This window comes from Chenopodium album, chromosome 5 (assembly GCF_948465745.1).
Source record: "Chenopodium album chromosome 5, dcCheAlbu1.1, whole genome shotgun sequence".
Lineage (NCBI taxonomy): Eukaryota > Viridiplantae > Streptophyta > Magnoliopsida > Caryophyllales > Amaranthaceae > Chenopodium > Chenopodium album.
The window spans coordinates 72,527,656-72,599,744 of NC_137838.1; the positions used below are offsets into that span (position 1 = coordinate 72,527,656).

Consider the following 72,089-nt stretch of genomic DNA (forward strand, 5'->3'; position numbering starts at 1 on the left):
AACATAACTGAAATGAATATTTTATGAGAGAAGGAAATTAAGAGCTGAACTGAACTGAACTGAACTGAACTTAAATGATTGGAGCTTAACTGAACTGAATTGAATTAAACTGAACTAAAATTAAGCTGAAGTGAACAGGTCTTATTGTATATATTACTGTAAAAAGTTATGAGTAAGTATATATATACAACCTAAAACAAGAGTTTAGAGCTGATAACATTGGCTTGTTAGCTATACAATATTAGGCTTAACAAATCCATTATTTTCAGATTTTAATACTCCGTACTCTAAAAGTGAGGAATAAGGGTAAAAGATCTTTACCCTTAAAATGTTCCTAATATTGATCCCGTTAGGTATTCTCGTTTTTTTTAGGTTACGGGAAGGTATACTCATTTTCAATAAACCAAGGTTAGCTCATTGACGATACAACTACTACAAGGTTAGCTCATAAACCAAGGTTAGCTCATTGACAATACAACTAATACAAGGTAAGAGATTGATCAATCGGATACGAGTTAGTTTTCCAAATTCTCAAGAAACTATTTTTACAACTCCTTTTGCATGCCCCCGGTTTACAGTAATTTTATTGTACATCGAACATTTTTACGAAAAAGTGACCCTTTTTCTTTATAAAAGTGACCCTTTTTCTTTACAAAAGTGACCCTTTTTATTATAAAAGTGATTCATATTTTCACAAAAGTTACCCCTTTTTTACAAAAATGACCCTTTTTTTCCACAAAAGTGACCCTTTTTCTTCACAAAAGTGACCCTTTTTCTTCACAAAAGTGACCCTTTTTTTCACAAAAACAGAGTATTAAAATAAAAAAAATAAACACAAAATACAAAGGTTACCCCAATGGCTCTACTTTCATCCCGTATCTTTATCTCTCCTCAAAACTAAACATTTCCACCATTAACAAACCTTCAAATTCTCTCTCCTCCATCAAAACCTCAACCCCCTTCTCCCTCTCCGTTACCAACTGCAAGCCCTCATATTTTTCCCTTCATAGTTGTCGTCATCGTCACCTCTGCCGCCATAGTCATCACCACCTCCGCCGCTGCCATGTTTGCCACCATCAAAGTAGATGAGGCGAAATGATAAAAACCCACAATAAGGTATATATGCAATTGGGGTCGAGGTATTCGGAGTTGTTGTAATTCCGGACTTCAAACTCGACAAATCGGGGGATGGGGGGAGGTCAGAAGCGCAGGAATCAGGGGATTGGGATGGTTAGCAAGGTCGAAATCGGAGGGGGACGCCGGATTCTTAGGAGAAGCTAAGGGAGTGGCGACAGGAGTGGTGGTTTGGCAGTTGTTGGTTGTCCCAACTTCCGCCATTCACTAATTTACTGAACACCGGCTTTTTTTAAAAATTTGTGCTATTTTTAACAGTTAGCGCTTATGAATAGTGCTACCCCTCATAAAGAGGAGAGAGAGTATCTAGATAAAAAAAAAAAGAGGTGGTCGGAGAGGTAGGGCGTTGGGAGGGGTTTGACCTCTCTTGAGTGCTGACCACTTCTCACATTTTACAGATGACTTCTCTTCCTTTTTTGTACTCCGTATTTAATTAACCAAATTTCTTCTTTCTTTCGTTATTTTCTCTCTCCTACCAACCACCTTCTTCCTGTCTGTCCTAATTATCAAATCAAATTTCCTATAAAATTCTCCATTTTCTCATTTACAGGTTTATCCACTTTTCCATTACCTCATTTCCAGACTTATTTTTTTTTTCTTTCTTCTAGAAAAACACACATTCATTTTTCTGGGTATTTTCTTCTAAATTTCAACAATTTTTTTGATTAATTATTGGGGGGAAGAATTCCAGGTTGTATTTTTGAGATCCGCATTTTTTTTCTTGTACAAATATTCTTCATTCTTAATTTCATTCAATTTCCTTTGCTTCCCTTCAAAATCATTATAAATTATTTTACCGGGAATTTCTTATAATTCAAAACCCTTTTAAATTGATCGAATTCATATCTTTCTGGGTTTTCAAGTTTCTGAATTGGGGTTTTTTGTTAGATCATTTTGACCCTAAATTGTTGAATTTTTCTGGGATAAGTTGCAATTTTTCTGGGTATTTCTAATTTCGTTGATCATAAATGGGGAATTGCTGTATTAGGCCAAATGGGGGTGAAGAAGTTGAGAAAAAGAGAGGGAAAAAAACGAGGGAAAACCCTTTTGCAACTGAATACAAATATGGAGGTTCAAAATTGGTAGTTTTGAAAGAACCAACAGGAAATAATATTGAGGAGAATTATGAACTAGGTAGAGAACTTGGTAGAGGTGAATTTGGTATTACATATTTATGTACTGATAAATTAACTGCTGAAGTTTATGCTTGTAAAAAGATATCGAAAAAGAAGCTTAGAACTGCAATTGATATTGAGGATGTTAGGAGGGAAGTTGAGATTATGAGGCATATGCCTAAACACCCTAATATTGTGACCCTTAAGGATACTTATGAGGATGATTATGCTGTCCATTTAGTCATGGAATTGTGTGAAGGAGGCGAGTTGTTTGATCGAATCGTTTCGAGGGGGCATTATACCGAAAGGGCGGCTGCTATTGTTTTGAAAACCATTGTTGAAGTAGTTCAGGTGAAAATTTGTTGCAACTTTGAATTTTATGTTATGGTGTTTTGAATTTTGATCATGGTATATTGTATGTTTTCTTTTATGTATTTGTGAGCTAGGAATTTGATCTTTTATTGGTAGTTTAGACTTGTTCAAATTTGGTTTAGAATAAATAACATGCTGCATATATATGTTGATTATGGTTTTTGATGAGCTAAAATTCAAGTAAAAATGAAGAATGTTTCATGTTAAAAATAGTTGACTAATCTTGATGAATTGACAACTATGATGCTTGTACAATCTATGTAATGTCTAATTGTTTATCAATGTGTTTTGATCACTCGATCATCTAGTTTGAAGACTTCCTGTTTAGAATTATTAGACTTTTGAAGTTTAGAGGACTTCTTGATTAAGTTGACCATCATGTGTATCGAGTTTTTGAAGTCTTATTTCAATCAGTATGTGAGATAGAAAGAAAGAAAGTTTTGTGGTTTTGTAATTTGTAGTAATTTCTTACTGCATTTTCTATTGATCATCACGTGGATTGACCTCTTGAATTTGGCTAATTGGTTATCAACTCTAATATGTTTATGATGTGTATATCAGGCATGCCACAAGCACGGTGTGATGCATCGTGACCTGAAACCTGAGAACTTCCTTTTCGGAAATAAGAAGGAAACAGCCCCTCTGAAAGCAATAGACTTTGGGCTCTCAGTATTTTTCACTCCTGGAGAAAGATTTAACGAAATCGTGGGGAGCCCGTACTATATGGCCCCTGAAGTTCTTAAAAGGAATTACGGCCCTGAAGTAGATATTTGGAGTGCCGGAGTTATCCTTTACATTTTGCTATGTGGTGTTCCACCTTTTTGGGCAGGTTGGAAACATAATTGACACTCAATTTTCTTATTTCAAGCTTATAACTACCATAGGAAATTGTCTAAATTTTTTTGTGTTAATTTTGTTGTTTACCAGAAACTGAGCAAGGAGTAGCACAAGCAATTATTAGGTCTGTATTAGATTTCAAGAGAGATCCTTGGCCTAGAGTTTCTGATAATGCAAAAGATCTTGTGAAAAAGATGCTTGACCCTGATCCTGCTCGCCGACTTACTGCTCAGCAAGTTTTAGGTAATGTCTCAAATCCATTCTTATTCATCTAAAACATGTTTCTTCTTAATGCCTTGCACATATTAGCTAGCTACATATAAATCTTTCAATTGAGATCAATGTGATAACTTAAGCCTTTGCTATTCTTGTTGCAGATCATCCTTGGTTGCAGAACATCAAAAAGGCACCTAATGTTTCTTTGGGTGAAACAGTGAAAGCTAGACTTAAACAGTTTTCTGTGATGAATAAGCTCAAGAAAAGAGCACTAAGGGTAATGCTTCTACTGATTGAAACCTGGAATTTCACATATTTGATCAAGATTCTTTCTTAAGACATTTGTGTGTATATTAACTGATAAAATTACTGAATAATTACAGGTTATTGCCGAGCATCTGTCAGTGGAGGAAGTTGCCGGAATCAAGGAAGGATTTGCATTGATGGACACTGGGAAGAGGGGGAAGATTGGAATTGATGAATTAAAATCCGGATTGCATAAGCTTGGTCATCAGATCTCAGAAGCGGATCTCCACATTCTAATGGATGCTGTAAGTACTGTTAACTCTTTTTGCTAAAAATTTTTTGCCTAATTGATAACCTTGCACCATGCATGCATTTCTCTTGACGCTGTAAAATTTTGCTTCAGAAGCAATTTTAGACCCAACACTTCAGTTACAACTAATACATCTGAAATTTCCCATATTTATGCAACATTTATAAATCGTTGGCATGAATTCTTTTCTAAGATTTTTAACATGTTGAGAATAACATACACTCCACTAGTCCACTCCCCACTCACAAGGTTTCTTCTAATTAGATAATCATGCAAATCATGTTATTGCTATACTCATTAGACAATTATCATGAATATCATGCAGGGTGATGTAGATAAAGATGGATTCTTGAATTATGGAGAGTTTGTAGCAATAGCTGTTCATCTAAGGAAAATGGGCAATGATGAGCATTTGCAGAAAGCTTTCTTATTTTTTGATCAAAATAAAAATGGGTATATCGAGATAGAGGAGTTGAGGCATTCTCTAGCTGACGAACTTGATGACAATAGCGAAGAAGTTATAAATGCCATTATGAGAGACGTCGATACAGATAAGGTTTGTAAATTTGTTCTATCTTTTTAGTATGTAGAAAGCAGCAACAACATGAATATGCTTAATCAGTAAGAATCTTTGGTAATCTTTTGTTGCCATGAATGTAGGATGGACGAATAAGTTATGAAGAGTTTGCTGCAATGATGAAAGCCGGAACAGATTGGAGGAAAGCCTCAAGGCAGTATTCACGAGAACGATTCAATAATCTCAGCTTGAAATTAATTAAGGATGGTTCATTGCAATCGGCTAATGAGGGAAGATAACCCTTGGTGTGGTTATTAGAAGAGATTTTGGTTTTCTTCAAGTTCTTTCATTCTTGTTAGTGTTGTTTTGCTTTCATGAATTGAGATTCCCCTCTGTTTTTTGAAGATCGCGATAAGCCCTTATGAAGCCTAGCTAGGGCGTGCCTGACATACAAAACATATGTTTTGGTGTTCTCATTTTTTTGTGGAAGAGAATATGGAGTGAGCGTTTTTCTTCTTCTTTTCCCCATTTTTCTTGTAAGGGAGGAGGGGGGAGATTGTGCTGAAAGTGATACATGCAAATTCGAAAAAAAAATCTCCAATTTTCGGTGTAAATACATGTAATTTTCTCAAAAATCACAAATCTTAAATTCATAATCCTTATTTTTACAGGTTAAATGATACTCGTATTTATTGTCACATACTTGTGTAGATGTTCTAGTTATATAGAAATGTCAATTATATCATATTTAATTAGATTTGATGAAGCAATCTAACAGAAAATCTTCAGCAACACAAGACCTGGCATTGTGCAGTTGGAATTATGAAATTGACAAAGATATGTTGAAATTTCAATATAAACGTGTTGGCTCGGCATTGGCGATATATTAATCATATCATTACATTACTTTGTTTATTATATTGTTGAGCTTAATAATGGTGCACATGTAAATTGTAGCACATTAGAGTAGAATAAATATGGGAGTAATCTGTTATATATGATGATCTATTCAAGTTTGGAGGGTTACTCTTTTTGACTATTGGTTTAGTGATAGGACTCCCTCCACTTGAGCTTTTGTAACTTGTAAGTCATCCCAACTTTTCTCTTTTGTGAGTTGGCTTTGAGGTTGGCTTCTTAATTATGTAGCTGTATATTTATAGGCATTAATCATCCAATGATCCAACTGTACAATGAAGTTGATTTTTTTAAAAAAAAATTAATTCTTTCTATTTTGGTATGAAGCTTATGCACTTCGACTAATGTGGATTTGAGGTGTGTTGATTCTTAAGTAGAGAAACAGTCTCATTTCCGATGTGATTGTATTCTAAAGGCTAGAATCCTATGTCTTAAGATAAAAGTAGTACATAACAAAATAATTAAAACTTGTGGCGATCTTTGGTATCATTTATTCATGAAACTTTTATGACCCTAAGAAAAGAATTTAACTTTTGGTGATTCAATTTGATACAGTAGCAACTTTTGTGTACAAGTTAATTAACTGTGAGAGTCAAGCATGCTTGAATGCAATTCTAGCAATTTCAAGGACCTTTAAATTATAAGTAAACCTTTTACTACATTGAGTAGGGATGCATCTTCATGATTTTTGTCAAAAGAGTATAGTAAAAAGAATATGAAGCACTGCTTTACACAATTACACCTAGTTTGTTGTGTACTTGTGTCACTGTGTGAACTCCTGTCTCCATCTCACTAAAATCTTGTGTCTTAAGGGCATTGGCGGATCTTGGCCAAAAATATTAGAGGGGTCGAAATTTGAATCTCTTTTACCTCTTGCTTAAAACTAATCATCATGTCCTAATATTTTTAAAGTGAAATTAGTTCTTTAAATTCATAAACTAATTAATATACCGGGGCCAGACCCCAAATGGCCCCGGTGGAAGGTCATCCTCTGCTTAAGGGAATTTAAATCTATCTTTCTACTAGAGTTGCTTTCAAATCCGATTTCGGTTTCTAGAGAACGAATAAAATAGCTAAACTCGCAGATGTGTAGATATGAAATGTGTAGATATCTCAAAGATTATGACGACACTTCAATAACTAAACTCGCAGATGTAAAATTTTAATACTACGTAATTCTTGAGAAGAGCTCGCCTTGATTTAATTCTTGTCATCACATTAGATGCTTGCTTCTTACCTAAAAAAGGAAAAGAAAAGGACAAGTTTCTAGTTGGTTGGCATTATAAGATTAATAATTATGATCATAATATTGGACAAGACTCATAACAAGTGACCACAACCTAGAAAACGTATGAGGAAGGGTTGCATGTAAGCGGGGACTAGACATTCATTCGAAGGGCATGCAATAAGGTTGGAAAGAGCACCTTGCTCAATAATTATCCACCGAAAAGAATATAGTAATGACCAAAAATATAGTTGAGTCTTAATTGGCCACACTAGAACTGACAAATGGGTCGTTCAGCTCGGGTATGGGTCGGATCAATTTTTGGTCAGGTTAGATAAATTTTGGGTTGGATATTGGTCGGGTCGGGTCATTTCAAGTTTCGGGTATGACGGGTCGGCTTTTGAGTCGAGTTAGACCTTTTTCGGTCATATTCGGGTCGGGTCAAAATCAGGTCATCAGGTCATGTTCAGGTTGTTCCATTTGTGGATCAAGCTCATATCAATAATTTTATATTTTGTTATTGTTATAATAAGAACTATCAAATCGGTCTATGAGCTTAACTATAGTTGAAGATGACCAATTTGAGTTATTTTTGGTACCAGACATTTTTTGTTCAATTATATACTGTAGTAATTTTAGATCGACATATTTTGGATATCGGGTCTGTTTGGGTCGGTTTTGGGTATTGGATTTGTTCGGGTCAAACACTTCAGGTCAATTTTGGGTCGGGTCAGTTTAGGTCGGGTCAGATCGGGTCAACTTCATTTTCGAGTAGGGTACAGGTCGGGTTGGTGATTTTGGGTCAAATTCGGGTCATTCGAATCGGGTAATCGAGTCTAGGTCTGGATTGCTAGGTGAGGCCCACACAGATATCCTAACGAGGAAGAACTTGACACACTTGATAATTTCATCTAGCTTAGTTGCTAATTTTATGGGTGGTTCATATGAGGTTGAATCTAGTCAATACCAATGTCATTGATGACTCGCTAAATAAAATGTATGGTGTTGTCTTTGTTCCTAAAAAGAGCCAAAAAAAAAGATCTTATTAGAATTACAAAGTGACATACTTTATAAGTTTATAGAGTAGAACATAAGTGTTGGTCATGTAACTGAACTGCTATTTGACAACAAAAATATACTCACAACATTGTAGATGTCTCATGTTATAAGATGCAATAGAGACGGTATTATATCATTTTATTTCATAGGACGTGCTCATTAAGGTTCTATAGGAGAAATGAAAAGGGCGAAGTGGAAAAAAAATAATATTGCTATAGAAAAATAAAAAATTCTCACACCAATTTGTGTAATTTATTACAAGAATTTATTTTAGTAATAATTTACACAAATTGGTGTGAGATTTTGTTAATTTTTTTTAGCAATAGTATGTTTGGTCAAAGTCACACTTTTATTTATTTATTTTTATTTTAATATTACACCACTTGTCTTTTAATATAGTTTCACAAATATTACACCATATCCATTTTAGGAAAAGAAATATATATGTTCGCACAAAAAGTACCTAATATACCCTAATTTTTCAACTCTTACATTTTGTTTTGTGTATACAATCACATGGGCAACATTGTATATTTACCTTTTCCTCTCATCCTTTTTTCCACTTTCAAAAAATTTGTGTATGATGCAATAATAAAAGAACCGAAGAATTACTTTGTTTGGTAAAAGAGGGGGGGGGGGGGGGGAGGTAAATTATCTAATTATTAGGGCATGTTCTTTTCAGATTATTTTCAGTTCTTAATTTTCTTCTCTTATAAAATATTCAGTTCAGTTTAATTCAATCAATCAAAACAAGCCCTAAGTATTCGATCTTTATGACTGTATGGCCTTATTGCTTAACACGATCACCTAAACCTATGTATATTCATTTTGGACCCACAACTTTTAGCTCAAAATTTCAGACTTGAAAATAAAAATATGAGAACCAAAGATGAAATGATGAGATCCTAAAGCCTATAGGGCTACATTTGATTAGTTGGGCTCCAAACCCAAATTTTCAAGACACAAAGCCTAGCATCTAAGACCCAAAGCTTACAAAAATGAACAATTCCCCAAATATTAAGAGATTGTTCCGTTTTATTGAAAATAAGTAAACTAAATTGAACTAATTGGGGCTGAGTTGAACGGAACGAAAATGAGATGAATTGAATTGAATAGAGCTGAAGTGAATTGGTTATGAGAGAAGAAAATTAGAAACAGAACTAAACTGAATTGATTGGAGCTGAACTGAATTGAAATTAAGCGGAATAGAACAGACCCTAAGAATATACTTAAGCTTTCTTTTTTTATTTAAAAAAAAAGGAATATACTTAAGCTACTAGGTTAAAATTCCGTGCAATGCATGGTTGTTAAACATTTTTGACAATAATATTATAAAATATAGAGTATAAAAAGATAGGCAAAATATTTTATTTAGGTATATATAGAATATGATTAGCAAACTCATATAGTACAAATATTTTACTTAAAGATTTTGCAAAAGAAAAAAAAAATACAGCGAAAACGACGGGAAAATATTTCACAAGGTAATGACAAGTCTCATTGGTTATTTCGCTTTTAGTATAAGTTAATAGATTTTGGGTTTTTCTATATAGTAACCCTGTTAATTTCACTATTCTACGTTGTGCCCCAACAGACGTTGTGCCCCAACATATATCACTGTCCACACTATAACCCTAATATACATTTTGTTTCCATATGGTAACCTTGTCGTCATCTCGCCATTGAAAATTCCATTAGTGGGGCCCACTCTCAATTTATTAATATATTTTTTCTTACGATTTGCGTGTTGGAAAATGTTCCGTTAAGGGTCCAAATTGAGCTCAGATTTGGCAGAAAAATAACTTAAATACCTCGGTTTTCTTATTAAGTAATGTCTCGATTTACGTGTTCACGTTTTAATACTTATAACAAGGCATTTATGTTATTTTTTTGTGAAATATGAGTTCAATTTGGATCCTTAGTACCTAAATAGCCCCCAAAACCTTTAACGGGACATTTTCCAACGCGCAAATCGATAAAAAATGTTAATAAATTGAGAGTGGGCCTCACTAATGGAATTTTTTACGGCGGGATAACAACAAGGTTATCATTTGGAAACAAAAATGTATATTGGGGTTACTGTGTAGAAAGTGATATGTTGGGGCACAACGTAAAAAAGCGAAATAAATAGGGTTACTATATAGAAAAACTCATACATTTTTTAGCTAAACATTGAATGCTTCACTACAACTAAAATCAGCTTGCATCGAACACAAGAGAATAATCGGCTCTTCGAGTCGAGAAATTTTGAATTCCGATCTCGTTCTGGTCCAATCCAAAACCCATTAAAAATTGATGTCAAACTGGGCTGATTTTTATTTAAATTAATGAATAAAAACCTCTATATTGATTCTCACATCAACATGCTAAAACCTTACAAAGTACCCCGTATTATATTACTCCGTATGAGTTATTTTATGTTGAACGTTTAAAAGCATTAAACAATCATACATTTTTTATTTTACCTTATTTTTCTTTTGACATTGTAAAAATATTTTAACCATGGAAATCTAAATTCGATATGGTTCGATTTAGGTCTAATTGAAGAAGATCGGTCTTGTCTTTGGGTCATAAATTTAGATTTTAGGCTTAAATTCCGGTTCAGATCCGGTCTTCAAATCTTGAATCTTGCATTTTTGGTGGTTTTCAATCGGGTTCATTTGGTCAGGTCTAGTCTTGGACCGATTATTAAAAATATTTATCAAATAACCAAGCTTATAAAATCTGAACTTAATTTGTTTTTGTTGAAATAAAATTGTATTGATAGAATGATTTGAACTTAATTTGAAATACAAGGCCTTGATGGCTTTGGGCTATCAACAATCTAGTGGGCTATCATGCATACATAAGTTGGTATTACTAGTGGATTTCATAGTATTCTTTAGTATTGGGGGGGGGGGGGGGGTGGGGAATTAAAGGAACAAGTTGGAACTTTGACATACCCACAATTTCGTTCCAATTAAATCTATATTGGTCCAAGCAATTAAATCTATATCGAGTAATCTAATTTACTCCCTTCTCTATCATTTTATGTAAGGTGATAGCTGTTCATTCTTGGTTAACACTCATAAACAATATACTTCCTATATAATAAAGCTTGCTGTCAAAATAATAGATGATGTCATATTTCTCTACAACAAGGAAGATGATATTCAAGAAGTAGCAACTATATTTGGAATAGAGGGTATACTTATAACATTAGTAACTAACACAAACACGGTCAATACAATAATCAATCACAAAAGTATAGTATAGTACAATTATATACGTAGATAAATGTATATTGAGCAATCCAACTTTATGAATTGTACACATGTTGACTTATCATTGGATCGAGCCTACGACTATAACCCCACGTGTACTGTCTTAAGTCTAAACCAACCATTCAAAATCTACAGGTTAAATCAACCATTCAAAATTTACTTAAATCATCACTAAATCGTTTGTTAGGAAATTAGGGTGTAATTGTGTTTGATTAATGCGGAACAAGTCAATAAAATTAAGAACAAGAAAAACAATAAAGAAGATAAACAAAGAACACAAGGATTTACGTGGTTCGGTCAAAATAGACCTACATTCACGGGTGGGGAATTCGAGAGCTTCTTCACTATAATGGAGAAAGAAACAAGAGAATAATACAAGTAGTCTTAAATCTAATGGCTCAAAAAAGGTATGATCTAAATGATCAACTAAATGGTCCTATGACCTATCGTTGGAAAGCTCTTGAACCAAGCTATCACCTAAACAATATCACTAAATCGTTTCTTCACTCTCGCATAGAGCTATAGCTCGCAGCCTCGTTGCAAATTTCCAGCTTCGTCCGGTTTTCGTAAAACGGTCATAACTTTCTCGTTTCTTATAAGAATTGGGCATATGACCTATCGTTGTAAAGCTCTTGAACCAAGCTATCACCTCCAACTTGAATCACCTCAAAATCAGTTGTAGTTTGAGAGATATCTGCGTTCAAAGTCAACCCTACTAGATTTCGAGTCACAATTTAACATCGTTAATCCTACAAGTAATGTTGTACTAGTTGAGTAGGAAACTAGGAAATACTATGTCATTTGTTTTACCGAGTTGACAACTAATTCATAAATAATCATGATGATTAGACTAATTATCTTTTTTAAATTGCTATACTTGTGATTATGATTGTGTCTCACATTAATCCCGACATTAGTCATGTCTTTATTTGCTTTAGCTTTTTGATTAAGAATGATTACGTAAGAGTTTGAATTTGGTGGTGTTTGATTGTTATTCAGGTCACTGCTTAGTTGGCATGATTAAGATCTTGTTTAAGCTAAAAGTTATATAATGACTGTTAATGTTGCATGATGCATGTACGAGTCTAATGTGCAAGTGGTGACTAGCTTGAGCTTATAATATTATTTCTTCGGTTTTATATTATTTGTAACATACGACTCTATTTAAGAAAAGAGATTTGAAATGCTCATGTAAACAAGCAAATGAATCAAAACAATTAAAACAGTACACAAGCACAATAAATACAAGTTTGTCATTTTCTCTTTATTTCCAAAGCTTAAAAGGACAACAGAGTAATTTTAATGATAAAAATCATAAAATAATACGAGTATTATATATTGCATTTAGGGTTATAATAAATATTTCATATTTTGAATATGGTAAAAGTTAACAAGCGTCCCAGGAGAGTTGAATAAGCTACTTTAATGTATAAATACTAACATTAAATACACTAATTAACGCGTGATTTTGATATGCATTATTCCTAAATTAATACTCGTACTACTTTAGTAATATTTTAAATGTTTATCTAATACTTTAGGGACGTTCGTTAGCAAGATCTTTTTTAATAATTAGATAGAATCCGTATTAATTCAAGTATATATGACAAAATCACATAGTTAGTGTAATTAAAGTTACGGAGTATATTTTTACGAGTATTTGTTATTTCTAATTTTTAAAACAAATTGGACATATGTATATCATTTTCCAAAATCATATTCTCCCTGTGTTTACTGTGTTCACCTCTCCAAATAGACCAGAGACATTCATTTAGCCCTCGAAACTCAAAGACACAAGTGTTTGAGGAAAGTTCAAATTTCAAGGAACATTTAAGTACTTCATATATAGATAATGCCGCTTAAAAAATCTATCAATTCCAAACAACATCATCCTCATTTTAAAATATTTAATTTTGTGCAATTCAATTGGATACTATGGAGTACGAGTATAATTTATTGATCCAAAATAATTATTGAAACAAAAATTGCTTCACAAAATAGGTATCAAATTCGAGTTTGAATGCTTTCTTGTTCTTGACTAAAATATTGTGCACTAGCTAGAAATCTAGAATGGGAAAGGTGTTCGGTGCTAATTCAATTATGTCCCACAATTTGACTACTTATGAATTTTAGTGACATTAGTCCTTTCAATTCAACTAAAGTGCTACCTAGGTGTACAAATATCGGCCATTATTATGTTCATAGCTTTAATCAATTTATTACAATATTTTGATCACTAATGGAAAATACCAAGATTTTTTTTTTTATTTATTTTTTTTTATTTTATTTATTTTTTTTTTTTTTTACAAAAGAACTATCAAAGAAAAAACAAACTGCAACAGAAAAAGAAAAAAACTAGAAATGAAAAAACAACAACTGCCGTCGTCGAGCACAACCAGCTAACCAATGAGCCGGAGAAACCCAAGACCGAGGAACCTTACGAATTTGGCACACCAAAAAAGACTCAACAATGGCCCGCAGTTCCAGAATGAGCCACCAAACTGAAATGTCCATTTGACCTGAATTTAGAAGCAAAGAAAGGAGGGTCGCACAATTTATATACTCTCTTCGCTCCTAAATATTCCTCCTATACAGAATTTTAGTACTCCACACCATTTACACATTAAAAAAATCTTCTAATTTTTTTATTATTTTTTTATTTCCAAAATACTATGTACAAGAATAAATATATATAGTAAGTTGAATGAGATTAGCTTATTTTATTCATCTCAATGAGTGTTTTTAAAATATTTTACTTTTATAATTTCTTATGAGGCTAAAACAAGATACAGTATTAATGATTTATGTGTGCATTAGCAACCGTGTCAAAGAAAATGAGAAGAATTTACACGAAGACGATAGTTAAATGAAAATTCAACATTAAACATGTTAAATAGTACAAACTATTTTGTGTCTATAATAGTACTCCTTATAACTAATGAAAATAATGTGAGCACCTTAAAGGCCAGGGATTAAACACGTATATTTCTAAATTCTAATCATTTTAAGTTTTCGTTGTAAATTGAGATCTAATCATAGTTTTTTTGACACAAGATCCAATCATTGTTGATTTGTTGTTTCATTTCCTTATCATTGTTATCAATTTATTCAAGTTTTATTATCTTCTATCTTGTCTTGTGAAAGACACGACTATATTCAACAAATATCTTCCTCTCTATCACTCCCTTTCTGAAATTTTTTAAGAATAAATATTGGCTAGCCGCTTCTTCAGCTATCCTTAGTTTCCTTTCTTATGCAAATAAGGTAATAAGTAAAGCTTAAAAAACAAAGAGGCCGGCCTAAGAAATAGTAATAATAGTGGTGTACATGTATCATTAGAACAATATTATTGGTATGTAAGTGTTTCTGGAAACAGAAATGTTTCTGGGAGTCTTAGGGTAGTAAGGGTAATCAAGATGTCCTAAGTCTATGTCCAATGAATGTTCGAATGCCTTGCTGTCCGAGAGCTAGGCCTGCAAAAGAGAAAGAAGGTTAACTCCCCCGGGGGTGTGACCCGGGAAAGCCCCTCCGATGCTTAAGTCAGCGAATGTACTTTCTAGTGAGAGAAAGTAGAGAGAGAAAGAGTACTTTAGAGAGAGAAAGTAAAGAGAGAAGATTAGAGAATTAGGAAAAAGTTACTATCATCAATGATTGGAGAGCTATTTATAGATGTACTTTCAGGTGGCAGGAGTTGTACTTAATTGGACAGATTAGGGGTAAATCCGTACTTTGCTCTAACTAATGATGGGCTGGATCATGGAGGGGTATTTTTGTAATTCCAGGTCACTGGGCTTAGGACAATGGACTGGGCCCAAACATTTAGCCCCACGCGTGATGTGGGAACGAGATCGCATGAAGTTCGGATGTCACGCGGAATAGAGATGAGAGAAGTTGTCACATATGCTGGAGTAAATCCCGAGGCCTACTCGAGGGCTAAAACGAGCCCCAAGGGCATATGAGGGCTAAAAATGAGCCCCAAGCGACTTGCAAGGGTGGAAACCAGCCCCAAGCAATGCATTAAAGGTACTTTAAGTCAGATGATTGAGCAGTTTTGAGAGTTAAGCCTGATGACGGCTTAGGGGTAACAGATGAAATTTCCATTTTTAGAATATTTTCTTCAAGCCGAGCCCCATGTACTTTGCTGAGTTTGGGATTTTTAGGGATAATTTGATGATGATTCCTTGCTAATTAAGCTGGTAATTAAGCTTAATCCTTCAATGGCGACTTTCTGGGCTCAAGCATCACTTAGGCCCATTTGAACCAGGGTTTTGAGGAGTTACCATCTCCTTAGCTTGAACATATGAACTCCCACTGTACTTGCATTTGCTTCTCACTTTTCCCATTTGCCTTAGAGAAATTCTCAAAAAATCCTCTCCAATTTTCTCCCAAGTTCTTGAGAGTTTAAGCATTCAAGTCACATCACCCAAGTTCATCCAAGTTCATCAAGATCTTCAAGAGGTAAGTGAAAATTTTCACTTTTTGATTTATTTCCATAGATCCGAAAGCATGTCTAGGTGTTTTTGTACTTGAATTTCGAATTTGTTGCTTTGAATTTCGGCTAGGCCTAGGAGGGAATTTTGGGTGAGGGAGTGATGTGATTGAATCTTGAATTTTCGGATTTTGTTTGCCAAATTTTCCGAATTTATGAAATTTGCGAATTTGATCTTAGGGGTAGGCATAATTGAGCATCTATAATTGATTTGACCTGTATAGTCGGAAATGAGGGTTTGAATGTGAATTTATGTGTTTGAATTTCGAATTTCTTGACTGGCTTAGCATAGGATTTTTTTTTTTATATTCGTCTATGTTGGCTGAGGGAGTATTATGCTCAAGCCGAGAGGGGTGCTACACGGCCAAGGGGGGTCATTGGTTAGCAGCGCATAAGTTGAGGGGAGATATGCGTGTAAGGGAGAGTGATAGATGGAGCCTTGGTCTGGCTGAGGGGGTGTCAGGCCGAGGGGTATGCGGAGAGAGGGAGCCGAAAGGAGTGAAAAAAGCTGAGGGGTGTGAGGGGCTACCCCGAGGTGAGGTAAGAGTGGGATATGAAAGGCTAGGAGAGACGGGGGAGCTGGGAGCGCCTGGCTGAGAACTTTAGGCGGATAGATCTGAGGGAGCCCGGGTCTGCCATGCACCTGCCGAGGGAGTGGTTGTGCGACTGAGGGGGGTTGCGTGTGAGGCCGAGAGCTAGCTTAGCCGAGCGAGACCTTGCTGTTGGCCGAGGGAGTAGCTAGGCAGGCCGAGAGGGTATGCTGACATGCCCAGGGGGTAGCAAGGCAGGCCGAGGGGGTAGCCAAGCAGGCCGAGGGGGTATGCTGGCAGGCCGAGGGGGTAGCCAGGCAGGCCGAGAGGGTATGCTGACATGCCCAGGGGGTAGCCAGGCAGGCCGAGGGGGTAGCCAAGCAAGCCGAGGGGGTATGCTGGCATACCGAGGGGGTAGCCAGGCAAGCCGAGGGCCTTGATGTTCGGTGGGGCATGCCGAGAGCCTAATGTAGACTAGCTGGGGGCTCGACTTGCCCATGATTCTTGAATTGTTCATTTCATTTGAGTGAGTTGTAAAATGATGAGAGCTCAACTTGTATAAGGGTTTGCCTCTAATATTTTCCTCGACTTCATGCTTATGCCAAGCTGAGAGATTCGGAACTTCTTTAGTAGCATCTTGATATGTGCTGCGGGGACGCCTAGTGTTCACCATGACTTTTTGTTAGCAATCCCCACAGACGGCGCCACCTGTTTCTGGAAACATAATGCTCCTGGGAGTCTTAGGGTAGTAAGGGTAATCAAGATGTCCTAAGTCTATGTCCAATGAATGTCCGAATGCCTTGCTGTCCGAGAGCTAGACCTGCAAAAGAGAAAGAAGGTTAACTGCCCCGGGGGTGTGACCCGGGAAAGCCCCTCCGATGCTTAAGTCAGCAAATGTACTTCCTAGTGAGAGAATAAAGTAGAGAGAGAAAGAGTACTTTAGAGAGAGAAAGTAGAGAAAGAAGATTAGAGAATTAGGAAAAAGTTACCATCATCAATGATTGGAAAGCTATTTATAGATGTACTTTCAGGTGGCAGGAGTTGTACTTAATTGGACAGATTAGGGGTAAATCCGTACTTTGCTCTGACTAATGATGGGCTGGATCATGGGGGGGGGTATTTTCGTATTTCCAGGTCACTGGGCTTAGGACAATGGACTGGGCCCAAACAGTAAGAAATTATCTATAGAACACAAGTCCTCTAATAAAAACAAATAAGCTTATTGTTCTACTTCATTATAATTTGAGTTGTACCCAGTTAATTCTCCAGATAAACAAATTTTTTGTATCTGGGGGTATAATTTTCTTTTCAAGTACCAGTGGAGGGATACATGCGTCTTTTCATGTACTAGTTGAGGGATACATGTGTAATTTTCTTATTAAACAGTAAAAGCAAGTTGCAAATAGTAATTAAACAGTTCACCAGAAGTACTGAATAAATAACCACGCCTTTTCAATATATTTATAGAAATGTCACCAAATTAACAAAAATTCGTTTTTCTGCCAGATAAACTTGTATTTGCCCTTATATTTTCTTCATTTAAATTTAAGCATTGTAGGCTTGCAAAAATTCTACTTTTCACATTTAGAATATACAATTTCAATAATCAATATCCCTGATTATTACGTAATATGTAATTTAAAAAATATACATAAAATATTACGAGTAATATTTTAAATATCCATCATTATCAATATGAATCTAACATGACTAACAAGATCACACACCGACAATATAAATTTTCGTACACATATAAACCATTAAAGATTATTAACATGGAATTTGTAAATAGTTCAAAATAAAAATGTTGCTACGGAGTATCAAATATAAGCGGATGAAGTGGTTTTTTTAAAGAACAATACTACCAAGTACTCCTAGTATGATTGATTACATATGGAGAGGATAAAAGTATTCTTAACTTGCAAAGTTGCAGATCTCCTAAATCCTGATATATTCATATCTTATTTTTAAATTGATTGTATATTTGTATTTACCATGTTACGCTGCTGATGACCGATGTTATCCAAATCCTATTAAAACCAAATTCCAAGGAAGCGCTACGACCATATTCCTTATTCACTTCATCTATTCAAGTTCCAATTAGGTTGCCTCTTGCAACTTGTAAAAGTAGTGTAATCCAGTTTTTATTGTTCGTATTCCATTATATACTTAGGTGCATCAGGTTATATGCATGGTACACACTCCTCGTTCATTTATTATTATTGTAATCTCCTTACTTCATTTATTATTATTGTAATATCTTTACTTCATTTATTATATATACTAAAGTAATCACTAGAGTTACCGTAAAAGTACACGTGTTGTATACACAACAAAAAAAAAATTCACAATACGACGACAATGATGTCAAAATAGAGAGTTGGCTGGGTGGTTTCGGGGGGGGGGGGGGGGCTAGTTGGGTGATTTCGGAGGTTGGGGATGGGTGGTAGAGGTCGGCTGGTCGTTTTTGGTGGTTGGGGGGGGGGGGGGGGTTTGCCGGCCGACCTCCATCGAGGATAGGGGGTGGGGTTCGAATTCCGACGAGGATAGGGGGTGGGGTTCGAATTCCGACGAGGTTAGAGGGTGGGGAGAAGGAGGCTAGGAGTATTTTTTTTAAAAAAATTAGATCAATCACATGTTGACACGTGTCATGGTCACCTGTTATAATGCCATTGACTTATCGTTGATCGGTTGGGACCAATAGAGGCAAACTGACCCATAGTATAGATTATTAGAAAATAAATTTTAGTTGAGATTATTAGATGTAAATCGCCCATAATTATGATTATTAAAGTATATTTTTCCATTTACTACTGATTTTTTTTTTCTTTTATTAGGACTATCCACAATTCCATGCAAATGAAACAATATCCATAGTTATTATTATTATTTTTTTAATATATAAATACATCAAAATAGAGTAATATTAGTATATACGTTTGAGTTATAATCCATAAAAAGATGTTCGTAGCACACTATGAATCTAGAGATAACTTTCGCCAAATACACAATATAAGCAACTACAATGGTTGGCTAATTCATATAATAGCTTGTTATGCCAAATCATCTTTTTAAGCTACAACAATTCTAGCTATTTATTGCTCAGTGGTTAAGCTAGTTATTAATTAATTTATTTTTAAATTTAAAATATTTTTTATTTAATAAATATCTACCAAGCTAATTAGCTCTACAAAGCTAATTTGCTTGCCAAAGCTAATTAGCAAGATGTGCAACAATGGTATAGCTATTAGTTTAAGAGTTTTAATATTTGCAAGCTAGTCCCTTTTTTCAACCATTGGAGTTGCTCAAGAGCAACTTCAATGGTAACTCCAATGGTAAGCTAATTGTTAAAATAGCTTGTCATGCCACATATGATTTCAAGCTAACTTTCTTTTTATAGCTATTCTGTGCCTCAATGATTAGCTACTAGCTTGCTAATTAAATAAACTTGACTTTCTCAATTAGCCCTAAAAATGTAATTATTTTAATATATTAATCTCCAATAATTTTGGCCAAGCTAATTGTATTTTTTAGCTCCAATGGACAAGCTAGTAGCTAGAAACTTTTGAAAATTACAAGCAAGTCCCTAACCGGCTAAACCTAATTCGAACCCCACTTTGAAGTAACCTCCATAGATAAACTATTAAAGCATCAAAACAAACAAATAAGCTACATACATCAAATTATTTTGGATAGGGTTTGTGGGATGAAAGCATAAAGAACCGATACATTCATACATAAGATGACAAGGTTTGACCCCAATAATTTGATTAAATGATTGGAAAATCTGAGATCCAAATTTCAAGCAATCTTTGAATAAATAATTTTTTTAAAAAAATTATAATTCATGCAAATAGACCAAATTGCCATAAATATATATTTTATTTTAAAAAACACTAAAATATCTTTCATTCCCTCCTAACATCGGTGATTTTTTAGTTTTTTTTAATAGAAAAAAAAACCCGGGAAAGCAAAAGTTACCAAACAAAATCGTAACCGTACACGTGGCACAATCGGAAGAATAGCAGCTTGAAAACTCGGGCTATATAAATCGGAAAAACTCAAAGGTGGGTTTAATGATCAAGTCATACATTATACCTGAGTAAATTTCTCTTCACAAGATTTGCATTCTCTCTCTTGTTGAATGCATTTCTTTTATTGAGCTCTTCTTTTTTTCTTTCATTTCCTATATTTTCCCTCTTCTCTTTGTTTTTTTTTTTTTTAAATTTTTTTTCTTTATTAATATATTTGGACTACAATTTATTGAGGTGTAATCGTGCAAGTCTTATTACAGAGTTCATTTCACTCGTTAAATTGAAATGTAAGTTTGTCTTTCTTTTTCTTTATTTCGGGTTAATTTTTTTTTTTTTTTTTACTCATATTTATTTAACACGTGTATTATATACAACACGTTTAGTTCATCTCCAATTACATAAAAACTAATTTTGGAAATTGTTGATTGCTTATGTGATTTGGGTGACTAACTGACTAACCGTCTAACACAATTACACAATATATCGTTGTTGTAAGACTTGTAACAAGTTTGGATATATTACATACAACTTAATCACCTTGAATCACATGAAAGCCAATTTAATATTGATACTCCGTAAATTATTATTTATGGAGTAGTTCGTATGTGATTTGGGATGATTAGTGTTCATTTCAGATGTATGTATAAAACTAACTTAATCACCTCAAATCTCATAAAAGCTGATTTTAAAAATGCTTGTTTATTCTGTGATTTGGGCGATTTCCACAATAACACCTGATGTATATATTATATATTGCTTAAATCATGAAAGATTTACCTGTTTATTAATAAGTTTTAAATTGAATTTTACACGTTTTGATTTCGTTTTTTTTTTTTTTTTTTTTTTGACAAAATTTTCTGCTGGGTATTTCATTTTTAGCGTTATTTTGTTTGTGAACTTCTTTTGTACTGAAATATTGATGTTTTATGTGTAAAAAAAATAAAAAAATATTGATGTTTTAATTAGTAAATTTGAAATTGAGAAAAAAGTGATTTTGATGACTGATTATTATGAGATTTTTTTTTTGGTTTAGTACTATGAGATTAAATCTGGATGCGTTGTGCTAGATCTACTTTTAATTAATAATTAATTTTAAATTTTTTTTTTGAATTTTCTTAGGAATTTTTTTTAATCTTTATTTCAATAGTTATTTTTCTGTTTTTAGTATCCTATAGAAGTATTGATCATCTTTTCTTGTGAATTATTGGATAAAAAAGTTCCATTTTTTCCACAAAAATCTGTCCTTTTGCAACTTTTATGAACCCAGCTTTTTCGTAATTTCGCTTTCAAATTTTGGTCGGCTATCGCGATCATTCCTGGGATTATCTGTCCATTCTCCAGAAAATCTCTTCAATAAACCAAGTTTTTTTGGGTTTACTATTTTCCGATTTTTAATTATGGCATCAATTGGAGTTGCATGTGTCCGTGCACAATTTTAATCTGACCACATAAATGAAAACGAACACTATATTATTAAACGGAGAGAGTATAATTAAAGAATTATAGACTTTATTTTTCCTAACTTAAAATTCTTAATGATATTTCAATAGTGTAAATTCCAATTGTTGCAAAAATGAACTAAATAAGTGCTTCTCCATGACTGCCTTGAATCCCCACGTGATGAAGCCTAATAAATTTTTGTACTTTGAAATATCATATTTGTCGAGTATGGCGGTGATACCTTTTCTAATTTTTAATTTGTGTAGTTAGGCCGTCAATACTGACAGCCGGTCATTGATGGCTGGTCACAGTTGATGACCAGATACATGTAAAAGTACATATATGACTACCCAATATTACAATTTCAATTGCTGATTTTGAATTTGATTGTTGAATGAATATTTGGGAGCAGCTAGCTAGGCCGAAATGACGATCACACCTAAGATTTCTGTCAACAATGGGAACCTTGTGGTTCATGGGAAGACCATATTGAAAGGAGTACCAGACAATATCATATTAACCCCAGGTTCAGGCAATGGCTTGGCTGCTGGTTCATTTATCGGTGCCTCGGCTTCTGATAGCAAATGCCTTCATGTGTTTCCCATGGGTGCTTTAGAGTAAGCATCTCCTTTTTCAACTTTTTCTTTGTGCAAAGTTAACATTGTTTTGTTTATAAGGAAGATACATGACCTAAGTATCCAACTCTAGCTAGTTTATCAATGTGGTATTTTCTTGTTTTGTACTTTGTTAGTCATATTGATGTTCCTATATTTGTATGGGTAAATAATGAGGTGAATTGAAAAAAACCTGATTCTAGCAGTCTTAGTTTATACTAATTGAGATTGGAAACTCGAACTTGTTCTTTGTTTAGTGTCGAAATTCCTTTTATCAAAGAGGTATGTCACTGAAAGGGTTGATTCTGGTTGTGGAGAGGAAGTGAGAAACGGTTTTTGTATGTTCATATGAGCTTAAAGAAGTATGCTCGTATAGTTTGGTGAATGGTGGGTGATAAACTTTACTTAGTGTTTCACACTTTCAGACACACATTGTTTTATTTTTCTTTTGTTCGTATGGAAAGGATGAGTAGTATGCTATGTTTGTAATAGATGATAACATTCTGTGTTGGGTGTGGCAGGGGTTTGCGATTCATGTGTTGTTTCCGGTTCAAGCTATGGTGGATGACTCAGAGGATGGGAAAGTGTGGAAAAGATGTTCCCCTTGAAACTCAATTCATGCTTGTAGAGAGCAAGGACTCCACTGCTGAAGATGAACCAGATGGCTCTCCGACAATATACACCGTCTTTCTTCCCCTTCTGGAGGGCCCATTCCGAGCTGTTCTTCAAGGGAATGAAAAGAATGAGATAGAGATTTGCGTTGAGAGCGGTGAGTGATCTTGGCCATGAAAGTGCATGCTCGTAACTTGTCTTTAATTTGTCCACTCATTAAACTCTGGTAGACTAGTTTCTACATCTCGAAAATAGTAGTGGACTAGTTACTACTGCAAACAGAACCAAGGTGGAAAAATAGTCCAATTTAAAATAAAACATAGATAACAGCTAAATAAATGGAGTATATACATGGAGCATCCTCTACTTTGCATCACCAGCCACACTGCGACAGTCTCCAATAGATTCTTCCACGATATATGGAGACTAGTGTTTGAGTTTCATAGTAATAGTGCAGCTGTCATTAATCAGCTTTCAACCAAGCTGATCAAGTGGACCGAACAAACTATCATTCAGATCATTCATATAGATGGAATTTATTGCATTTCGGAAGTAAATGGTGTCCGAAAGATCAGATACGACTTTGCTTTTTTTTACGGTTACAGGGGATACTGCTGTTCAGACCTGCCAAGGGCTTCACCTAGTTTACATGCATGCTGGGACCAATCCTTATGAAGTAGTCAATCAGGCTGTAAAGTAAGTGCCTTTCTTATTCTTTAAAAAGGCTTTTTTCTTTTGTAGATTCTTATTGAAATATTGAATTGTTTATAATGACATCCAAAGCCAATGGTGGTTTTGAAAATTATATTACCTATGGTTTTGTAAAACATGAGCTGTGATTAGAAATTAGGTTATGTGAAATTTGTTTTCCCTAGTTGTCTTTCTGCTGTTAGATACTACTCCTAATAAATGCTTCTGTTTCATGCAGGGCTGTAGAGAAACATATGCAAACTTTCCGTCACCGAGAGAAGAAAAGGGTAAGTAAACTCTTTTGGTAGTGTCATTTAAGTGGTTGCCCCCTGATTTCCAGAAATTGCTGAATTAAGTAAGACTAAATTTGTCATGGTTTCCTCCAGTTGCCTAGTTTTGTTGATTGGTTTGGCTGGTGTACATGGGATGCTTTCTACACTGATGTCACGGCTGAAGGTGTAGATGAAGGCCTTGAAAGGTACTGTGATGGTCTTATGTTAATCTCAAGTTTCATGATAGTACAGTATAATTGAATTCTTGCTGCTTGTTGCAGTTTGTCAAAGGGTGGAGCCCCACCACGGTTCTTGATCATTGATGATGGCTGGCAGCAGATAGGAAATGAGATTGTCAAGGATGAAAATTGTGTTGTGCAAGAAGGGGCACAGTAAGTACATGTTTTCATTGCTCTACAACATTTTCATGTAAAGCTTTCATGTATGGTTTGTTATTAAGTGTTCAGAGGCTCAAGTTCTGAAACTTGCATGATTAGCTTCTGATTTTCTTAGAAAGGCTAGAATAGGTTTCGCAAATCTCCACATGTCTAATTCATGCTGGAATACACTTTAACTTGTTGCTAAAAATCCTTTCCTAGAAAGGAAAAGAAAATGGAATCTAATGATGTCCAGTCCTCAAGAATGAAATAGTGTTCTTAACTTTAATTATCATGTAATTTATGTGCATGTGTCGTGTGATGATATTCTGTATTAATGGTAATTTTTGGTGCAATTTTTTCTTTTGTAGATTTGCTAACAGACTAACTGGAATTAAAGAGAATGCCAAGTTCCAAAACAAAAAGAATGGTGAAGACAATAATCAGGTTCCTGGTCTGAAGCATGTTGTAGATGAAGCTAAACAACGCCACAATGTGAAGTAAGTAGCCTAACTAGCTGATCAATGATTTTCTTACTACTTATGATCTGCCTTATATGCTATTTATTCTCTTCAAACATGTGACTTTTTTCAACTGACAAGGTTAGCTTGTTTTGATCCCAACCATGAACCATGTGGGAGTAAATTGGTGGATATAATGATTTATACCAGCAGACATCATTCTAGTCAAAATTTTAGAAACATCCATTTTTCAAAAGTTGCTTGTCGTTGATTTCGAGTTTATCCAAGTGGGCTAGCATACCATTAGAGCATTTTAAATTTTCCATCAAAAATGGTATTGCTGAACATGGCAAGCAATTGAGTTATGTCTTATAAAGTTTGTTTGAGTGATCCTACTTCTTACATGATTATGCGAGTGTTTCTAGAGTTTCATATCACCTGCTTCTTTATGATCTGGCGCCTAGTTAGCTGGGGTTTGATGGAAATTTACCTGTGTAGTTTGTTGGGGGGTGTAAAAGAGACTTGTGTGATTAGAATTACAGAATGAGGAAGTTATGGTATCCAAAAAAGAAAAAAAATATCATGCTCTGTAGAACTTTGTTTTTAGTAAAAATTGGTTTCAATATCCTTATTTTGTTTATTTGCATGTGTTCTAGGAGTGTGTATGTGTGGCATGCTCTGGCTGGATATTGGGGTGGAGTTAAACCTGCAGCTGCTGGTATGGAACACTACGATACTGCTTTGGCATACCCAGTTCAGTCTCCTGGTGTATTGGGTAACCAGCCAGATGTTGTCATGGATAGCCTTTCAGTTCATGGTCTTGGTTTGGTCCATCCAAAGAAAGTCTTCAATTTCTATAATGAGCTCCATGCATATCTTGCTTCATGTGGAGTAGATGGCGTCAAAGTTGATGTTCAAAATATTATTGAGACCCTTGGCGCTGGTCATGGTGGCAGAGTTTCACTCACCCGTGCCTACCACCAGGCACTTGAAGCCTCAATTGCAAGAAACTTTCCTGATAATGGATGCATTTCTTGCATGTGTCACAACACTGATGGCATATATAGTACCAAGCAGACTGCTGTTGTGAGGGCTTCTGATGATTTCTATCCTCGGGATCCTGCTTCCCATACCATACACATTTCCTCTGTGGCTTATAATTCACTTTTCCTTGGAGAGTTCATGCAACCTGATTGGGATATGTTTCATGTAAGTATTATACTTCATATTGTATTATGTATGCTACTTTTCCTTGATTATTTATAGATGTATTGGGTGGGAACTCCCACGCCATTTTTGCTGTCTCAAATGAGTTACTAATACTCAGAACCTTGCTTTGCAGAGCTTGCACCCAGCTGCAGATTATCATGCAGCAGCTCGTGCAGTTGGTGGATGTCCAATTTATGTGAGGTAAGGAGATGGTTTATACTTTGTTACCTTTTTATATTAAATTTTGGAGATGTTACTAATGCTTAATATGAGCAATAGCTGGTTCCTAAAGGCGCCTGTACGGTGCAACGTACAGTCGTTTTGTAGGAAAGAACATGATATATAAAAGTAATGAACATATAGTTATAGTGAAAAGAACATACTATTAAAATGTAATGAGCATATACCTAAAGTGTAAATAACATACTATTAAAATGTAATGAACATATACCTAGAGTGAAAAGAACATATTTGCACCAAAAAAATACATAAAAAGAACATATGTTTATGTTCATTGATCAGTCAGTATAATGTACTTTATTTGCAACATAAAGATCATTGCTTAATGTGAAATGTTTATTAAATTTTGTCTTCAAATTAGGGTGGTTATATATAGATAAAGTTTATTACATATTATTATCATGTTCTTTATTAATATTGCAGATGTTCTTTAGATATGAAAAAAATATATGAAATTGAATGTTCGTTACAAAACAACTATATGTTCTTTACAAAATAACTGTATGCTCTTTACAAAATAGTTACATGTTCTTTTTGCATTTTTTTGCTGTACCAAGCAAGGTACAGCCGCCTGCACCTTAAAATTTTCATAATATGAGAACTAAAAATTTCAATTCCACAGTGACAAGCCAGGACATCACAACTTTAAGCTTTTAAGGAAGCTGGTTCTCCCTGACGGATCAGTACTACGTGCTCGCTTGCCTGGAAGGCCTACTCGTGATTGCCTCTTTAATGACCCTGCCAGAGATGGAACTAGGTACAGTTCACTGCATTTTAATTTTTCTGATGTGATTATTTACTGTTATCAATTATCACCTGGTGAAACTTGTGACTGATAGTGTGCTGAACGTCGCAGTTTGCTCAAAATTTGGAATGTGAACAAATGTTCTGGTGTTGTTGGCGTGTTCAACTGCCAGGGTGCTGGTTGGTGCAAGATTGAGAAAAAGACCCGCATACACGATACAGCTCCTGGAACACTTACTAGTTTTGTCCATGCCATTGACGTGGATTCCATTGCTGAAGTAGCTGGGCCAGACTGGAATGGAGAAGTGATTGTGTATATGTATCAATCAGGTAACCATTAGGTCCATTACTATAATTTGTGAATTCCAGGAGATCGTTCCTTTTTTCCCTTTCTATTTTGTTTTAATTTTTTTCTAGAAATTGGAAATAGGGGGGTTGTGGATGGGGTAGTTCATAGCGAGGCATAAAGGCCAGTTGATGTAGCCATTTTGGAACGGAGTCTAGTTTATCTGACAGTTGAACTCTTAACAATTACATATTTGAATCGCAGGGGAGGTGGTTCGGCTACCTAAAGGAGCTTCATTGCCTGTGACTCTCAAGGTCTTGGAATATGAACTCTTTCATATCTGCCCTCTTAAGGTAAGTCCTTGCATTTTATTTTTTCAGAGTTTTACTACTTGTTATCAAGATATCCTTCCCATACATGTAGCTGGAATAACCAAGTAAATTAATACATGCTGAAGTAAAGACCTTTTGTGTGCAGGAAATCACAAGCCGCATTTCATTTACACCAATTGGATTACTAGACATGTACAATTGCGGTGGGGCAGTAGACCAATTTGATGTTCCACTATCATCTGACGAAAAATCCGAGCAATCTAATGGTGAAGTTCCTACGGAGCAGATAAACTCACTCAGCATCACACAATCTCCAACTGTGATCAAGCTCAAAGTACGAGGATGTGGCCGGTTTGGAGCTTACTCTTCCCAGAGCCCATCCAAATGTACCGTGGATGGTGTGGAGACAGACTTTCAGTATGATTCGGAAACTGGTCTGCTGACCATAACCCTGCCAGTCCCACAGGAGGAGATGTGCAGATGGTCTGTTGAAATCCAAGTATAATCAACGGGTTCAGAATATCCACATTCTTTCGGAATATTGCCACTTTGCAGCTGCATGTGGGTCGGCGGCACTGCAGCTGATCAATTCATGGTCCTTATGATCAATTGGGTTGGAACTATTTACTATTGCAACAAACTTACAGAGGGGTAGGTGGGCAGCAATGGTTATCAGGGTTTTTGTACTGTATTTTAGAGTTAGTAAGAGCAAGGGAATGGTGCGAGGAAAATAATAGAGTAGGGTGTTATTTTACTTGTGTGCAATAACAAAAATCCATTAGCTTTTATACTGAAGTTCTCGTCTGCTCAAATAATATTTACACTCTACTGTCATTAGACTCGTTACTTTTTTTTTTTTTTGAACGGTTAGACTCGTTACTTTTAAGTTTGTGTAAATCTGTTCAATTTTACTTGTCACATTACTAGTTTAAATTACTGAACTGTTATTCGTCGCTCCTATTTTACCGGGTAACGCTCCCATTTTGACTTGAATGGACAAATATGCCCTTTATGCAATTTGTGTTATAAAAAGGACTTTGTTCCCCATTTGGACACATTACATGAAACGGTCCCCTCGCATTACGACCTTGCTATCCCGAGTCCACTAAATCGATCCCCACGACCTTAAAACCAAATCGGTCCCCACGACCACCTTAATTTCTTTTATTTAAAAAAAAAATTAATCATAAAATTTTCCGACGGGTCTTGGGTCATGGACGGCGAGTGGAACATTCACACGCCGGAGAATGCGTCGGAACATTCTGTAAGTTTTCTGTTTTTTTTATTTTCTGGAAATAGGACATCCGCCTAAAATATCCGGATGTCCTAGGTAGATCCGCTTAAAATTTCCGGATCTACCATGGAACATCCGGAAATTTCAAGCGGAAGTAGGCATCCGCCTGAAAAATCCGGATGTTCCATGGTAGATCCGGAAATTTTAGGCGGATCTACCTAGGACATCCGGATATTTTAGGCGGATGTCCCTTTTTATTTTTATTTTTTTAAAAAAAATGTTAAGTACGTTAATTTATTTTTGTAACGTTAATTAAAGGGTTTGTTTGGCATCAGTTTTGGTTTTCAATTTCCTCTTTTTTTGAAAACCAAAAATAGGAAACAAAAAAAAAGTGTTTCCACTTTTATGTTGTCAGTTTTCAAAATTATCATAATTTTAATAAGTTTATATAATATTTTATTCATTATGGGACTCATATCATATACTTTAGAAAACAAAAAACCAAAAAACAGAAAACCACAGCAATGCCAAACGAACCCTAATTTTTTTTTTTGTTTTTTTTTTCGTGGTCTTGTGATTGTTGTTGTGATCAAGTATTTGATAATTAATGTAATTATTATTGTTTTGTATTAATATGATTATTAGTAATATGATTATTTTTTGTAACATTATTTTTATTATTTTTATTATTATTATTATTATTATTATTATTATTATTATTATTATTATTATTATTATTATTATTATTATTATTATTATTATTATTATAGTTGTTGTTGTTGTTGTTGTTGTTGTTGTTGTTGTTGTTGTTGTTGTTGTTGTTGTTGTTGTTGTTGTTGTTGTTGTTGTTGTTGTTGTTGTTGTTGTTGTTATTATTATTATTATTATTATTATTATTATTATTATTATTATTATTATTATTATTATTATTATTATTATTATTATGACATAAACCATGTTTTGTTTAATTTGTATAGGATATGGAATCTGAGGAAGGTGGTGACGGTGTGAATTATAGTGGGAATTTTGTCACGGATACGTTTTTTCCAACATTTGACGATACAATTACATGGGCTGATGGTGTTTCCATAAAATTGGGATTTATTTTGGTGAAATCGTCTTATAACAAAACCAGAGATGGTCGGCCATATCGGTATTTGCGATGTTATCGGTCACGAAGGAGCAAGCCGAGAGATTTGGAGAACGCGATACGGAAGGACACCAAAACCAAAGCTAATGGTTGTCCATTCTACATCAAGATATATTATGAAGTCAGCACCGACAGTTGGAAGATCATTGCGAAAAATGATCACACCGGGACACATAACCACCCAATGATTGTGTACCAAGATGGTCACCGTAAAGTGAGCGGATTGAGTCCGGGTGCAAAACAGGTTGTGCGGGACATGACAAAGTCCAAGGTTGCACCCTGTAACATCATGTCCACTATTGCCGAGCAATTTCCTGATGATCATCCAAACATCCGACACATTTACAATTGCCGGAATGACTTCAGGATGGAGATGTCCGAAGGAAGAGGAGTTGTTCAGCAATTTCTTCATCTGGCGAGGAATACATTTACTGGGTCACGAACGATGATCACAACATTTTGCAACATGCATTTATGGTGCCCCCGATCATGGTCAACATACTCCGCACATACCCACATGTCATAGGTATGGATTCTACTTACAAGACCAATCGATATAACACGTCTTTCTTTGAGGTAGTAGGTGTGACACCGACAAACCAGAATTTTCTAGTTGGATATGTTTTCATGCGCGACGAGTGCACGGCTAGCTATCGGTGGGTGTTGCAGAGATTAAGGGAGTTGATTGGGTTTGATAAAGAGCCATCTGTATTTATTTCAGACCGTGATCTTGGGCTATGTGCGGCTTTGAGAGAAGTCTTTCCAGGGACGTCACATTTACTCTGTATATGGCACATCAACAGAGATGTGTAGGCTAAGGTGACGAAGATGTTCGGAAATAAGAAGGTTGGTGTCAGTTTTAGAAATGGCAAATGGTTCAAAATCGTGAATGCAACAACACAGGCGCAGTATGATCATGCTCTAGCTACCATGCAAGTGAGGTGGGGAAAATATCTGGCAGTGATTCAATATGTTCAGAGAACATGGCTTTGTCATAAGGAGAAATTTGTGAAATATTGGACGAACCAGGTTCTTCACTTTGGTAACACCACCAACTGTAGAGTTGAGAGCCAACATTCAGCAGTGAAAACTTGGTTTGAATCATCCACAGGTTAGTTGTTTTATTTTATTAGTTGTTCTTGTTACGTAATTGTAATTATAATAAAAAAATTAAAATGTATTTACTAATTTGAATCATTGGAAGGTTCTTTGGATACCGTATGGGCCCGAGTCCATTGTCATATCGGTAATCGAATCATACAAATTCGTAATGAGTTGGAGGCATCAAGGTCTAAAATTGGTGAGATGTACAGACAGTTGCCATTGTCTCGTATAAATGGCAAATTGTCTCAACATTGCTTGAAAGAACTGCATAACGAGACGAAAAGGATGCGGGATTTGAGTTACCATGTCTATGAACATTGTGGATGTGCTATGCGTGTGACCCATGGTCTTCCATGTGCTTGCCAGATACATGATTCGATAGTTGCACATACAGGATTGTATAGCAGCCAAATTCATTCTTTCTGGAAGATACTGGTTATTGGTGATGGTGTTAACATTCCTGAAGTGGTTAATGATTCGACCGAGGAGGCTGCACATTTTCGATCCCTAATTGATGAAGTCATGGAAAGTGACCCGGTCGTACGTCGAAATGTAACGCGAATCATTGAAGAGGAGCTACATCTGGATCATACACACCTTGAAGAACCACATGTCAACCTCAACACTCGTGGTCGACCGAGGAACAATGACACCAGGCGTGATCGAAGTTATTTCGAGCATGTGAACCGTCAACACACTCAACGTGGTGGTGACCCAGAACCACGTAATATTAAAATTCTATTGATTTTGAATAATATATGTAATATTAATATATGTAAAGTTAATACTTGTAGCTTTACTAATAATTTATCTTTTAATTGTGTGTTGTAGATCCGAGTGACATTAGTCAATGCAGGTATTTGAACTTGCTTCCAGGCCCAATCACTACTAGAAAATAGCTTAATTTCGACGAACTGCTTCCGACGGACCCAATATTCCGTCAGAAAAAGGGAAATTTACGACGGATTTTTTTTTCGTCGGAAATTTCCGACGAATTCATCGATTCCGTCGGAAATTTCCGACGGAATAAATATCCGTCGTAATTTTTGTATGTTCCGACGGAATTTCATTCATTTGGTAATTATTCACCCATTGGAAACAGGGTAAAGAGCTCGCTTGTTATACGGGATCCGACGCATCCAGCAGAGCAAAGCAGCGTTCCTTCCGTCGGAAATTACCTTTTCCGTCGGAAATTACCTTTTCCGACGGATTTATAGTCCGTCGTAAGTTTCCGACGGAATATTCCGTTGGAACATAATTTATTTTTTTAAAAAAAAACCATTTCCGCTACAAAACCCTAAACAAACTTCAGAAGCGCCTCTTTTCTCTTCTCCTCTCCACTCTCTCTCTTCTCCATTCCTCTGCTTCTCTCTCCTCTCGTTCTCCTCTCTGCTTCTCCCTCTTATCTTCTTCTCTCTCCTCTTGTTCTCCTTTCCTCTGTTTCTCTCTGTTCTCTCTCCTCTCGTTCTCCCTCCTCTCGTTCTCCTTTCGACCACCACACCACGGCATCAACAACAACACAACCACCGTCATCAAACACCACGACATCAACAACAACACAACCACCGTCATCAAACACCACCGTCATCAACGACCAACACACAAACGGCATCAACCAACTACTTGAAAGGTTTTTTAGGCCAAATTCGGCCATAAAAAGTTTAGATCTACACTTTTCATGGCCGAATTTGGCCTTGTTAAACCGTTTTCGTGTTGAAATTCGAAGCATATTTCAATTTCAGGTATGTTTTATGTTTTAATTTTTCGATTTTTGTTTCCGTTTATTTTTTTTTTAAAATATGGATTTCGGTGGTGGTGGTGGGTGTGGCTGATGTGCGTGCGTTTAGCATTTGCAGTGGTTTGTGGTGGCTGTGAGATCTGGGCTTAGGTAGGGTCGGGTTCGGTCGGGTCCGGGTTAGGGTTTGGGTGTTTAGGTGGGTGGATCTGGGTATAGGTGAGGGTGGGGTATGGGTGTTTTGGTTAGAGTTCGGTCAGGGTGAGGGTAAAGTGGTGGTGGTGCTGTGGATGGGTTAGGGTGGTTGTGGTGGTGGTGCTGTGGATCTGGGTACGGGTGGGGGTGGTGTTGTGGATAGGTTAGGGTTAGGAAGTGGGTGTGGTTGGGGTTGACAGGGGTGTTTTGGGTGGTTGGAGGTTGTCGGTGGGTGGTTGATCTGGTGGTTATCGGTGATAGATGTGGTGGTTGTGGGTGGTTATGGATGACGGTGGTGGTCTGCTAGGGCTAGGTTGTAGGTGGGTAGTGGGGTGGTGGATCTGGTGTAGGTGGTTGGTGGGTAAGGTTCTGGTGTGGTTGGCTGGTTGTGTGAGGTGGTGTGGGGTGACGACTTGAAGTGGTACAGCGTGGCGGTGGCCTTTTTTTTTGTTTTTTTTAAAGCATTTTCCGACGGAAATTCCGTCGAGAATTTACGACGGAATTCAATTCCGTCGAAATTTTCCGAGGGACTTTGCCGGGCTTGAAAATACTCTCGGCGGACTGAAATCCGTCGGAAAACCCATTTACGACGGAAATTCCGTCGGAAAAGGGTGTTTTTCCGACAACAACTTTTCCGACAACCGATTACGACGGAATTCCGTCGTAAATGGGTTTTCCGACGGAAAACAAGGTGTTTCCGACGAAAATTTTCCGTCGCAATTAACATGTTTTCTAGTAGTGAATGTTGCCGTACATTTTATCTTGGAAGGATGTCATTGGTGATGGGAACTATGGCTTTCGTTGTGTCACCGACTTCTTCTTTGGTGATCAGGCGCTGTGGTTTGACGCTCGGGAAACAATAGCGAACGAGATCGCCGGTCATCCTGATTTGTACGAACGGATTTACGGGCTTGGACGACTTTGGATGAACGTAGAGCGTATTCGATAGGATGGTGGGGCTGTCGGGGAGCGGCATTGGATGGTTACAATTCAAGATTTATTTCCTATTGTTACGTGGTTCAACGCAAGGGTGATTTGTCTCGGGGTAGGCCTAGTACCAACTTGCTACTACCCATGCATCACAGTCTTACCGCTGAGGGCACGCAACGGGGTTCGGATACCGAGTCGAGAGTTTGTGATTGCTACAGTTGGTGGATCACATTTCATCCGTCTTGACCTTGTACCTGATTCACCTCTCCCGCCGATCGCCGGTTGGTGGACTGAACACCACGAGGATAGTGTTAATGGATGGGATCAACAATATGAATTTAGAAGGGAAAAGTGGGATGCATTAGTTAGGTAGTTTGTAATGTACATTCACTAACTTTGAACATTTGTAAGAAAATTAGAATTATGAAATTAATTTTAAATGTACTTGCTTTTAATATAACATGATATGCATGACTAGCCCAAACTGACCCCTATATACCGTATGGTAATCCCGAGGGTCCAGTTCTTCATCACGGCTATCGGAATGACTAGCCGAGCATTCATCTTCCTCGTCAGATATGGTGTAACACCCCAATAATTCTCTCCTAAAACCCTGTGAGAAACCTGTATATAACCTGAACAATTTCAAGAGAATAACTGGTGTGCTACCGCCACGTGTTCAAACGTTAAGGCTATTTTAGAAATTAGCAGCGGAAAACCAAAACAGTTATAAATAAACCTCAAAACAAAGGAATTAAATCAAAATAAGTATTACAAGTTGGAACCATTAAGTCCCTTATTCAAAACCCAATAAAAGTAGTAAGTGATTAAATTCAGTGTTCAAATAAATCCAAACCCAAAAGAATTAGTGTCAAATAAAATCGAATTAAAATAAATTCAAACTTGCAAAATAAATGAAATGCAAACAACCAACTCTCTACTCAAGATCTCATAACCCTGATGAATGCTGCATGTGTAAGAACCTGTGGTTATTCTGCTCCCCAATATTACAAGTGTAAAAATTGGATCGTCACAGGGTCATTGAAAGGCGAAGGCCATGACCAAATAAAGATACACACAAAAGCACGCAGTCAGCAAAGCTGAGTACATGACTCGATTATTAATAATCAAGCACAAGCATCATTAAATATAGACTCAATTCATGACTCGATTATTAAATTTATTAAGACCTCACTAATTAATATTAACTGACTCATTTATTTATTTCATTGGATTTAGCAATAGACAAGGTTGTCCAACCCATGTCCCATTTGGAACATCAATAAAGAAAAACCCCATGCCTCCTTTCGGAAACATCAATAAACATCCAACGACCACGGGCGCGACTCCGTGACCGTAGTTAGTATGAGATCTCACCTAACTCCTAGTTTTAGAAAAATAATATTTGAAATAGGAGACTCGTAGATCAGACGGCCTCGATAAAAGTACACGACTAATACCCCATGTACCCCAACCCCTGATTGTCATTACTCCAGATGTGCACCATTCCAGAGTTTTATTGCTCATCCATCTTGCACTTTACGTGATTTACAGGTTTAGACTTGGTGATGACTCATATACATTTCAATACAAACACCCCAAAAACAATTCAATCAAACATGGAAAATTCTCAATTTAGATTCTTGATTGATAAACAACATTTATTAATTATTCCATTACTACCTCGGAGTATAAACACCTTGAGTGCATAAGGCACCCCAAAACCTTAACCTCGTCTTAAAAGACTTGAATTTATCCTTTACTCATCCTGTTTACATAATCATGAATGAGTAATAATTTGATCTTTACACCAATCACATACCTTTGCCTTTAAGCGCACCTTGCATAATTAAAGCACAAATAATACTTGCATTATAAACTAGTGCACATCATTTGAAATTCACAATGTATAACCAGACAATTTAACCCAGTCAATCCTATACATGATACTAAGTTCTCGATCCGTCCTTAAACATGCACCTACAAGCAAGGTTTCGTAACACTATACGTACCTTGTGTAAACAATTCGGTTGGCCACTTTAAAACTAGAAGTCGCCTTCTACAAAGTCCTCTCCTAAACCAAACAATTAGAAATAAATCGATACCAAAGCAATTAAAATTACAGCAATACTAAACTACTTTAAAACCTCTTAAATCATCAAAATAAAGCCTTTAAATTGTTCCCGAAAATCAAAGTTAGTAATATAACATCCCAACTTTAAATTTAAATGTTAGAATTATGAAATTAAAATATAGTGTTTTATATCAAATTACAGCAACTTTAAAGTGGGTAAATAAATCTGGAAATTTGTTTTAAGTATATAAAATAACCCCATTAGCATATAATTACTTGAAATAGTCATTATATAGCAAGTTAGTGTGTTAAAAACCCAAGAATATATAATTTCAATGCAATTAGAGGCTTCAAAATAAAAGGTATGAAATCTGAAAATTATTTTTAAGTTAGAATATAAAGTTCAAAGCTTTTTCAATCACAAAATACTCACAATAATTATTTTATAGATTTAGAAGCATAAAAACATGAAATTAACACTACTTGTTCATAAAAATTGAAACGAAATTTATTAAATCTGAAATTTTATTTATGATTAAGATAATTATACTTTAATGTAATTTAAACATAGTATGATTACATGACTTGATTAACACGTTATCAAGCCCTAAAACATGAAAAATCAATACTTTAAACCCTAAATTCATACATATACCAAATCTGAAATTTTATTTAATACTTTAGACATACAAAACCCATAAATTTATAATCTTTTGTAATTTATACATACTATTAAAGCCTATTAACAATAATTTTATAATTGAAATCAAATAAAAATTGAATCTTTAATCAAAATAACAAGAAATAAAGAAAGGAGAAATAAGAGGAAGACGAACTGCAGGGTGGTCGGCGGCCGGTGAGGGGCGGCGAGCAGAGGTGGTTGGCGGCTGGAAGGGTGGCTGGTGCGGCGGCAGAAGCTTCAAGGATTTTTTTTTTTTTCTTGTTTGCTGCTCGTGAATGAAGGATAAGGAAGGGAATGAAAGCTCTTTTTTTTTTTTTTTTTACGTGAGAGAGAGAAGAAGGGTAAGGGTTTTTGAGGGTTTTATTTAGGCTTTGGGTTTCCTAATTAGATTAGGAGTAATATTTGGGTTTTGGGCTATAATGTTAAAATTGTTTGTAAATTAGTAAAAACATATTAGTTTACTTAAATCTTTTCATAAAAAATAATTTATTTAATGAAACTGACATAAAAATATTTGTAAGAATAATATATAAATAAATTATAATTAAGTTAAAAATATGGGGGATTACATATAGGTACTCTATTTGCAGAGTACAAGGGCCGACTACAACCAGACTGTGGGTCTCCCGACCAACCACTAGTAGACCCGTATTGTTGCTCGGGCTGAAGCGGTGCTTAACGAGATGACTGTCTCCTAACAGACGCATTCAGACGTCGTGATATTGCATGTCGAGCACCAGAACCCTCGATCTACATAAAATAAGTACAAAATCCGATTTTAGTAATAATAATAATAATAATAATAATAATAATAATAATAATAACAACAATAATCAAAACAACAACACCAACAATCATAATCATAATAACAACAACAACAAAAATTAAAATTAACAACAACAATAACCATAATAACAATAATAATAACAACAACAAAAAAATAAAGTTAACAACAACAACAATAACCATAATAACAATAACAACAACAACAACAACAACAACAACAACAACAACAACAACAACAACAACAACAGCAACAAATAAAATTAACAACAACAACAACAACAATAACCATAATAACAATAATAATAACACTAATATCAACAACAATAATACTAATCATAATTAATAATAATAATAATAATAATAATAACAATAATAATAATATTATTACAACAACAACAACAAAAAATAAATTTAACAACAACAATAATATAACCATAATAACAATAATAATAAAAACCCTAATATCAACAACAATAATAATAATAATACTAATCATATTTTAAAAAATAATAATAGTACTACTAATAACACTACAAAATATGCTTCAAAAAAAAAAAGATAACACTACATAATTAACAACAACAACAATAACCATAATAACAATAATAATAAAAACCCTAATATCAACAATAATAATAATAATACTAATCATATTTTAAAAAATAATAACACTACAAAATATGCTTCAAAAAAAAAAGGGAAATTCTCAATGGTAGCCTTCTACTTTTGCTTAATTTCAATGGTAGCCTATTTTTTTTCCGATTATCTTTGGTACTACCATACTTTTAAAACTTCTCAACCGTAACCTTATTGATGTTTTTCCGGTAAATTTCTGTTAAATTTAACTTACTACTCAACCATGGTTAACTGTTTCAATAAAAATAAAATAAAATATCCATTCCTAAACAGCCCTAACCTCCATTGACAATCACCCAGGCGCCACCCACTGACCAAAATCCTCGCTGGCCATCGTCATTCAACACCCCCTTTCCTCCGTTCGCCTTCAATCAACCCCTCTCGCCGGAAATTTAAACAAGAACATCAATTTTTTCATAATTAAAAAAAGAACATCAATTATTTCATGATTTAAATCAAAGAAAGGTGCTATCAAATTTGTGGGTTCGTCAATTTTTTTTAGCAAATGTATCTTCATTACCCAGAAATGAGATTTTGGGGTTACCTTTTGATTAGTGGAACTTATAAATTTAGTGATTATTTGACCGAAATTTTGGGAACTGGGAAGGTCAAGTAAAAATTTAGTTTTGGGGGTGGAAAAGCCACTAAGAATAGCCATGGCACCATCAGGTCATCAATTTGCAGAACTTTTGCTTTCTGGAGAATGAGTCGACGGCGGGGACTAGTGATAATAGAGGAATTAACCTTCGATTCTCATGAATTTGATTTGAATTGCTGGCGGCAGTGGTTGATCGAAGGTGACCGGAGGGATTGGGGGTGCTGGTTGTCAATGGAGGTCGGGCTGCTTGAGAATGGGTTTAAAATTTTTATTTTAAATTTTTATTTTAATTGAAATAGTTAAACCATGATTGAGTAGTAAGTTAAATTTAACAGAAAGTTAACAGAAAAACATCAATAAGGTCATGGTTGAGAAGTTTTATTAGTATGGTGCTATTAAAGATAATCGAAAAAAAAATGGGTTACCATTGAAAATAAGCAAAAGTAGAAGGTTACCATTGAGAACTTCCCAAAAAAAAAAGATAACACTTCAAAATAACAACAAAAATAACAAAATCCAAAAAAAAAAATTAAATTAACAATAAACAATTAAAAAAGCATATTATTCACGGAAAAAAAAAATTAAAAACCGGAACTTCCGCCCAAAAATTCCGGAAGTTTCAAGGAGGTTCCGCTTGGAATTTCCGGATCCTCCTTGGAACTTCCGGAAATTTTAGGCGGAAGTTAGATCCGCCCAGAATTTCCGGAAGTTCCAAGGATGATCTAGAAATTCCAGGCGGAACTCCTTGGAACTTCCGAAAATTTTGGGCGGAAGCTGGAGGTTCTGTTTTAAAAAAAAAAAATTCACCTGCTCGCCGTCGAAGCCGCCTCCGCCGCTGCCTCCACCACCGCCCAAACTCCTCCCTCCGAATGTAAGCCTTATTCGCCTCGAATCACCCATCCTTTTTTGTGTTTTTTATGATTGTTGTTTTTTTTTTTAAATTAACAAAAAAAATTTCAGATTTAGAGTTTTTTAGAGAGTTAGAGAGATAGTGAATGAGGTAAGAGAGTGAGAAGTGTGAGTCGTATAGTGGAAAAAACCGTATTTAAATGTTAAGGGTAAAATTGGAACTTCAAGTCAAAATGCGAGCGTTACCCGGTAAAATGAGAGCGACGTTTAACAACCCCAATTATAATATTATCAAATGTCAATACGATAAACAATTCAGGACTTGAGGGAGAGAGACAAGAATAAAAAGTATACTACTCTTATATCACATCTTAAAAAACAATGTATTAGAAAGAATATCTGGACCAAAAACAATGTTGCATAGTCATTGGGCCATCTAAGGAGGCTTCGCTTTTTTTTTTTTTTTTTTTTTTTTTTTTTTTGAATAGCATCTAAGGAGGCTTCGCTTAGGGCTTTAATAGACTGACCAATTCTATTAATGCAAAGATTGCTAATAAGCAACGTTGCAAATCATTATTTTTGAAACATTAAAGCTTAGCCAATATTTGATTAAATTATTATTAAATTAATTAAAATTGATAATTGAAGAAAAAATAGATATCTTTTTCTTTTGAAAAACATATTTCAACCTTCCTAGAAATTGTTTGTAAGTGTCGTTTGACTATCTTTTATAAATAAAATCATTTTTCTTCTCGTCAAAAAAAAAAAAAAAAAAAAAAAAAAAGACATATTTCAACCTACATTTTCACTTTATTTTTTATAAAAATATGTTCATTATTTGTCCCGCTCAAAACAAACTATGTAAATTGAGTTAAATTTTTTTATATATGAAACATTTCACACCAAAACAAACAAAGCATCAGTTTCGGAGTTCACTAGTAACATTTTCCCGCACTTAAATTACAAGTTATTCTAGCCGATTGTGTTTTAGTGTGCAAAGGTCTCCAAAACCCATTTTTAAGGAATCTATTATTATTAAGGCTATTCATCGGTCCAAGATCAGACTAAACCGGACTGAAGATGGAAAATTTGAATTTCAAGAATCAAAGACCGGACTGATTAAGCAGAGACCAAATCGAGACCGGACCGCTTTGGACCGATTTTCAATTTTTTTTTTTTAAATTCTAAATTTTTAATAATTTTATGGAAAACTCGGGAAAAAAAAAGGAAAAAAAGATTTTAAAGTCTTTTCATGTATGTTCAATTTTAAAAAATCATACCATGCATAGTTTTCTAATCTTAATCATTATTTTAGCTTTTATGTATAATTTTAAGCAAAAAAATCAATCAGGTCCAACACAGGTTTATATAGGGTTTTGGACTAGAAAAATAAATTTCTCATCCCGAAGATCGAACTGGTTAATTCGGTCTGGTCTACTTTTTGGTCCAAAGCGATTTTTGAACACCCCTAATCATTATCTAAACTATTTTATTTTATGCTCAGGATCTTACTATTGTATTAATCACTATTGCATGATATTTATGTAAGGATGCAATGTACTTTTACATAGCTCTCACACCACTAATAATCTCTATTATATAGCCAAAGGGGAAGATTATGGTGTCCACCTAAAATTATTTTAATACCCTCATTTAATTTTCATTGAAACACTATAGGGTTGGGGCATTTTGGACAACTAATAATCTCATAAAGTATTGTTGACAAATTAAATAAATAAGGAGAAAAAAATCACTATGACATTAATGTGTTAATCAATCAAACTTTAAAATTTCAAAAACTTTACTACTTGTATTAAAATTCAATATTAGTTGATAATTATCGATCAGAGTTTAGTATTTCGGACAATATAAATTATTGACATCAAATTATACATTACGTGTATCAAGTTAAATTTGATATATTCTACCATTAATCTATCAATCTATAAAATCATTGGCATTAATTTGTCAAAACAACAATTAGTGTCCAAATCAATTTTAATAGACATTAAATTATACATAAGATGGACACTGATTATAATTCAATAAATAAATTAATAGTTTGCACTCTCCATTATATAAAGACAATTTTGTCCCTATCATGAATTACTTAATTAAAATATAATCTCTCTTTTCACTTTGTATATACCTTTAATAATACAATATATACTCCCTCCGCCCACAATTATCTGCAACATTTGCCATAAATGGGTACTCTCCATTATGTGCAACAAATTTTTTTCTTTCCTCTTTTAGTAAAATTTAAAGTGTAAAAAGACCATCTTACCCTTACTTTTTTGTTTTAATTTTGTTTACCTTTTCTTTCCTCTTTTTTAATTAAACATATGAGACCACTTTCTCTCTTCTCTTTCCCACTCACTTTAACTCACTATCACACTTAAACATATGGGACCACTTTATCTCTCCTATTTTCCTCCTTTTTACTATTTAATTAAACTCACCCAAACTTAATTAAACTACACTAAAAGTTTTGCCTAGGAGTCCGCAAAAAATACATTTGGTGCAGATAATCGTGGGCGGAGGGAGTATATGTTTTTTAAAAAAAATACCTTTAATATATGTATATCTTTATCTTAACCAATGACTTATGTACATATTTACATTAATTATAGTGTTTTAAAAATTAAAATTAGTTGTATATGTGTGGCTACTAATTTCGTAAATAATAATTTAATTCTAATAAAATTGCGATCTACTTGATTTGATCACTTAAAAAAAAACATTAACATCACTTTTATATATTATTTTTATCATTATTGATAATATTTGCGCACACATTACGTGCATATAAAGGCTAGTGCTAGGACTGCTAGCATATCCCAAGTTTCTAATAAGGGATTATGTTAGAGATATGATATCATCAATATCGGAAAATACATGTGTCATATATTTTCTGCATTGATCTTATATTAGGAGAATAATATATTTACCTTTATTTATGTTAAAGATATTAGTAAGAGAATATATCTTTAGGTTTATGGTTAGGTTAGTATATTTTATAGGAATATTGTTTCCTATCTTATGAGCGTAGATTTTGTATAAATACTCTATTTATCCATGAATAATAAAAGTGCAAACTTATTGCACTGCATATATGATTAATTATTGACATGAAGAGATTATATATATCGAATACATAATTTCTATAACAATAGTAACACTAAGAAATTTATTATTAATATCACGGTAAAGTACCATAATTAAAAAAAGGAAAATAGACTCTTTTAATTGTACCTTAATTAAGGGAAATGATTTTGGCACACCAAAAATTGATTTTGGCACACCAAAAATTGATTTTGGCACACCCATTGTGAGAGCACAGTTTTTGGTGTGCCAAAATCAATTTTTGGTGTGCCAAAATCACTTCCCCTTAATTAATGATAAATAATTCTAGCATTCATCAATCATCACTAATGATTGATTGAAAAATTAAGAATTTATATTTTAAAAAAGTTTTGTAGTAATATATGGACATCACCTACGCCTTTTTGGTTACTGCAAAAAGTCATTAATAAAAATAAAGAATTTGATCAACTATCGAAAAAACAAAAAGGAAATAGTTAGGATAGGAAGAATATATATATCACTATCTTACATGTATATATGTAGGGGAGGGATCCGGTGAGAATAGGTTCATATGTGAGAATTCATACTTATATGAGAACTGATCTATAATTTAGAACACGTGAGTAAAAATTTAGAACATACGAGTAAAAATTTAGAACATGCGACACAAATTTAAATGGAAAATTTAACAACAACGAACCAACTTTTGCTCCATTCTCCCAAAATAGACCAACCTTTAAATCTGCCCAAACTAAACACAAGTTTGTGTTTTTTCTCTCCTAGTAAACCCAAATGACCTATGACCTGAAGATTCGGTCATTTTTTTAATTTTTCTTTAATTATTTTATTAAAGTAACAAAATTAAATAAATTAAATAAAAAAATTCAAACCAGTCTCACCCACTGCCAGCCCCTCCTCCCTCTCTTCCCCTGCTGGCGGCCGGCACCCAACTCAGTTCCCGGCGTTGGCTAATTCAATTCAAATTAACTTTAAACAAAATTAACCTTGACCTAGCACATTCTAAAATAAATAAATTCAATTCAATGTTTTGTAAAATTCAGGAAAAAGGAAGAGGATTATACAGAGACTCATCATTAACCCATAAACCTGCGTGATACGATAAGGAGGATTGGAGTAATAATTGGAAGATTGGAAGGGCAGAGCAGCGTAGCAACAGTAGCAGCGAGCAGGGCACCATCGCTTCAGGTGGTTGCAGTAGAGGAAGCACCAGAAAATGCGCAAGGTTGTGTTTTCTCATCTCCTATTGCTCGTGGTTTTCCTGCTTTGGGTGGTGTCGGGGGCAGCGGAAATATGGAAAGGGGAAAAGGAAAGGTTGGGATGCCGTAAGTAGGGGAAAGGGGGAGGCGGTGAGGTTGACAGCGTCGTGGGAATGGGTTGGGAGACAAGCGTCGGCCGTCATCAGGGGAGGGGGAGGGGGAGGGGGAGGGGGAGCTGGCATTGATGGGAAAGGACTAGTATAGGGAGGGTGTTTTTTTTTTAATTATCAGATTTTAAAAATAAAAAAATTAACCAATGAGAACATAACACGTGGATTGCAACCTAGTATAACAGGTCAAGTGACCAGCTCAGTTCACTATGGGAGAAAAAACACAAATTTGTGTTTATTTTGGGCAGATTTAAAGGTTGGTCCATTTTGGGAGAATAGAGCAAAGGTTGGTTTGTTGTTATTAAATTTTCCAATTTAAATGTAGAACATATGACTAATAATTTAGAACATATGACTAATAATTTTGAACATGTGTGTGAGCAATAATTTAGAACATGTGTGTGAGCAATAATTTAAAACATCTGCTTCAAGAATTAGAACATGTGAGTAAAAATTTAAAAAATCTGCTTTATGAAATTTAGAACATCTGATTAAAATTTAGAATATGTGAATAAAAAATTTAGAACACTTGGTATAAAATATAGAAAATGGGAGTAAAAATATTGAACATATAAATAAAAATAAAGAACATGTGAGTAAAAATTGGAACATATGCTTTCGAATTTAGAACATATAACTAAAAATCTTAGAACACACGCACATTTTAAAATTTAGAACATATAAGTTAAAATTTCGGAATAAGTCATTCGAAATTTATAACATCTAACTTAACTAATTTATGGTTTAGAACATGTGAGTACTAATTTAGAACATCTGAGAAAAAGTTTAGAACATCAGATTTAAAATTTAGAACATACGAGTAAAAATTTAGAACATAAAAAGTGTTCTCACATAAGAAAAATTCTCACAAAAGAAAAATTCTCACGAGAGCCTCCCCCTATATATGGAGTGGCGGATCCAATAATTCTAACTAGGGGTAGCATAGAATAATAAAGGGAAAAAAAAACTACCGTATATGGTAATTTATATTGGTATATTATAAATAAAAATAAAATATAACTTAAATGAGGGTCTTTTTAAAAAATATAAATTATATGTATAAAAATAAGTAAAAGGAAATTTTCAAAAAAAAAATAATAAGTAAAAGTAATTTGTTTCAATTAAAAAAAAGAACTTAAGAGACATGTTTTATATAAAAACAGGTCTCTTTTATTTGAACATGAAAAACAATTAGAACTTGAGACCTGTTATATGAGATAACATAATAGTGGTCTTCTTAGGTTTGCATTAGTTTGGAGCAGCCTCTAAGAGACCGGTTATTTGAGATAACAGGTCTCTTTGAGCTAACTTTTTTTTTTTTCATGCTACCCCCTTGTTTGTTATATATATATATATATATAAAAAGTTTGATGACAAATTAATGATTATTGGTTATATTTTTCTCTATAATTAACATTCTTAACTCCTTACAATTTGTTATTTTACAAAAAATGCTAGTAGCATTGGAATTAGAGCTACTCTCTCGAAAAAAAATGGTTGGATAGTTCTTGAGTTTCTCCGTTGAGGAATTGCCAACCAGCAACCCCGTGTACCGATGATGTTTTTGCAAAGGGAATTGTCAGTTCTCCAATGATTATTACCTGATAGGCATGTCGTGCACCTAACAAACAAAAATAAACCTAAGAAGACCACTATTATGTAGATAGGCAAGCAAGGGTTAGTTGGATCCCAAGAGACTATTGTTCAACCAATTATAACGACTCAAGCAATTACTAAGCAAGGAATCAATTCAAATAATATGGAGTATACTAACTAATTAAATAACACAATTATTCTAAATAATAAGAGAAATTCGATGATAAAAACATCCAAGATCAAGCATCACCACGAATATAATCAATGCATAGTCATTCTACCCCTAACATATAATACAATTGACAAGAGGAAAAGTAATCCCTATAAAATACCAAAGGTCTCTCTCGAGTTATCAATGGCTTCCCTAATCCAGTGGCGGATGTAGAATATTTAAGGTGGAGGGGCACTAAATAAAAAATAAATAAATAAAATGCTTGTATAAAGACTTGCACCCTAGACTTTTCACCAAACTCAATGTATTACCACTATGACAAAGCTAATTTGATGTTAGTTATTGCATTAAAATTGTATTTAACCTATAATTTACAACTTTAACTTAATAAATTAATAAAAAAAAAAATTAAAAAAAATGGGGGGGGGGGGGGGTCGGTGCCACCCAGGCCCCCTTAATAGCTCCGCCAGGGCCCTAATCACAATAAAGCCTACTCTCGTGGAATCATGCAAATTAGAGACATTAAGCACATTACTCTAACTTCCTAATCATTCATTCAACTATTCTCATGATAAGCTTCAAACCCTTAATTGATCTATTCAAATCCGTTAAAACCCAACTCTTGTTGCGATTAAAACAAAGGAATAATAACAATACTAATTATCTCTAATCTACTATTGGCATAAACACAGTCAATTAAGCATGTCAATTGCAATTATCATTAAAGAATTTACAGAAATAATTCATGCATCAATCATATTAGGGTTCCGCTAGATTTTATTAGAATAAGATAACTACTCACTCATGATTATAAAAACAACTAAAAGAATTAAAGAAAACATAATTAATAATAAAAGAAATTAAAGAGAGTAAGATAGTACCAAATCTTGAATTGCAATGAAAAAAAGTTCTAGAGAGAAAACTAGGTCTAAGAGTTCATCCCAATAAATCTAAGGACATAAAGAAGTATTTATACTCCAATAGAAAAACCTAGACAAAAGATAGTAAATATCTTAAATTATCTAAAATACGTGTGCAGGCACGGACATGCCAAAATAAGGCACGTACCTGACCGCACACGTCTAAATCTTCTTCGTTGGGGCACGAACATGCTCGCATATAGGCACAAACGTGCTTGCATGCATAGCAGCTCCATGACATCTTTCGCAACAGCACCAACGTGTCTTCTCAAGGGCACGAACGTGCCACCTCCCAAAATTGAGGCGGTAACATCACAAACTTTTCCATCAACGAGGCACGAACGTCCTTGTTATTGGCATGGACGTGCCTGCACAGCATCGTGCAGTGCTTCACTCGCATCCACGTCCATGCCCGCACAAAGGCATGGACACCCTGCTCGGGCATGGACGTGCCTCCATCGAGCACGAACATGCCTGGGCATATTTTTCTTCTTTTCTCAGCTTCTTTACTTCCTTCCTTGACTAGGTACATCCATGCCTTATCCAACATGGACGTGCTTGACTTGAAAACTGCTCTAAGTGAACTTAGCTTCAATCTTTGATGCTCGTGAAACCTTGGTTTAGATTCGCAACACCATAAAATCTCCAAATTAGATCCGTTAATCTTGAAATACATCAAAATAACAAAACTACCCATAAAAGCACAAAGTCATTGCAACTAAACCAAATCAAGCCAAAATGAACCAAAATCAACTAAACTAGCTAGACTCAAAAACTAACTAAAAAAGACTCTAAAAATACACACAATACACGATATATCATTACCGCGCCTATTTTTGTCCTATGAATGATAAATAACTTATCCTAACCATGCATAAGGCAACACTTTTCTTATGGAGATGTTTTGAGGGTGCTATTGTAATTTCTTATAATACCATAGCCTTTAAATTAATAATAATCTCATACTTCTTTCTTTTATTCATTGACATGATTCACTCCCTCTTTATATTTAAAATTGATTTATTTAATATTTTTACAAATATAGTAGATTAGTAGTACATAATAGTTTTTATAAGTTAATTGATTTGCAACATTTTAAAGATGAAAACCAATCATATTTTAAATTAAAAATCAGTATGATATAATAATATCAGTTTCAAAGGGTTTTGTATTGTGTTGGATTAGAGACCAAAATATTATTTTTTATCAAACGAAGATCATCAACTTGACTATCTTAGTCGTTCCATTTATCTAGTCCAGACCAACTTTTGAACATCCCTAGTCTAATTAAGTGATATAATTCAACTGTAATTTCTTGTTAAAAAATTAAGATAATAAAAAATCTCAATTAGGAAAAAGAGTAGGCTAACTATCCCAATTAATAAGCTCCCATCCTTAGTTGTATTGCACTTGTATTTCAAACATTTCCCATCACTTAAAAACATGTTAACGTTACCTCTATCTAATATCTACCTAGTATATCAACTAAATCTTCAAAATTACAAGAGAAAACAACCACCAACACCTTTAAATTTACTCCTTTTGTTATTGTTTGTCACTTCAATATGATAAAATAATGGACATTTCACTAACCAAATGTATAATCTCTTCAACAAAAAAAAAAACCTAATCACACATACTCCCACACCCAATCACCCATACTATCAATACAAACGTGCACATAAAACGTATACTACTATAATTAATTACAATTTAAAACGCCACGTGTCTATGAAAACTAACACATATTATTGCTAAACATTAGTTTTGAAGTCACACAACATACAATCAATACTTCATTAAGGTATGGGGTTTAAGTAACCCATACTTAAGTCTCCACATCACTAATTAATTATTCCTTATCATAATCATAATCATAATCATATTATAGTAATAGCTTGTTGACTTGTTGTTAGATACTCAACCCTTGTAAGTTTTTCATTCCATGATTATATCTTTGACTATATATTTTGGTATTTTTGTCATAAAATTAATGATGATGTATATTAAGACTTGAGAAAAAAACAATGAGAGAGATTGAGTAAAAAAAGGCTGCACTCAACAGCCCATACCTTTGGAATTCATTCTGGATCCTTCGTCCCTTAAAAATGTAACAAGGAAGTTTTCGGTGTGACGTTAGAAAATTAAGTTTAAAGGGGAGGTTTCCAATCTCACACGCCTAAAAGTGCTTTTTAATGTGGATATGGCATAAAAACATTCAGCAAATAGGCCAAATACAAACATTAAGTAACAAGTTGCCGTTTGGGGACGGTTTTCATTGTACACCTGAATGTAATTGCTGGCATGTACACCTGGAATGTAATTACTCCGCTTGTAAAATAACAAAATAATCCCTATAACACTAACCGAGCAACACTTGTAATACTGACCAGGTAACACTTTAACTTAACACTAACGAAATAACCCATGTAAAACTGATCAAGTAACCCCTATAACACTAGCGAAGTAACCTTATGATAGTTGGTCATATGGTGTGGCTAACCATCTATAAGAATTTGTGATTTGAGAAAGTTTTGAATGAGAAAATGGGCAAAAAATGAGTGTGGGCCTATCGCACTTGTGAAGTCGTGATATACTTTAACGTATAGTGGCTTGGATAGGACACCCTAAAAATTTCAGGTATTGAAGTAATGAAATATGACATTCACCTTATTGTCACAAATCACAATTCTAAACTTAACTTTAATAGTGATGGATTATTTATATGATGGTGAATGATCGTTACAAGGGTGAGAGATATTCTGGTGCAGTGGCACAGAAGGTCGCCTTGCATCCTTGAGGTTCGAGGTTTGATTCTCATCAATGACGAAACGCGAAGTTCAATTGTCATCAATGACGAATCTCCTCTCCTTACCCCTTGCTAACAAGGTTTCTTTCCTATGATAGGAGCCTTAGGCTTGACCTCACCATATATTTAAAAAATAATATTATTACAAGGTTAATTAATTAGATTGTGCACATATATATACAATCTCTATGTTATGTCAAAACTTACTTTGGTACATTTTTCTATTCGTGCTGTTTTGAGTTACTGAACTAAATTGAACTGAATTGATTGGAGCTGAACTGAACTGAATATTTTATGAGAGAAGGAAATTAGGAACTGAACTAAACTAAACTGAATTGAAATTAAGTTGAAGAGAACATGCCCTAATTCTATCCTTCATAGGTTAGAAGATATATATAGGAGTGTAATGATATTAATTTATTAGTCCATCCAATAGAGGCCTCATGTTGCAAGATTTAATTAAAATAGAGAATCTATGCCAATATATATAATTATGGTCTATCACAATACACAAATGACAATGATAGTAAAGTATGATTTATATGGATGTTGTAACACCTAAATTAGTCGAAATGATAATTATTTTTTGACATAATTACATACTAACGAGTGATAGTTTTTCTACTGGACCATGTTTATACCGTATAAAACACTTTGGCTGACCAATTAATTTGTAGGTCATCCAAACTACGTAATATTGCATTATACTTCGTGTTAATCTAATTATGCCACATCATCTTGAACATTAAAAGAAGTCTTGAAATCTCTATCGAATCTGTGGTACTATATGCATACCAATATTACAATCAACTACGGAGGAACAATTAATGAATGATATATAAGTATTGCATAAGTATATACTACGTAAGAATGAATGATAATTGGTAAATGATTTAATTAGAACATATTTAAAGTTTGAAAATTGGGATAGGCATATTGCAAATAATTGAGTCAAATTTCAAATACTTTGACTATAAATTCTCATTAATTTATAAGAGATAATATAGTCATGTGAAATCTTGTTAGATTCGTCTCATTATATATTTAATTACATAATTAAAGCTATATACATTGCAAGACGTATTTGGGAGACCGTGCAAAGTTCAATGTGGCAAAAAAAAAATAGGGATAGAGGGGGGACTTGTGTAGATACTCCACGACTGTTTATTTGACCTAAATATTAATGTATTAAGGTATGTTCTCTTCAGATTATTTTCAGTTCAATTCTTAATTTCTTTCTCTCATAAAATATTCACTTCAGTTCAGATCAGTTCAGTTCAGTCAATCGGAACAAGCCCTTAAATTAGTCAACCAAAAAAGTGAGTTGCACAATATCTCTAAATCTACATGTTCTTTGTGAAAACTATTTTCACACAAATTTTGAACAAAAACTGAGTGTGCATGATAATACTAATGTAATCAAACAATATTAGCTTAGAGAGTTAGAGCAACTTTTAAATGTGGCCTGGGTAACCTTTTATCTTGTTCTGAGAGTAACTTGTAATAATCCTAATATGATTTCAATGTAAAAGCTAAGGCCGTGAGATAGTTTTTTTTTTTTTTTTTTTTTTTTTTTTTTTTTTTTTTTTTTTTTTTTTTTTTTTTTTTTTGGTGTTTAGAGAGCCACAAGGGCGGGGTGAGAATCGATCCTGAGACCTCCGAGAATCGGGAGGGAAGCTCTAACCACTTAATCTATCCCTCACTCTCATATAGATTTTAATAGTATAAGAATTATTATTATTATTATTATTATTATTATTATTATTATTATTATTATTATTATTATTATTATTATTATTATTATTATTTATTTATTTATTTATTTATTTTGGGTGCAAGAGAGGGACAAGCCCCACTATCGATAAGATGCATTATACAATACTACATTCGTTTCTTTTTAGTTGACACGTATTCCTTTTTAGGATTATTTTTTTTTAGTTGACATGTTTCCTTTTAGGGTAAATTTTTTACCTTGCATTTACAAGGTATCCCACTTGCTTTTTCATTTTCTCTCACTCTCTCTCCTCTCCTTAATATATATGCCTAAATCAAACGTGTCAACTAAATAGAAACGGAGTAAGTATTTATTAAACACCTAATTTAGGGCTTGTTTGGCATCATTTTTTGTTTTTAGTTTCCTTTTTTTGAAAACTAAAAACCAAAAACAGGAAACAAGAAAAAGGTGTTTCCACTTTTTTGTTGTCAGTTTTCAAAATTATCATAATTTTAATAAGTCTAAATATTTTTTGATTCATTATGTGACATATATAATATACTTTTAAAAAACAAAAAACCAAAAAACAGAAAACCACAGCAATGCCAAACGAACCCTTATTTATTTATTTAAAAGTTTTTAAAATTTAAAAAAGATACTGAGAGATCCAGTTTGCATTGTTTTAATGTAGATTACATGTGGTCATTTTTATGTAAGATATATTAGAGGATAAAAGCGTATTAAATTTTATAATAAATGTAATAAAGAAAAATTACATTCCGTATTAAGCTTGTATGTGTATTTATTTTGTTTAAGCATTGTTTAAAGATTTTAACTTAAATAAAGTTAAATACAAGTAGTACACAATTACAAATGTTGAATAGAGTGACATATAGCTATGTTGGAAAGCTTTTCTCCTGTTTCAGGTGATCTTATGACTCATTACCCGCCTTTAGCAGTTATTGATTATCAATTTTAAGAATCCTTTTTTGAGTCGTTACTCTAGTCTATACAAATTAAACATCAAAAGCTAGCTAACTGCCAAGTTAGCCATGCTAAGTAGAATTTCAAGATACTATTCCTCTCTTTACCTAGTATATATCATATGTTAGCTACTAGCTTGTGAATTAATGAGTACCCTTATTAATAAATTTCATGTCAAGAAAACTTTATGTAGCTTGGTGCTTGACCAATCTAATTTCTCATTTCGATTCCAAAGGTTAAATCTATACAATAACGTGAGTACGTGACTGATGGACTGATCCCAAATCCCAATATGTGCTTTAATTTGTTCTAGCTAAGGGTGGATAATTTAGAGTTAGATTTATTGACATTACAAAACTCTCAAGTATAGGCTCAGCTTGGTCGATAACGTTAATAACTTAGGGCCTATTTTGATTGACTGAATTGAGCTGAACTGAACTAAACTGGGCTGACCTGAGCTGAACTGGATATTTTATAAGAGAAGGAAATTAAGAACCGAATCGAATTGAACTGAATTGAACTTATTGGAACTGGACTGAACTGAAAATAATTTGAAAAGAACATACCCTTAATTCACATTAATGTTCTATTTAACAATGCATGCTGCCCAAAATGTTAACCAAAACGTATTACGAACCAAGATATCTAATAACCAATTAACCATTCTATAAATATTCAAAAAATTATAAAAGTGAAGTTTTGAGGAAAATTGTTATTCATAGGAATTTATCTAATCACATACTCCGTTATTCTTAATATTTAGGCCGCTATTTGACTAATTTTATAATCTTATATACTCCAATCAAAATACAACAAAAATAAAATATGTAGCAAACTTTGCACAATAAAGTCAAAAAATGGGCAACTAAACTAACAGAAATGATTTCGTCTACATTTGCGCTACTTCATTTTGCCTTATCTACATGCATAAAAGTTATGGGATCAATTTTCAATTCTTCATAATTCCTATTTTTTGAAGTCTATAAATATGCTAATCATTTCTATCATTTACATCATACCAAATTATTATTTTTATACCAAAGTCTTGTGTTTAATAAACACCCTTTAACATCATACACTTATTTTCTATACCTATACTTATTCAAAATGGCCCTACAATTGCACCACATTTTCCCTCTTCTCATTATTATTGTTGTATACCTCTCTTCTTCTTCATGCTATGGAAGATACATACAATTTTTTGATATGAAACAAGGATTAAATCATTCTTACTCCGCGAACAATAAAATTATTGTTCAACAAAAACACAGTGGAGGGCATGTCGATAATGTTCGAAGAGCTCTTCGAAAAGCTACGAAAACATTTAATGTTGCTGATTATGGAGCTAAGGGAGATGGAAAAGCTGATGATACTCAGGTAGCTTACAATACTTATATAGCATGAATGCATGCATGTTCAATTCTTAATTGGTGCATGCAATATAATTAAATTAATTATTTAATTACTTATATATCTATATGTTACAATTCAATTCATGCATGTCTCTCTAGTAAATTCGTGCACGTCGTACTTGAGTTTAAACCTTTTTTTTTTTTATTCTTATCAAAATAATTACTATAAATTGTTTCAAAAAAAAAATAATTACTATAAATCTATCTTTTTTTATTATTGTATCACAATAATTGGCAAATTAAATTTAAAACATGATCTCAAACTAGAAAATCATGTAGGTTTTTTGAAAAAATTTCCCTTCAAAACTATTATTCAGAATGAAAAAAAAAATGTGAATAACAAAATATTTTTTATATTTTATGAAATTGGCAAAAAATAGAGGTAGCTTGTTCACTTTGCTACAATATTTGTCGTGTAACTCTATATACTCCTTGAATCCAACTTCCATTTATATGTAACTACCTTAATCTTTTAACGGTTTATATTTTGTTTTATGTTTTATTTTTTGTTTTAGTTACAAATTTTGGCATGGTCCCATCATCATTTTGGAACGTCAACAATGTTAGTTTATGCAACAATATTATCATGTGAAATAAAAAAAGTTTTCTGTTAAAATTAGTTAGCATACGACCAATTATTTTTAGTTATTCTACTTTTACCAAATAATAAGGAACTACCTCACCTTGGATTTTAATTTTCTACAAAGTTACAAAAATAATATTACTTGTATACTAGGACTTGTAATTTTTTTCATGAGTAAAAAATACTTAGAATTAAGTATGCACATACACATCCGTCCTAGGCCAAAAAAAATAAAACAATCAAACATATTTTATGTCTAGAATTAATAGTCACGTACTTGTAGTGTATACTAATTTTCAAATTTAAATGAATTGTATAATAATTTTCGAATTATAATGTTTTAATTTCAGGCATTTGAAAAAGCTTGGAAAGAAGCTTGCTCATCCTCAGGAGCAATATTTACGGTGCCAGGCAATAAAAATTATCTTCTCAAGCCAATAACCTTTTCGGGTCCATGCAAATCAGCTATAACCATGCAGGTTAATTATAATTAAAATAAATCGAATAATAATTTGCTTTAATATACATAAATTATTAAACATCATTTGTGTTATGTATGAATGTTCTAATATATTTGTATGTATTGATGATTATAGATTTCGGGAACCATCTTAGCCTCCGAAGATAGATCAGTTTACGAAGAAGATGCTAGGCTCTGGCTTGTAATAAAAAATGTCAATAGCTTGTCCGTCGAAGGTGGCGGTGTCATTGATGGCAATGGAAAGACATGGTGGAAGAACTCTTGTAAAATTAACACAAAGCTGGTAAGAAATTTGGAGAATTTCAAAATCTAATACTACCTCGGATTTTTTTTTAATTACAACTTTGGGGTATTATTTGAGAGATATAAAATATTTTAAGGTTGCAACTAAAAAAAATCAGAAGTTGATGTTCATTTTAATTTATTATTTCTTTGAATGAGAAAATGGCTAATTCAATATATTTTTATTTTTTTTCTTAAATTTCAGCCTTGCAAGCATGCACCAACAGTAAGTTTCTTGGCTAACCCATTTGTCAATTAAAATACACTGTACAGTGTAACACAATTTATCAAATCATATTTTTGTTTACAAACAAGTATGTAAACATTATTATTGATATATATTTGGTTTTATTGTGTATTTTTGTAGGCTCTAACGTTCGAAAATTGCAAGAATTTGGCTGTGACAAATTTGAATATCCAAAATGCTCAACAAATGCATGTTTCCTTTCAACAATGCAATAATGTTAAGGTTTCTAGTCTCAAGGTTAATTCTCCCGAGGATAGCCCTAATACTGATGGCATACACATTACCAGCACCCAAAACATTCAAATTACAAAGTCTAGCGTTGGAACAGGTAATAAAATTAACAACTACGTACATAAATAACATAGGTTCGCTATCAGAAAATTAATTAACTTAGTATGGAGTACTTCATTTTTGGTTAACCTGGTCATTGACCGAATCAATAAGAAACAAGCTACGTACTCTAAGAGTTATGGAAAAATTTCTTAAACACTAAGTACTTCTTTAAATTACCATTAATAAAAGACATCTTGAATTTAGACATATCGAATTTTTTATGTTACAACATATCTTTTTAGTTGACTTTTTGACTTGGTTATATATATATATAGTCCGAACATTAAGATATTAATAACATAGGTTATATTCCAATCTTTAAAATTTATAATAACATTGATATATATTTTCTTTGTTCATCATAAAACAAAAGGTGATGATTGCATTTCGATTGAGAGCGGTTCAAAAACGGTTCGAGTCACTGACTTTACTTGCGGACCAGGCCATGGAATCAGGTATAATCGAAACTATAACTACAATTTTGGGTTTCTCTTTTCTCTTTGAAAAAATGAATTTGTAAATTTTTAATGGAATAAATTAATTTAATTTGTTGCAACTAATTTTATGTTGTAATAATTGAATTTTTGCAGTATTGGAAGCCTAGGTGACCAAAATTCTGAGGCTCATGTTTCAGATGTAATAGTGAATGGAGCAACTCTTACTGGAACAACCAATGGCTTAAGAATCAAGACTTGGGAGGTATGTATGCACGTAGTCTCTCGTAGCAAGATAAAAATTGACCTCTCATAATAGGTATCGCAATAGATAATGAGTTACTTTTTTTTTGACCGGAGATAATGAGTTATTTTGTCATCCCTTTAAATTTAAAAATGACGAATATGATAAATTTTTTGAAGTCTTAATTGATTTTCGGCAAATACAAGTTTATGTACCAGTTAAACGATTTTTTGTTAATCTGATGGCATTTCTGTAAATATATTCAAAAAGTGTGGTCATTTATTAAGTACTTTTGGTAAGCTGACCAATTACTGTTTGCAACTTGTATTTAGTAAATTACACATATACCCTCAACTAGTACATGAAAAGACGCATGTACCCCTGCACTAGTACTTGAAAAGACGATTATACCCCCAATTTGTTTATTTGGGAAATTAATTGGGCACAACTCATTGAGTTTATGACAACATCTATACTTAGTATTTAAAAACTATAACCAAGAAAATAAGAAAACACATGTCCCCATCCATTCTATTACACTTCTCTAACCATAGTGCCACATGTCATCTTACACTATTAATTTTTTATTACACCATTTTTCTTTAATTCTTTCATTAAACTTATAATTCATCTTTCATACACACTTCATCTATCCCCTTTAATTCAACCCTTTTCTATTCTCTCTTTAATTTTAACCCTTCCACCTTCTATTTAAGCCTCTTTTTCGATTAAAGTTCCAAAATATTAATTTCTGTAATCATGTTTCCGATTACATATTATACCCTATAATGACTTACTGAAATTTCCTCACTTATCTATTAATACAATTTTATATGAATAACCCGTGTATCGCACGGGACAGGAGGCTAGTTATATATTTATATATATTAACATTTTTAATGTGATGTTTGCCTTCAGGGTGGATCAGGAGTTGCAAGTAACATCGTATTTGAAAATATAATGTTATCTAATGTTAAAAATCCGATAATTATAGACCAAGAATACTGTGACCAAGCTACACCATGCAAAAAACAGGTACGTTAATCACGCAATAATAATGTACATTACATTATTTGTATTTTACTTTTTACAAGGTTGAATTTTTGGCTAATTTAATTTGGTGCATATATAATGTTGAAAAATAGGCCTCGGCGGTACGTGTGAAAAATGTGGTGTACCAAAACATAAAAGGAACAAGTTCTTCAGAAAAAGCCGTGATATTTGATTGCAGTGAAAATTATCCATGTGAAGGAATTACTATGGAGAATGTTGAGATTGATGGTATTAATGGTGCAAAATCTACGGAAGCAACTTGCAATAATGTCAAAATATCCAAGGTTGAAGATGTCTTCCCACAATGCTCAAAAACTTAAATAAATGACGACTAGTAGAATTACACTCTTTGTTCGGAATCAATAGTCTGGTGTTGCATATAGTAATCTAATACTCGTCAATCTATTAGTGTGATGACTAAATTTGAACATAGGAATTATGTTATGATCGAATTGGGTATATCTAGCTCATTATTCTAGCTAGGTTAACATTATTTGTATCATAAAATAGTCTTCGTTTCTTGTATATATTGTACCGTATACTTACTTCTTTATAAATTGATTGGAAGTTTGGAATAATATTTGATATTCGACTGTGTGATTGACTTTTTATATACAAGTATATGGTAGTATGGCACTACTTGCTCAAGGTTTGAAATTTTAAAAAGTAAATTGTGTTCCAAATCGTAACTTGCATTTTGATCCATGAAGCACAGCCACACAGGTTATTACAAGTAAAACCTTAAAACTAAAATAAAATGCTTTGGAGGAGTTATACTAATAAAAAAAATTACGAGTAGTTTGTATGGAGTATCAATATAGAATATGAAAGAATATCATTCAATAAGTATATTTTACTACAAATAAATCATACAGAATATTTAGTACTCTGATAGGCGTGTCGCGTACCTAACAAAAATAAACCTAACTATACCACTACTATGTAGACGGGCAAGTAAGGGTCGGATCCCAAGAGACTATGGTTCAACTAATTAATTAAACTCAAGTAACTACTAAGCGAGTAACCAATCAATAGCGATATTCAACTAATCTAATTCTAAACAAAATAAACAAGAATAATCAAGATGAAATAAATCAATTAATAAAATCATCCAGAGTTAAGTATCACCACTAGTATGAATAATGCAAAGATAAATCCCTACCCCAATTAATCAGAATAATAATACTCAAAGGAAGGACGTGCCCTTGAAAATACCAATAAACCTCTTCCGAGTATTTATGGCTTCTCTAAAATCCAATCAAACCTATTTCCATGGTATCATGCAATTTAGAGACATTAAACTCAACATCCATACAATCCTAGCAATCCATCCTACCTATTTCCATGGAGAATTTCATGCCCTTATTGAATTTAATCAAACCATCTAATCTCAACTTCCATTGATAAATAAGATACTTGGTTCAATCAATATCAAATTACGTCTAACCTAACATTGATAACTTAGCACAATTCAATAAGCAAAGCAATTAATCTAATTAAATAAGGAATTGGGGGAAATCATGCATTACTCGTAACTAGGGTTCAACCTAACCCTAGAATATAAATCTACTCACTCATGATTAAATTAACAAAATAATCAAAAGACATAATAATATAGGAAAGAAGAAATACTTGAATTAATGGAATTGAAGATGAAATCTTGAATAAGGTAAATCTAAAATTGAAGGGAATTGTAGAATTCTTTAACTCAATTTTACGAATCCAAAAAAAGTCTTCTAATATGCCTAGCCAAAGCCTATTTATATCCCTCGGAATAAGTAAAGAAGTTTCCTAAAAATAGGTCTTCCAAACCGCCTCAAACTTGGCTTTGATGCTTCGTCAGGTGATAGCCACGGGTTACCCAAAGCTGCTGGGACTTTGCCATGGACAACCCGTGGTGTCTACTGATCTTGGTAGGCTTCTCTTGGGCAAAAAAGGAGGAGCCACAACCAGGCCAAAGCTTAATGCAACAAGCCACGACCAGGCCAAGGCTAGGCAATTTCTACACAATACTCCTTCAAAAGCAACTTCAAGCTTGGAATGTGACCATATGATGTTGGGCTCGTAATCTCCTACACGCTCCTAGCTCACTTAGCTTGCAAAGGTGCTTTTTTTACGCGTAAATCCTACAAAATAAAGAAAGAGAGCACGAGGAGAGCAAGTCGAAATATAAAGAAATATAGTTCTAAAAGATTAAATATATAGAGAAAATATGATAGAAACACTCAAATATCACAACAAGAAAATGGCATGTTTCCAACCGAAATTTTCCGTCGCTGAAGGCTCTAAATCCGTCGCAAATCATGTTTGCGACGGAATTCCGTCGTTGGTTTCCGTCGTAAAACCTTTGGTAGGAAATTCATGAATTTTCGAGGAATATTCCGTCGGAAAGGTGTTTTCCGACGGATTTTACGACCGATTTTAATCCGTCGCAGAACATATTGACTTTTTGGTTTAGTCCGTCGCTAATTTGCGACGGAATTTTCCGTCGGTGTGCTGTTTACAACGACGGATATTTCCGTCACAAACAGTAATTTCCGACCGAAATATATTCCGTCGCAAACATTATTTTCCGACCGAATATTTCCGTCGCTGGTAGTGTATTTTGCGACGAAATTTATTCCGTCGCTGGTTTACGACCGAATATTCCGTCGGAAAGGGAGGTGAGTTCCGACGGATTTAACTCCAGTTTTCCGTCGCAAATTAAGTGCTTCCGACCAATATAATTCCGTCGCAAACTGCTTTTCCTTTCTAACAAAAATATTAACAAATATTATTATAATTGCGTATGTTCCTGCACCAAATACCTGTGATAATTAAAACCATTATCAAATTGCGAAAATATTAATAAATATTATTTTCTCAAAAGCTATATATATCCAAAAGCTACATAATATATAGTAAGTTCTACAAAAGCGGGAACATAATCAAACGCTACATAAAATCGATCAAATTAAGTTCTTGTCCATACTACACAAACCTAAGCTAAGCTAAAAAACTGCAGGGGTACCCTGGCTTGCTCCTCCACTACCCGAATCATCCCTAGGGTCTCGACGCTGAGGCTGAATGGTGGAACATCCGTCGGTGTTGTTGCCGAATCGACTTATGAAGTCATTCCACCTCTCCTCGGCTCTCCTCTCCATTTGGGCCACTTCAGCTCGAATTTGAGCTTGCATCTCAACTTCCATTTCACTCCGAAGTTCACTCCGTATTTCACTCCGGAGTTCACTGCGGATCTCACTACGAAGATCCTCGACCCTGTGCTCCATCTGATCCTGCATCTGAGAAACAACGGATGGTGTGTACTGTTGTGAAGACCTAGACACCCGACCCATCCGTTCGCCATAGTACAGCGATGCGCTTTCGCCAAGTCCCCCCACTCGACCCTTCTTGTTGCGACCACCCACAGTCTCCCAATACAACTCATTGGGACTCTTTTTAATCCCTTGGGTGGTGGCTTCTTCAACCTTCTTCTGGTAGGACTCCTACAAGAAATACATTATACAATTATATATGGTTTTAATAATTTAGCAACAACATCAGTTACAAGTAAAGCAACATATAAGTGAAAATGGAATCAATAAACAATAAAAGAACCATATTTCTAAGTTTAAGGGTCTTTATACTCAAAATGAAGTCATTTCAAGCCTTTATGGCTTCTTACATGCCTATTTCCAACATTTCTTTACTTTATAACTCATTCTTTGTCAAACCATCTCATATTTACATACTTATAACATATTATGAATTTAAATCACATAAAAGAAGCATATTTCTAAGTTTAAGGGTTTATATACTCAAAATGAAGCCATTTCAAGCCTTTATGGCTTCTTACATGCCTATTTTCTATATTTCTTTACTTTTTAACTCATTCTTTGTCAAACCATCTCATATTTACATACTTATAACATATTATGGGTTTAAATCACATAAAAGAAGCATATTTCTAAGTTTAAGGGTCTTTATACTCAAAATGAAGCCATTTCAAGCCTTTATGGCTTCTTACATGCCTATTTTATATATTTCTTTACTTTTTAACTCATTCTTTGTCAAACCATCTCATATTTACATACTTATAACATATTATGGGTTTAAATCACATAAAAGAAGCATATTTCTAAGTTTAAGGGTCTTTATACTCAAAATGAAGTCATTTCAAGCCTTTATGGCTTCTTACATGCCTATTTTCTATATTTCTTTACTTTTTAACTCATTCTTTGTCAAAACATCTCATATTTACATAATTATAACATATTATGGGTTTAAATCACATAAAAGAAGCATATTTCTAAGTTTAAGGGTTTATATACTCAAAATGAAGCCATTTCAAGCCTTTATGGCTTCTTACATGCCTATTTTCTATATTTCTTTACTTTTTAACTCATTCTTTGTCAAACCATCTCATATTTACATACTTATAACATATTATGGGTTTAAATCACATAAAAGAAGCATATTTCTAAGTTTAAGGGTTTATATACTCAAAATGAAGTCATTTCAAGCCTTTATGGCTTCTTACATGCCTATTCCCAACATTTCTTTACTTTTTAACTCATTCTTTGTCAAACCATCTCATATTTGCATACTTATAACATATTATGGGTTTAAATCACATAAAAGAAGCATATTTCTAAGTTTAAGGGTCTTTATACTCAAAATGAAGTCATTTCAAGCCTTTATGGCTTCTTACATGCCTATTTCCAACATTTCTTTACTTTATAACTCATTCTTTGTCAAACCATCTCATATTTACATACTTATAACATATTATGGGTTTAAATCACATAAAAGAAGCATATTTCTAAGTTTAAGGGTCTTTATACTCAAAATGAAGCCATTTCAAGCCTTTATGGCTTCTTACATGCCTATTTTATATATTTCTTTACTTTTTAACTCATTCTTTGTCAAACCATCTCATATTTACATACTTATAACATATTATGGGTTTAAATCACATAAAAGAAGCATATTTCTAAGTTTAAGGGTTTATATACTCAAAATGAAGTCATTTCAAGCCTTTATGGCTTCTTACATGCCTATTTCCAACATTTCTTTACTTTTTAACTCATTCTTTGTCAAACCATCTCATATTTACATACTTATAACATATTATGGGTTTAAATCACATAAAAGAAGCATATTTCTAAGTTTAAGGGTTTATATACTCAAAATGAAGTCATTTCAAGCCTTTATGGCTTCTTACATGCCTATTTCCAACATTTCTTTACTTTATAACTCATTCTTTGTCAAACCATCTCATATTTACATACTTATAACATATTATGGGTTTGAATCACATAAAAGAAGCATATTTCTAAGTTTAAGGGTTTATATACTCAAAATGAAGCCATTTCAAGCCTTTATGGCTTCTTACATGCCTATTTTCTATATTTCTTTACTTTATAACTCATTCTTTGTCAAACCATCTCATATTTACATACTTATAACATATTATGGGTTTGAATCACATAAAAGAAGCATATTTCTAAGTTTAAGGGTCTTTATACTCAAAATGAAGTCATTTCAAGCCTTTATGGCTTCTTACATGCCTATTTCCAACATTTCTTTACTTTATAACTCATTCTTTGTCAAACCATCTCATATTTACATACTTATAACATATTATGAATTTAAATCACATAAAAGAAGCATATTTCTAAGTTTAAGGGTTTATATACTCAAAATGAAGTCATTTCAAGCCTTTATGGCTTCTTACAAGCCTATTTCCAACATTTCTTTACTTTATAACTCATTCTTTGTCAAACCATCTCATATTTACATACTTATAACATATTATGAATTTAAATCACATAAAAGAAGCATATTTCTAAGTTTAAGGGTTTATATACTCAAAATGAAGTCATTTCAAGCCTTTATGGCTTCTTACATGCCTATTTCCAACATTTCTTTACTTTTTAACTCATTCTTTGTCAAACCATCTCATATTTACATACTTATAACATATTATGGGTTTAAATCACAATAAAGAAGCATATTTCTAAGTTTAAGGGTCTTTATACTCAAAATGAAGTCATTTCAAGCCTTTATGGCTTCTTACATGCCTATTTCCAACATTTCTTTACTTTTTAACTCATTCTTTGTCAAACCATCTCATATTTACATACTTATAACATATTATGGGTTTAAATCACATAAAAGAAGCATATTTCTAAGTTTAAGGGTTTATATACTCAAAATGAAGTCATTTCAAGCCTTTATGGCTTCTTACATGCCTATTTCCAACATTTCTTTACTTTATAACTCATTCTTTGTCAAACCATCTCATATTTACATACTTATAACATATTATGGGTTTGAATCACATAAAAGAAGCATATTTTTAAGTTTAAGGGTCTTTATACTCAAAATGAAGTCATTTCAAGCCTTTATGGCTTCTTACATGCCTATTTCCAACATTTCTTTACTTTTTAACTCATTCTTTGTCAAACCATCTCATATTTACATACTTATAACATATTATGGGTTTAAATCACAATAAAGAAGCATATTTCTAAGTTTAAGCCAATATAATAAGTAAACCACACAAAATTATATTAAAATTGTTACCGCTATGTTTTTGGATTTGACATTGGCAGGCACCATTCCTTTCCCAGGGACCTCCTTGAAGTGCGTCTTCATGAAAAGCTCATGTGCAGTAGGTAAGTGCCCTTTGTTTTTCGCCGCCTTTGAATGTACATGCACAAAAACAAATAAAACTTGTCATTCCAATGTGAACCACAATTGTTACCTATTTACATGCCTTATAAAGAAACTAACCATCCTTTTTGCATGTTGTACAGCTGAAATTGAACCCTGGTAGTGGGTTGGTTCAACCACATTGTCCAATGATCCGCCTCTTCTATTCTTCTTATTTTGTTCGGACCGTTTCTTGTACGTATCATCATTGGCAACAATGTTCATCATCTTCCGGTGGACTTCATCAATAAGCCAGGCCGGCTTCTGACCTTTCATCTTGTGTGTGATTGTGTGAAACATGTCCTTCAACCGATATGCGAACTTGGATTCGAAGGTTGTCTTCACATGGTCCTCCAACTCGGGTGCCCATGTGCATTGCTTCTGCAATTGACAAACATTTAAAGTTAACAACCAAATCTCAAACTTCGCAATTAGTAATACATAGTTGTAAGTATAAAATGACATACACAAAACAAGTTCCACCAATGCTCCTTTGTTTTAGCATCAACTTCTCCGTAATTCCTCCAAGGCTTTCGATAGTAGCCTGTTAGGGTACCGGAGATGGCCTTTACCACGGCTTTATCATCAAACCTATTTTAACGTACATCAAGATCAAAAAGAAAAAAAGTAGTTCATGTTAGAGTATTCCATAGGTCATGATATAAAATAGGGATACAAAAGGATTGAAATAACAACTAAATATATACCAGCACGTGGCAGGGTCTAGTACCACCCTCTGAGAAGACTGCGAGGCATGTTGCCCCTGAAGCTGTTGCGCCTGAAGCTGTTGCTCATGATGCTCAATCTGCATCTGTGTTTGAGGATCCTCGTCGTCACCCAAATCTTCCGCGTCCTCCGCATCCTCCATTTCCTCATCATCATCATATATCAAAACCTGTCTTTTCTCCTTTCCTTTTCTACTCTTCGATGTTTCTCCTTTTTTCCCACCCACCATTGCAACCTGAAAAAAACGTTAGTAACATGCTATGATATTATTAACATTACAAAAATTAGTAGTACAATGAGATGTAAAAGTAATAAAATAGAACGACTAACTCCATAATTCACTACTAGAAAACTGTTGTTTTCCGACGGAAACAATCCCTCGAAAACACCTTGATTTCCGTCGGAAAACCCATTTCCGACGGAATTTCGTCGGAAACCGTCGTCGGAACACCCTTCGTAGGAAAATCGACCTTTTCCGACGAAATTTCCGTCGGAAACACTTTTCCGACGAAATTTCCGACGGAATCTTTTTGTCGCAAGTGATTTTCAGCCACTAGGAAAGTCCGTCGGAAATTTCCGACGGACACAAATCCGCCGGAAAATTCCGACGGAATTTCCGTCGGAAACTGATTAATAGAATTTAAAAAAAAACGCCGCGCCACCACCGGCGCGGCGCATCACCACCTCAAAACACCACAAGCCCTTAACTAACCCTAAGCCCAGACCGTCACTCCCCAAACTAACCAAGATCCAGCCACCACCAGTCCACCACCACCGAACCCTAACCCAGAACCACCCAAATCAGCCACCGTCACCGAACCCTAGCCCAGAACCACCCAAATTAGCCACTACCACCGAACCCTAACCCAGAACCACCCAAATTAGCCACCATCACCGAAGCCTAGCCCAGAACCACCCAAATTAGCCACTATCACCGAACCCTAACCCAGAACCACCCAAATCACCCACCACCTTAACCGACCCCTCAACCCGAAACCCGAAAAAAAAACTGAAAAATTAAGATAAAATACAGAAAAAAAAAACTAAAAACAAAAGATTAAAACTTTGTATATCTACTACACTTACCACAACAATTCGACCACAATCAACCAAATTTAGTCTTGAATTTGGGTATATAAGGTCAAGTTCGACCATTAAAACGCTAGATCTAGCATTTCCATGGTCGAACTTGACCTTAAAACCATGAATTTCCTCCTTAAACCATGAATTTGCTCCTTAAAACCACGAATTTGCTCCTTAAAACCACGAATTTGCTCAGAGAAGAGGAGGACGAAGCGAGAAGAGAGGACTGAGAAAAGAGGATCAGAGTAGAAAGAGAAGACGAGGAGAAGAGGAGATAGAGAACACCGAGAAAAGAGGAGAGAGAAAGAGAATAAGATGAGGAGAGGAGAGAGAATGAAAAGGAGTAGGAAAAAGATAAAGGGGGCGGAACGAGCTTAAATGAAGTGGGGTGTTTTAGGGGTTTTTTTTTTTTTTTTTAATTAGACTCCGACGGAATTTCCGTCGTTAATCACCGACGGAAATTAATTCCGTGGGAAACTTAAAAAATCCGTCGGAAAATATGTACTTTCCGACGGAATTAGGTGTCCGTCGGAACAATTCCGTCGGAAATGGCCCTATTTCTAGTAGTGATTGGTTTTACAATAACAATCAAATTAAACCGACAATTACATTCAAAGTACAAGCAAATGCATCCTATTTATTTTACAATAACAACCACATTTTCCTACTCGTGGCTTTCATCGCTACTATCACTACTGGTATTATCACTACTATCATCTATAAACACATCGATGTCAGTATCCTCGTCACTGTCACTAGAGTCGACGCTGGATTCATCATCTGATTCACTTGAGATTATTAAGTCGTCATCATCATCTTCGTCGTCATCCTCAACTGGGTCGTAGTCAGGAATGCCATTCGGTGGACAAAGCGTTGCATATACTTCTGGGGACGGTGCCTGCAAAAACTCAAGGTCTACTGGAGCATCAACCACTGACCTTGCTTGTGTTTTAAACACAGACCACCATTGAACTCGATCCCGTTTTAGGCTAGGGTAGGATGTGTTGTACACTTGGGTCACTTGATAAGATAATACGAAGGGATCATACTTGGGGTATTTCTTAGTATGATTCACTTCAACAAGCTTATATTGTTCATGTATGTTCATACCCCTACCACAATCCATCCAACTACACTTAAAGAGTATAGTCTTATACTCTTTAATTGGACCAGTGTAGACAAGTTCAATTATATCGTCTAGAATGCCAAAGTACTCTCCACCATCCTCACTAGACACACAAACACCGTAATTCATCGTAGACTTGTGTTTACCATAGGAATGTGTATGGAAATTAAATCCACCAACAAAAATCCGCTTCCAAGTTCGAACACGCTTGAAAGGACGCATGCACAAAGCTTGGAGGACATCCGAATTTGGTTTCTCTTCAACCACCTATTTACGTCAGAATAGAAGAATTAATTACAGAGAATTGCAATATCTAAAAGTCATATTTAAAGATCAGATAGAACAATTCTATCACCTTATGGTGAAACCAATCAGAGAATTCAACGTCACATTTCTCCATGACTTCCTCTCTACGCAAAAAAGGCCGGGTACTAAGAACGTAGTCCTCAAACTTCCTATTAGGTTAATGACACGAGATAAAATTAGTAATTCAACCGATTTAATTCTTCAAAACTATGAAAAAATTTCAATCCTGACCACGTATACCTTTTGTATTCACCAAGAATGCCGCAGTTTTGTAAAACGAACAAATGAGCACACTCGAGTTCCTTTTCATCTAAGTATCGGGTTTTACCCTCAGATGAGACACGACCGCTATCCTCCGAGAACAACTCCGGTAAGTCAGCGTTCTCCAATGTGGATTCCACGTCTACATTCACATTTCGACCAAGATCCCGAGTTTTTGTGTCAACTGACGCCTGGAAGTAATTTGAGCAAAAGTTTGCTATCTCTTCGGTGAGATAAGCATTGCAGATTGAACCTTCAACTCGTGCCTTGTTCCCAATTTTACATTTCAAGTGATTAAGGAACCTGCATTTAAAATAGTATAATTAATTGCGTAAATAGGTCATGACTATGAAGGGTTTGTATGAAAGAAATTAATGGGACTTTGATTTACCTTTCGAAGGGATACATCCATCTATATTGAACAGGACCACATAACTTGCCCTCATATGGCAAATGAATAGGTAAATGCTCCATAGAGTTGAAGAATGCAAGAGGGAAAACCTTCTCAAGCTTGCAAAGGATTTCAGCTATGTTTTTCTCTAATCGCTCCATGTCACTAACTGTGATTGTGTAACAACACAAATCACGGAAGAATTGACTGATCTCTGTAACCGCATTCCAAATATGGGTAGGGAGCAATTCCCTCAAAGCAGTGGGCAACAACCTCTCCATGAACACGTGACAGTCGTGGCTTTTCATTCCATGAAGCTTACAGGCTTGTAAATCTAAGCATCTGCTCAAATTGGAGGCATATCCATCTAGAAAACGCAACTGTTTAACCCATTCACACAACACTTTTCTTTGAGCCTTGTCAAGAGCGAATGGGGCTTTTGGCATAAACTCTTTTCCTCTATCATCTTCATCCATATGAAGTTGTGGCCATTTACAATATTTGGCAATGTCATTTCGAGCCGATGGCGTGTCACATGTATGCTTTTTCACATCCATTATGGTGTGGATTAGCTGATCAAAGAAGTTCTTTTCAATGTGCATGACATCCAAGTTGTGACGGATGAGCAAATGCTTCCAATAAGGAAGTTCCCACAATGAGCTTTGCTTGAACCACCCCTTTTTTGCTTTTTTTAGGTGTTTCAATGCCTCCGGTCCATCAGTTGCCTTTGGAAGTTGTCTCACACATTCCCACAATTCCTCACCTGACATGATGTGTGGCGGTGAACCTTTTCGACTTTGTTTTTACAAAATGCAGTTTTGCTTTTTCGAAAAGGGTGTTCTGTTGGAAGGAATTGGCGATGGCAATCAAACCAAGAAACTTTGCCACCATGTTCAAGCCAAAATGCTTTGCTTTTATCCATACAATAAGGACAAGCCTTCTTACCCGCTGTGGTCCAACCAGACAACATACCGTAAGCTGGGAAGTCACTAATGGTCCACAGGATAGCTGCTCGAAGATTAAAATTTTGTTTCCTTGAAATGTCATAAGTATTTGCGCCAACTTCCCATAAATGCTTCAACTCTTCTACCAGCGGTTGCATATACACATCCAAATTGCCCTTAGGGTTCTTAGGACCAGGAACAAGCAATGAAAGAAACATGAATTGTCTTTTCATACACATTGAGGGAGGCAAGTTATAAGGGGTCAATATGACAGGCCAACAAGAATATTGTCCCCCAAACTTACCATGAGGAGCAAAACCATCTGTACACAAGCCAAGTCGAACATTACGAGGCTCATTGGAAAATTCTGGGAAGCAATTGTCAAGGTGTTTCCAAGCTTCACTATCACTAGGGTGCGCCATTGTGCCTTGAACTCGAGGATTTTTCGAATGCCATGTCATTTCCTCCGAAATGTTCTTGGTTGCATAGAGCCTTTGCAATCTCGGTGTGATCGGAAAGTAAATTAAAACATTCAAAGGCACTAAGCTACCTTTGGAAGTCTTCTTGTATCGGTCGCTACCACACACCCGACATGAAGATAGCTGAACATCATCCTTCCAAAATAGCATACATCCTTTCGGGCATGCATGAATCTTTTCATGAGGCAACTCCAGCCCCTTTACAATCTTCTTCACCTCATAGAATGTATCGGCCATATGGTTGTTGTTAGGAATAGCCTCATTGACCAAAGAAGCAAACCCATCAACACATCTATGGGGCAAATTATACTCGCACTTAAGACTAGTAATTCGGGCAGCCATCTCTAAGACAGACAACGAACTCCCTTCGTATAATGGTTGTTCGGAAGCTTTTAACAAATCTAAGAAATGCTTAGCTTGTGCATTAGGCTCCTCCTCTGCCTCTTCAGAATGCCCTTGATCTTCATTATGACCAAAAGCATCGAAAACCATTTCACGGTATTCATTTGACGGCCCTTCAGGAACTCCCGGAAACCCTTCCCCATGACACATCCACTCATAGTAATTAGGCACAAAACCCTTGCGGTACAAATGAATTTTAACCGTTTCCGCATCCCATAGCCGCTTGTTCTTACATTTAAAACATGGACACCTAACTTCATTCAGGTTGCTGCTCTCGGGATGGTCTTCCACGTATTTAAGGAATTCATCTACCCCTTTCACAAAATCCGGATTAATAGAATGTCCAACCTTCCTTTCATACATCCAGCTACGTTCTGTTCGTTTCATGATTACAACTTCTACACAACTCACGAATATGTATAATTACATTTGTCACAATGCGTATTGAATATTCATTATCCATAAAAATGTTATGAATATGCAAATAAGATTGTAAATGATGTCCAAAGGTCCTTATCACTCCAACCTAACCCATCCTTGGACATTTAATCTCACTAGCGAATGTATGCCAGGTTTTCAATTCTATGGAAAATCCGGCAGCATTTCCCTTAAGTTCTCCAAGTACACGATCAAGGGTATTAGATAACCCGTCATATGTACCCAGAGAACATTGTAGAGAAATGACAAAGCAGGATAATCCCTAGAATCAATAACAAGGCATACATTCACCACCTAAGTGAGAATAAACGTCTAAGGACAGTCCCAACCGGGGACTATTCAAGACATACTCCTAATGAGTATGACTTGAACGGGTATCTAGGCAAATGATTATGCAAATGATTCATTCAAAAGTATATAAAGCCAAAAACACATCCATTGTTATAACACATTCATTATAACACATCCATCATTATAACACGCTCATTTTAAAATATTTCAAGCAAATAACACAACCATTATAAAGTAAAGAACACAATTAATTAAATTAAATTAATAATTATAAGTAAACCAAATATATCATAATCATCATTTAATTAATATAAATAATCATAGGTAAACAATTTATATTCATAATTAAATTGATACAAAAAATTATTAATCATTACATTAACTAAACAAAACTAGTGAACATTACATTACATAAAACAAAACTAATATACATTATAAAATTATCACAAATTAAACTAAGCTAACATACATCATTATACTAAACAAAACCAATATAAACTAACATATAATCCCGTACATTATTATAATAAAATATCAACCTAAACTAACATATCATGTCATACATTATTATGATAAGCCCCTACATTATTATAATTTCACATGTCATGTCTTACATTATTATGATAAGCCAAATTAAACTAACATATCAACCATTATTATAATAAAATAAATCAAACTAAAGTAACTTAAAATTATCACAAAATAAACTAAACTAAGAATTTTTAAAAATGTCATGTCACTAACCTCAAGATCTGCACTATTTATTGAGATTCAAAGCAAGTAAATGTTCAAATCCTACAAATAGTAAAAATTAATATGTCAATTTTTATAATAAAGGTACAATTATTTTTTTAAAAATAAAATATATATATATAATAAATGTACAATTACCGGCTGTAGAACGGCGGGTGGTGAAGATGGTGGTGGTTCTGGTCAGAGCGAGGACAATAATGGAGGAGGAACCGGCGCTGGTGGCTGCTTGTAAAGGCGCCGGCGGTGGTGGCTGTTCAAAGGATTTGTCAGACTAAAATTTAAAAATAAAAGTAAAAAAAAAAAAACAAAACACAAAACCTACACTTACCGGCGGCGGAGAACAGCGTGGTTGGGCGATGCGGGACCTCTGACTGGCGCAGTGGTGGCTGTTGCAGACGGTGGTTAATTGTAGTGGAGGCGTGTTTATATTTAAAAAAAAAAAAAAAAAAACAAAACCTACACTTACCGGCGGCCGACCAACGGAAGGGCGGGTCGACCAACGGAAGACGGATCTCCGGCTGCGGCGAACGGCTGGGCGACGTTGACTCTTCGACGGCGGCGGATCTTTCTTTCTTCTTTCTTTCGTTCCTCTCTGTTTCTTCCTCTCTCTTTCTTTCGAATTCGTAGCAAATGGACACCAACATCAAAACCCTTGACTTTTGTCTAATTAATTTTCCGAGGGAATTAATTCGGTCGGAAAACATAGTTTCCGACCGAATTTAATTCCGTCGGAAACTTTGCGAGGAATTTCCATCGGAAACTATGTTTTCCGACCGAAATTAGCGTCAAACTTAAATCCGTCGTTGATTATAGGATTTGCGACGGAAAATCATGTCCGTTGGCATAATTCGGTCGGAAATTGGCCCATTTCTAGTAGTGTATAACATATAACAATGAGTATATAAATGTGTTATCATACTCCGTATAAAACAATTTCCAAACA

General features: G+C 34.3%; 3 protein-coding genes across 3 annotated transcripts; all 3 read left to right on the forward strand.

Moving 5' to 3' along the window:
• The first annotated feature begins 1,473 nt into the window (after positions 1-1,473).
• Positions 1,474-5,263, forward strand: LOC145632242 (calcium-dependent protein kinase 32-like). The gene is made up of 7 exons (XM_081684567.1): positions 1,474-2,600; positions 3,183-3,450; positions 3,549-3,701; positions 3,836-3,951; positions 4,058-4,225; positions 4,556-4,786; positions 4,891-5,263. Exons 1-7 carry the CDS (start codon positions 2,103-2,105, stop codon positions 5,044-5,046), a joined length of 1,590 nt encoding a protein of 529 aa, XP_081540693.1. The 5' UTR covers positions 1,474-2,102; the 3' UTR covers positions 5,047-5,263.
• A 15,062-nt stretch (positions 5,264-20,325) lies between these two features.
• Positions 20,326-28,327, forward strand: LOC145630995 (putative galactinol--sucrose galactosyltransferase 2). The gene is made up of 14 exons (XM_081683107.1): positions 20,326-20,549; positions 22,115-22,319; positions 22,838-23,085; positions 23,534-23,624; positions 23,857-23,905; positions 24,005-24,096; positions 24,172-24,282; positions 24,639-24,767; positions 25,385-25,937; positions 26,071-26,138; positions 26,800-26,934; positions 27,034-27,251; positions 27,472-27,560; positions 27,685-28,327. The coding sequence occupies exons 2-14, from the start codon at positions 22,129-22,131 to the stop codon at positions 28,042-28,044; spliced, it is 2,334 nt and encodes a 777-aa protein (XP_081539233.1). The 5' UTR covers positions 20,326-20,549; positions 22,115-22,128; the 3' UTR covers positions 28,045-28,327.
• A 24,889-nt stretch (positions 28,328-53,216) lies between these two features.
• Positions 53,217-57,822, forward strand: LOC145630996 (polygalacturonase-like). The gene is made up of 9 exons (XM_081683108.1): positions 53,217-53,558; positions 54,527-54,655; positions 54,773-54,940; positions 55,145-55,165; positions 55,307-55,514; positions 55,893-55,974; positions 56,110-56,218; positions 57,116-57,232; positions 57,343-57,822. The coding sequence occupies exons 1-9, from the start codon at positions 53,289-53,291 to the stop codon at positions 57,568-57,570; spliced, it is 1,332 nt and encodes a 443-aa protein (XP_081539234.1). The 5' UTR covers positions 53,217-53,288; the 3' UTR covers positions 57,571-57,822.
• The last annotated feature ends 14,267 nt before the right edge of the window (positions 57,823-72,089 follow it).

What these genes read in the sequence shown, in the direction of transcription:
- LOC145630996 (XM_081683108.1), top strand. Translation starts at nt 53,289, where the DNA reads ATGGCCCTACAATTGCACCACATTTTCCCTCTTCTCATTATTATTGTT. An exon ending in GTAAAATTAACACAAAGCTG is followed by an intron (nt 54,941 to 55,144) that starts GTAAGAAATTTG and finishes CTTAAATTTCAG; the next exon opens with CCTTGCAAGCATGCACCAAC. An exon ending in AAAGTCTAGCGTTGGAACAG is followed by an intron (nt 55,515 to 55,892) that starts GTAATAAAATTA and finishes ATAAAACAAAAG; the next exon opens with GTGATGATTGCATTTCGATT.
- LOC145630995 (XM_081683107.1), top strand. Translation starts at nt 22,129, where the DNA reads ATGACGATCACACCTAAGATTTCTGTCAACAATGGGAACCTTGTGGTT. An exon ending in GTAGTCAATCAGGCTGTAAA is followed by an intron (nt 23,625 to 23,856) that starts GTAAGTGCCTTT and finishes TGTTTCATGCAG; the next exon opens with GGCTGTAGAGAAACATATGC. An exon ending in GTCACCGAGAGAAGAAAAGG is followed by an intron (nt 23,906 to 24,004) that starts GTAAGTAAACTC and finishes GGTTTCCTCCAG; the next exon opens with TTGCCTAGTTTTGTTGATTG.
- LOC145632242 (XM_081684567.1), top strand. Translation starts at nt 2,103, where the DNA reads ATGGGGAATTGCTGTATTAGGCCAAATGGGGGTGAAGAAGTTGAGAAA. An exon ending in TCAAGAAAAGAGCACTAAGG is followed by an intron (nt 3,952 to 4,057) that starts GTAATGCTTCTA and finishes GAATAATTACAG; the next exon opens with GTTATTGCCGAGCATCTGTC. An exon ending in TCCACATTCTAATGGATGCT is followed by an intron (nt 4,226 to 4,555) that starts GTAAGTACTGTT and finishes AATATCATGCAG; the next exon opens with GGTGATGTAGATAAAGATGG.